This window comes from Salvia splendens, chromosome 5 (genome assembly GCF_004379255.2).
Source record: "Salvia splendens isolate huo1 chromosome 5, SspV2, whole genome shotgun sequence".
Classification (NCBI taxonomy): domain Eukaryota; kingdom Viridiplantae; phylum Streptophyta; class Magnoliopsida; order Lamiales; family Lamiaceae; genus Salvia; species Salvia splendens.
The window spans coordinates 17,786,022-17,858,110 of NC_056036.1; the positions used below are offsets into that span (position 1 = coordinate 17,786,022).

Below are 72,089 nucleotides of genomic sequence, written 5' to 3' on the forward strand. Positions count from 1 at the left end.
TTTTTACAAAATGTTCTCTCACATTATATATAAAAATATATTTTTCTGATTATTAATGAACATACAAAACAAATCTCCTAAAATAATGTAGCATTATCTAAAGTGTGATCTTTATTATGAGACGAGAGGGAGTATATAAAATCACTTAAAGAATATTGGAAAAGTTGTGAATTCTAACTTTTGCATGGGCTTTTCTAGGTAAACGGAAGTCAGAATTCCCCTTCAATAACGCTGGAAAATAGAAGTCATTACTAGGGGTGGGTAGGTACGGTATACCTTACCGAAATCACCATACCGTATACCTTACCGTAAATACGGTATGCGAAAAAATCATACCTTTACCTTACCAAAGTTTTCGGTATACCGAACTTCGGTATACCTTATTTTCGGTATGACGAATTTCCATACCGATACCGTACCTCATTTTCGGTATACCATACCGAAGTTCTGTATACCTTACTTTCAACATCAATTAAAATAGAAAATTAGATTTTTTAGAATATTATTTATATTTTATAATTTTAAAAATAAATTAAATATAATTTATTCATAATTATATTTATATTTCACAATAGATTTTATAATTTAAAAATATATAAAATATATTTTATATATAATTGTGTTTATATTTTTGTGGTATATACCTTAGTTTACGGTATATACCTTAATTTACGGTATATACCGAATTTCGGTATGCAGCGGTATACCGCGGTATTTGAAAATCCATACCGTTACCTTACCGAAATTTTTCGGTAAGGTATCATACCGTACCGAAAGTCGCGGTATACCAAAAATTCGGTATTTTCGATATATTTTCGGTACGATAAGGCCGGTATTTCGGTATTTCGGTATTTTTCCCCAGCCCTAGTCATTACCTACATATTTCTGTTCTAGAAAACGTCTTTCATCTAATTTATTTCGATATCATATTTATTTAGATCAATACCAAAATTTGTTGTATCACGTGTTATCTATACATATATAAATATATAAAGGGAGAGTTTTGGGGGTATTTATGGAATAACAATTAGAGTTTTAGGGGTATTTATGGAATAAGCATTTAAGCTTAAAGCTATAATTTCTGATGTCATAATCTTGCCATTTAAGAATAAAACCTACTATAATCTATACATATATAAATATATAAAGGGAGAGTTTTGGGGGTATTTATGGAATAACAATTAGAGTTTTAGGGGTATTTATGGAATAAGCATTTAAGCTTAAAGCTATAATTTCTGATGTCATAATCTTGCCATTTAAGAATAAAACCTACTATAATATAGACGTTGCCTTCCAAATTTTGTAGCTACAGGCCATGAAGCTTTAAAATAATTTTAGCCTTGGCAGTTACACTATTAAAAAATTCATTTAATTAAAACTGATTATTGTTTATGGATTTATACATTTCAACTGTCAGTTTCACATCTTTAATTGAATGTGATGAATATTTAAAAATTGAGTGTTCAATATGATTATTCATACATTTCAATCGACGATTTCACAATTTTAATTGAATGTGATGAATATTGCAGAATTTAGTGTACATGATTATAAAATGTTCAAAGTCATTGAATGTAATAATATGAAATAAAAAATGAGAGCAGTTACACTTGTCTATTAATTTAAAATTATTTATTCAATTCAGTCGTTTTCAATTATAACAATAAATATGAAAATAAAGAGTTGAGAATTTGAAACAAAGAGTCTTTTAATTAAATTCATTCATAACACCACCCAATCATATATAAACGGGCATGTATATACTTATTTTTCATTCTCCGAGCCACCTCCGCTATCGCCCCAAAATTCCTGACGAGTTGACAGTGAATATTCTATAAAGCGTCGTTGGAGAACAATGAATATCGACGCTACTCTGAAAAAGATGGAGTGCTTACCAGAAGATGAAGCATGAAGAGGATGGAGGCGCCCCTGACAACATCCAAATAACTACCTACTAACCGAAAAATCTCCATTGAAAATCAACAACGAAAAAAGCACGCGATTGTATTGTGAGAAGCAACGCTCAACTTTCATGAATGAGTGAAGAGGGCGGTGTAAAGGGGGAGTGAAGAATAATAATTAGTGCATTATGGTAAATATTAGTAACACTACGTTTATTTAAACTTTACTAGATTAAAGTGGGCCTTTAATATGAGCCACCTTGATAATTACGATTTACGATACACGTTTTTACCATATTTTTCTTACTTTTTAATATTTAAATTTTTATGTATTTATTTAAAAAGTACATATTAAACGATTCATATTTGGTAGCGATTTTTCAATGTCGTTTACATATATCTCTATGTACTATATTTCAAGCCATTGAATAAATAAATGATTCAGATTTGGTGGCCGTTAATATTTGATTGATTGACAATTAATTAGATTAATCTTAATTAATTTGTGGGATTGATGAGATTAACTATCATTTAATTTGTAGTTTGAAATTTAGATAAATTAGTCTATTTAATGGGTAAATTGTTGATTGATTGGCAATTTATTGTTCAATTCCTTTTTGAATTTTCATTGTTATTTATGGCGTCAAATAAATACAATGATTTAATAATAAATGAAGTAAACCCATTAGAGAAAAAGAAAACAGAATGCATTTTTTTATATATTGTGGTGAATTCTAGAGCGGCTGCATTCCACAATCCATATAATCCATAAATTTTTAAGTGCAAATATTCCAGTATCAAAGAAAATATTCGGTATTTAACACATGTAAGATGGAGAATTTTTAATTTTAATATACTAATACTGTACAATTTATTAATTACATTGACAAAATACCTACATGGAATATAATAGTTGTAAATCGTAATATGAAATCATACCCAAATCTATTGTTTTTAATTAAATTGTCCTTATTTTAACTCAAAAATGGAATATAATAGTTGTTTTTAATTTAGCATACTTTTTCTTTTATGTATCCTTATAAGAATCTATTACTAAATAAGAATCTATTACTATATAATTGTGTATTTTAAACAATATAAAAATCTATTACTATATAATTAAAAATTATTTATAAACTTGAATTGTTTGCAAGTTCAAGAATGATTGACAAAAATAATAAACTAACAACACAGTATATAGTTGTTGTATTTTTATTTGTTTATGAATTAATTAAAATTAAATCATTTTGTTAGTATTGGCTTGTGATGGATAACTGTTTTCTTCAAAATAGCATTATTTCATACTCTAATTTTTATATTTTCTATTTCTTATTTTCCTTTTTTGTAAGTATTAAAATACTTCTATTTTTTAATAAATACTATACACTATAATCAAGATATGAAAAAAAGAAAAGAACAAAAAATGCAAGTCAAAACATTGCATTTTTATAACTTTTATCAATAATTGCATCGACTAAATTAAAAGTGTATTTCTTTAATAAATGGACATTAGAAAAATATAATCTACATGATGCTTACTTTTTAACATTATGAATTCTTTAATAAAAATTGAAAAAAATAAAAAGGTTTTAAAGGAAAATAACATAGAATGTATTGGCATATCAAATCTTAAACATTAAAATTGATGATGGTCAATTTATTTAAGACAATTCTTCAGTTACAAATTTACAACCAAGTTTTAGATAAAAAAACCTCTACTACCAGTAAGGATTAACAAGTAGGCCGACCGACTCAGTCTAAGGTATTGAATACAGATCTAAAACCCCCAAAATAGAATAAGTGATCAACAAGGTAAAATTGAACTGTGCCGGAAGGATATTTTTATTGATATTTGGTTCATTTGTTGGTCATGATGAGTATATATTAAAGTTTTTTTTTTTTTTTTAAATTAACTTCATATATTTATATCATATATATGAAGGAGGAAATTACAAATCAACTCCTATAACAAGGAGGAAAGACAAATTACGCCACCCAGGGTTCGAACTCGAAACCTCCAGGATGGACGCGGTATCCAGCACCCTTTACCGCTAGGCCAAGGGGCTTGGATTGAGTATATATTAAAGTTAAGGGTTTAGAATTTAGGTTTCAGGGTTTAGGTTTTTATAGTATATGGTCACTATATTGCAATGAAATGAAGCTCGACTAGGAAGTGTCTCACCAGTGCAATCTTAAATTATAGTTTTTGATAAACAATATCTTAATTATTTTACATTTCATATGCTACAAAGTTGGGGATTTTAAACATTAAAATTGATGATGGTCAATTTATTTAAGACAATTCTTCAGTTACAATTTACAGCCAAGCTTCAGGTAAAAAAACCTCTACTACCTGCAATAAGGATTATCAAGTTGGCCGACTCAGTCTAAGGTATTGAATACAGATCTAAAACCCCCAAAATAGAATAAGTGATCAACAAAGTAAAATTGAACTGGGACAGAGGGATATTTTTATTGATATTTGGTTCATTTATTGGTCATGATGAGTATATTTTAAAGTTAAGGGTATAGAATTTAGGTTTCAAGGTTTAGGTTTTTATAGTATAGGGTCACTATATTGCAATGAAATGAAGCTCGACTAGGAAGTGTCTCACCAGTACTATCTTTAATAATTATTTTAAACAAAATTGCATGTATGCGTATGTAAAAACATTTTGCCTTGAGGAAGCTTCATAAAGTAATAATTCCACACATCAATAGGAATCCACAACCTCTTGGTTTGGAAAAGTAAACATTAATCATATGGTGAGAGTTTGGAGATTTGAGGCTATTAATCCGTATGACTTAAGAAAAATTAGTTTTACTTTTACAGAAATTTTAGTAAATGCATAAATACGAAGAAATGAGGACTAAGTCTTTATTTTCGATGTTAAGGGGAAGATCAATGTTATATTCCTAAACATTATTTGAATCCAAGAATTTATACAGACATGAGAAGTTTGGTATGTTTGATTATTAAAAATCGATAATGATTGCATAATATAAGCATTAGATATTTTTTTTCCAAGTTTGTATAGGGAACTAATTGTATGAGGTGAATATGTGAAGTAAGATAGCATAACTTACCTTGGAGATCATTATTTAGATGAGATTGGTCAACTAAAATGGTTTAATTTCTTGGTCATAATGTTTCTCAATTAAATTGTTCATTTTACGATTTTGGTCATAAACATTGTCTTTTCAATTTTCGCATCCTAAACATTTCAACTCGGATCACAATCTTTACAAAACTAATTTTTTCGGCAATTTTAACGGCCAACGTTTTTAATCCCGATTTTGACCAAATTACACCGTTAATTATGATTAATTAACTCGTTAATTCATCACCCCATTTGCATATGTTAGGAAATTTATCTTCGTCAAAATGTGGAATCCAACCACCTCTTGATATAATTAGGGCGTTAGTAATCATACTTAACGGTTTAATTTTATCAAAATCAGGATAAAAAAACGTTGGCCGTTAAAACCAATTTTGATATTTACTCTTTTCTTAATTATACTGTTGTTTATGTATGTTTGCCGGTTTTGTCTTTATATTTAAAAGATTTAAATTAATATTTTAGAGTAGTAATAATATATGAATTTTCATTTCATATTTATGATGCATAATAATTTGATATTATATACGACAATTTGAAAGAAAATATATTGAGCCGTGCATCGCACGGGGTGACACTAGTTATTGTATAAATTGAAACTGCTAGTATTTCGTAGGCTTAAATATTCGAAAATTTATATTAACAATTTCGATACAATTTTTAAAACACTTCCAATGCAACCTTTTGAATTGCAGCACATGTAACATCCTCATTTTTTGGGTTTAACTTTTCCAATGTACTACCATTTGTCCATTAATTAAAACAACATCCTTATTTCTAATTTTTTTTCCATGAAGGGGACCTACATCTTTAATTCTATTGAAATTATTTGGAAAAAACTGGACACGGTTGTTTTTATTGATTTTTCCATTTCCGTATTGGACGCTTCAATCAAGAGAAGAATATTCACTCATGAAGACCGGCTTTGAGATACATTTTGGAGGGGTCATATTAAAATCCATATCTAAGACCAATCATATACTATTAGATCTTAAAACGAGTTGATGAGATTAAAACTCACATATTTTAATATTATAATAAAATATCAACAAAAGTGTTAAATAGTCAATCCGTTAAAACATAATAATCTTCACAGTTTTTTATATCAACATAGTGTATTATAAATATCAATACACTAACATGAAAATCTCAACACAAGTACCAGAAAATATCAACACAGTTTTATTGATATTGTACATACATTATATTGAGATTGTCTGTTGCATTTATTAACTTAGTTATAATAATTAGTACTTTCTTCGTCCGCTATTAGGAGTCTCATTTGAGTTTGCACGAGTTTTAAAAAATATACTGGAAAATAGGTGAAAAAAGATAGTGGAATGTGAGACCCATTTTTATATATTACTCCCTCCGTTTTTTAAAAATAGCAACTATTTCCATTTTGGATCGTTCCTTAAAAATAGAAACTTTAGAATCTTTCTATTTTAGGACATATACCCCACAATCCACTAACTCTACTTTCACTACTTTTTTCTCTTTCTCTCTCTTACTTTACTCATTTTTTTTTCCTCTCTCTTACGTTACCAATTTTCTCACTAAGGGAGTAAATAATTTAGTATCTGTCTCCTATCAACTCAAAAGAATGACAAACCACACTCGACAATATTTAGACACAAAAATATTCTAAAGAGTAAATAAATGACAAACCACACTCGACAATATTTAGACACAAAAATATTCTAAAGAGTAAATAAATAATTCGAATAACTCCAATTTATCCTCAACCAACATGATCCCAATTTGAATGCTTCAAATAACTCCGCAAAACTGAAAAAACAACGCATTTATCTTAGAAATCAATTTGTATCATACTCCATTCCTCCGTCCCATAAAAATCATCTTTTTTTCTTATAAAATGGATCTAATTTTTTAATAACAATATTCCAATCACTTTTCTTTGTTTTTTATCTCTCATACTTTATCAATTTTGCATTAAAACTCGTATCATCTCTAAAGTCTCAATTTTTATGGACGGGGAAGTAATAAAATATGGTTAAGAAACGAGGTACTTTAACAGTAAATGAACCTAACTAAATGCATTTCCATCAAATCAAAGGTGCTTATAAGAAACAAAAAAAGGAAATAATTGTGCATAAACACTCTTGATTCATTTTCCAATTTTTAATGTATAAGTAAGGAGTATATTTAACAAATAAAAGAAATTTTTTTGAATCAATAAAAGAAAGACCATCACTTTGAAATAATTGAATATTAATACTCCCTCCATCCCATGGACACTGTTTGATAGTTTGATTTAATACAGATTTTAAGAAATGTAATTATAACATCTTACTTTAAAATTTTAATTTTATAATAAAATATGTGTGAAATAAATTATGAAATATAAGATCCATTATCAGAGTAGTAAAAATAATAGTGTGAATTAATTAGGAAACGGTTGGATAGAAAGGCAAGCTATTGGAAGCAGTTATCCAGAGACAAATGGATCAAGTCTGGTGATAGAAACACGAAGTATTTTCATGCCATTGCACTTAGAAGAAGACGATTTAAGAAGATTAATGAAATCAAGAGTGGAAGCAGGATGATCCGGAGACCAAGAGACATTAAGATCGAGATGCTTAGATTCTTCAAAGATCTCTATAGCCAGAAATCTACACGACGAGTCCACATCGACACATCCATGCTGCCAAAAATTAGCAGCAGTCAAGCTCAGATATTGGAGATGAAGCCCACTAGAGAGGAAATCAGCCTGGCATTAAAAGAGTGTGACAGTGATACAAATAAGGCTCCAGGATATGATGGCTTTAACTTCAAATTTGTGAAGAAAATGTGGCAGGATATTGGAAACGAGGTCTGTGATCTTATTGATGGATTTTTTGACTCGGGGATTTTTCCAAAGGAGATAAACCAAACCTGGGTGGCTTTAATCCCAAAAGTGGAAGGTGATGTGGAAATCAAAGACTTTAGACCGATTAGTATGATTGGGAGCATATATAAGATTATCTAAAAAATTTTGGGTAAAAGATTGTCCACTGTGTTGCTGGACTTGGTGGGGGACTCACAGTCAGCCTTTGTCAAGCATAGACAAATCTTAGATGGGGCTCTCATAGCAAACGAGGTAGTCTGGTGGGGGAAGAAAAACAAACCAAAAATGGTCATTCTAAAGATCGATTCCCAAAAGGCTTATGATGCAATTAGATGGGATTTCCTGAGAGATTCTTTTTGGAATGGGTTTCGGTGACAAGTGGACAAATTGGGTGATGGAGTGTGTGAGCTCAGCCTCTATGTCAATACTGGTCAATGGCTCACCAACCTCACCTTTCCAGCTTCAAAGAGGATCCGCTTTCACCTTTTCTCTTCCTTCTGGTGGCAGAAACGTTTAACAGGCTGGTGATCAGAGGACGAGAAATTGGAGTACTTGATGGAATATACATTGGAAGAGACCGAGTTCCAGTCACACACCTCCCGTTCGCGGATGACACACTTATCTTTGCAAAGAACTACAAAAAGCTGCTAAATTATTTTGCGTTGACGACGTGGCTAAGAATTAACTATGGGAAATCAGTTCTCATTCCTATAGGTTGTGGGCAAGAATGGATTGAGGACATTTTGGCAGCATTAAAGTGTGGAGTGGCTAAGCTACCAATTTCTTACCTCGGCATTCCGCTAGGAGCTAATCCAAAAAAATCTGCTACGTGGAAGCCTATCATTGAAAAAGTTGAGAAGAGACTTGCAATGTGGAAGACGACAACTCTTTCCAAAGTGGGTAGGCTAACTCTTATAAAAGCGGTTCTCAACAACCTCCCAGTGTACTACCTCAGTCTCTTTAGACTACCGAAGAATGTTGCCAAGCGCATTATCCAACTACAAAGACGATTCTTCTGGGGTAAAGAGAATGGCTCGAAGGGAGGAAACTTGATTGCCTGGGATTTAATTCAGAAGCCTGTTGATCGGGGGGGCTAGGAGTCGGAGACATTCACATAAAGAATGCAACGCTGTTATTTAAATGGTGGTGGAAATTTGCAGTAAGCCAATGCCCTCTATGGAAGAAAGTTGTGAGCTCTATACACAACACTAGACACATCGGGGACTTCCAAATGATGGAGAACAGAAATTCACCAAGCACGTGATGTCAAATTCTGAACTTTTCACAATTCAGCAAAGAAGTGCAAAAAGTGGCAGAGAAAGGAATAAAAATAAAAGTGGGCAATGGTGCGAGCACAAGATTCTGGCTTGATAAATGGACCGGAAATGATACTCTAAAGTCACTCTCCCCCAGACTTTTCATTATTTCTACCCAACAATACAACTTGATTAAGAGCATGGGCAAATGGGAAGAAAATAGATGGGTGTGGAAGTTTACTTGGAGAAGAAGACTATTTGTTTGGGAGGAGGATTTGGTGAAAGATCTCTACCTAGCCGTGGATCATGACTGCATCAGTGAGAGTGCGAGGGATGTGAGACTATGGGCTTTTGACAAGTCTGTCTCTTTCTCTGTTTCTAATTTTTACCAACAAGTCTGTCGCATTGTGGGACAGGGAAGCAACCGCTTATGTCATGGGAAGCTCGCATGGAAGAATGTGGCTCCGCCGCGTGCACAACTCCTTGTTTGGTTTGTCCTACATGGCAGACTAAATACAAAGGAGAGACTTTTCAGATTCCGATTCCCCGGAGTTGAGGATGAGCTTTGTGTATTTTGTGGGGAGGAACCTGAAACAGTGTATCATATTATTTTTGGTTGCAGGTTTTCTAGTAGCTTGTGGTATTTCGGATGCAACTGCTGGAACCTTGCTTTTTGTCTCCCCAAAGATCCGATGGCTTGCTTCCTTACATGGATGGATGCACCTTTCACGAGATTTGACTTTAAAATTTAGAGTTCCTTATTCTATGTGATCTCATGGTCTATTTGGTGGCTCAGAAATAAAGTTATATTTCAAAAAATGGAACCGAACTGGGAAACTGAGAATAGACTCATTATTTGGAGGCTTGGAGCATGGATTAAAGGGTGGTGCCCGGAATTTCCTTTCTCATCAGGCCAAATGTGTGAGGACTTACTTAAAGCTAGAAGATGGACAGAGCATAATCACAGAAGCAACTCAGATAAACATAAAGCTGCAATATAGCTCGCCCCGTTTCCTAGTCACTTTATTGTTTAGTGGCTTTGGTTGATGGTTGTTTAGTTTTTGTTTTCTTTGTTCTGCTTGGAGGGTGCTTTTCCTTTGCTGGCTTGCTATTTTTTGGTTTGAGGTTTTTTGCTTGCTTTTTTTAGACTAGTTTGTTGATACTGAACTTTGGTTCTTTTGCTCAACGATCTTTAAGCGGTTTGAGCATTTTCTCTCTTATAAAAAAAATTAATCAGGGATGAAGAAAAAAGGAAATCGGTGTCAATTAATGATGAAAGAAGAAAACAAAGTACGAATCACCATGGGCGGACATAGATGGGAGCATGGGATGATGGGGATGGTGCATTGGATTGGAACCCCCCATCAATTTGAGATTTAAATATGGAGTATTATCTAGCACAGTTGGTTTCAAAGTATTCTAATCCTCGTTTGTTAACCATAATTTATGTACCAGTGAATTGGGTTCCAATCCCTACGGCCACATTTGATCTATTTATTTGCCGTTTGTCGATGTTCACTTTTGTTTTTTAATTTTCTCGTTGCTATACGTTTACATTTATGCATTTTGTGGACTTCCAATTTATGTTTTTTTCTTAATTTTTTATATTAGTAATTCTGTATAATTTTCTCATTTATGTAGTATTCTTATTTTAGCCCCATAAAAATGTAGTATAATACTATTAATAATTTAATTTTAATGTTATGTTTTTATTAAAAAAAATTGTCTTTTTCAATTATTTCAACAATGACACTATTATTATATGTAATTTTAATTTAGATTTCCTCAATATTAACATGAAGAATGACACGAGGAGTATCATTTAACCCCATTACCCAATAATCTTAAAAGATGAGGTGGCTAGGATAATGGTCATCACTCGAATAATATTGATTAATTATTATTTGTCTTTGTTTTAGGAATTAGAGATGTCAAGCTTATTCTTGTTAGGTTTTACTTTTACCTCCGTCGTTTCGGTGCTCGAAAAGTAAAATTAAGGGAGCATTGCCGTCTTTTCAAACCATAGTGGTTTTTATAATGAGTTCTTAATGATTTATTAAATACAGTATATTTTTCGGCTCCAATATATCTACGTGGAACGTCGGTCGTGGTTGAATTCTATCTAAAAGGCAATAACTATATTAAATGACCATCTCCACATCCGAGCAATTTTATTTTTCAAAACTCCAGAATTTGAAAATAAATTCCAAAATATTATTTATAATTTATATTTTTGATAGTTACGTATTTTCAACCAAAGCATATTAAATTTAATGAAATTATTAATAGTTAATGATTTTCGTAGATAACTTTCACTAATTTTGAATCCAAAGTGACATTTTCCTCACTAAGATTTTATCTAAGTTGTTTAGTTGAATGCCGATATTTGTTAAATTGAAAATATAACATTAAATTCTCGATTTCACTAGTTCAAGAATATTCGTGTGCTGAGAATGAATGAAATCAATTCATTCATTTGAGAGCTAAATCCCGATTTATCGAAATCATATTCTGTATTCACAATTGAGGGAAGCTATAATCTCAAAAATTCATCCTCACAAGAAAAAGATTAGATTGAAATTGAATGCAAAAGCGATAAGCAGCGTATTTACACAGACAAATAGATTCACATCGACTTAATTACCATAAAAAATAGATACGATTATCACCAGGTCAATGTGGGACAAATATGTCAATTAAAGGATCTAATAGGCGTGAGGAGTCCGTAGGCGCTGCCGCCTCTGAGCATCTCCCGTCTGCGAAAATGACATCGCGCGGGGCTGAGGCAGCCGAGTCCGTGGCGGTCAAAGTCGTCAGCGCATTCCATCTCAGCAAGGACCTCGCAGAAGAGGTCGACGTGGCAGGGGAGGAGGAGGGGCCCATCGCTGCTGAATCCGTATTCCAGCTCAGCATCCTCAAGCAGCATCTTGAAGAGCGGGTGGCTCACCAACCCGGTCTTTATCACGAACCGCTGCTTCTCCGGTCCAACATAGACCGAGAAGCAGCCCGTGGGGGCCGGTTTCCGCCCCTCTCCCCCACTCCACGACTTGCTCTTCACCATCGTCTTCTTCTTCTTCTTCTTCTTGATCTGCACGTAACGCTCCAGTTTCTTCAGTATGGAGCTGGAGCTTGCTTTCGTGTTATCGCCATCACCTTCCATGGCTCTCCAATCCATCTACCAAATATACAAAAAGAAAAGCACAAACAAATTCTGTATGTGTATAATTGTATATGGAATTTATCCTCTGTCATAAGCCAAATGAAACATGGATCCATTTCTTGGCTTTCTTGTGTCACGACCACATCTCCCTAGTCAAAGAAAGTGTAGCTTTACCGCGACTAAAACATACTGAAACTGTCTCAACTCATCATAAGATGCTTAAATCAAAAGAAACATTGTCTGAAGTGTGTTGAGGGTACAAATCATGCTGAATCAGAGTAGTTATGAGAAATTGTCTTTGTTAAATGAATGTTCTGAATTTGCGCAACGGAAGAGTACCAAGACAGATGTAGTATGTATGAAGACACACTACACCCGCTACCTTCCTACTTATTTGGTCTTCTGTCCCAACACCTCCTCTGCCTTGATCGATCAATCTGCACATTAAGGAAAACAATATGCAGGGCTGAGTATTTTATATACTCAGTGGCTTATGCCGAAAACTGTTTTTCTTTTAATTGTCAGCCAAGCTGAGTGAACGCGGGGTTTTTCTGAAAACAAGTCCCGGTCACTAAAATCTGTTATTTCTTTCTGAAATAGACTGCAGTCTTTTAAACTTCTGATGATATGCCATATCAGCTGTGTGAATCGGGAATGTGGCCACATTCCACGACCACTGGGCCGGCCAACCTGGCGCTAGCTCACGACCCCTAGACCGGCCAACCTGGCGCTAGCTCACGGTCCGTACGTGTACACTAGTCCGAGTAGGATTTACTGACCTACTGGACCCGAATTCGATTTAACAGATAGGCAATCACAAAACAAAACATGGCATGACAACTTACTGAAAAATATTCATGCTTTTCACATAAATTCTGAAAAAGAAAGCCCACACATAATGTAGGATAGAAAAGCCCACCTCGTTTGCTTAACTCTTTCAAACGGGTACTGTCTGACTTGAGATTTACTCGTCGAGCGACGACGTCCCTTTTCAAAAATAATGTACTTAAATTAGGCTTTAAGTAATTATTCAATCTTGCATGAATGCATGCCTAAACGTGCTCTTTTATTTTAATTTCTGCCTTCTAAAAATTAGAAGTCTTAAATCTTTAATTAAATTGGCGATTTAATTTGTTCTGAATCCGGCCGACCCGTTCGGTATTAAAATTCTCGGATTATCTTAAGTATTTTAAGAAATACTTTCTGCGACTATTAAAGTCCGCTTTAATTATTTACTGGCTTTTATTTCACTCACGGCTTATAAGTTCTTTTCTTCCGTGGCTTAGGAAATAATTTCCATTATACTGGGATGAGCTTGACATTTGGCTAAAGTGTTGTTCCTTTAATTATTTACGGCTTACTTATGTTCTCTGAAACTATGGGGTTCCTCTAGCATGCTTGTGATGTCTACATGATGCTATAATATGGTTAACAGAGGTTGAAAGGAAGTGTGGTTACCTCCACTGAACTTGTGCTGCTAGTCCTTGTCTTTGCTCTTGTTTCACCCTCGCCTCCTCCCCCTTCCTCGGCTCCTCTCTTTCTTTAATTGGATGTTGCTTTGTGATAAATGGGGAGGAAGAGGCCGAGGCTGATCTATACTTATAGCTGGGGTGTAACTGAAAGCTGCAAGAGTTTGTTATCTGACTGGAAAAGGAGCCTTAAGGCTGCCCTATGTTGGCTGCCATCCCTGCAGCTTGCAGGCTGGGTACTCGTGAGATAAATGAGCTTACAGTTCCTGGACATGCTCTGAAAAATTACTGAATTTGGTGTTATATTCTGGTGTCCCTTTTGATGTACATCTTAACTGCATTTGGCTTTATTTTGCAGGTACGAGCTGGGCAGGGCTGTTGGGGTGAAGAGGCCGAATGGACCGCCTCACTGCAGTCTTCGGTACCGGCTGCGGGGCAGGTCGCTGCAGGCTGTTGCAGGTCCCTCGGTGCCTTCATTCTTGCTCATTTAGGTAAGGTTTCAGTCCCTACTAGAATAAGGAAAACTTGCTCCTTTCCTTGGTCTGATTTCATCTTGTTTTATCTGGATTGGGCAGCGTCGCACGGCTAGCTGCGGGGCTTTTCCTTTTTTTGGTCTCGCCCTCTCGGGCTTTCTGGAATGTTGGGGCCAAGACGGCTCGCGTTGAAGGCCGAGGAAGTTCACTAGGAACTCTCGGTTGTTGTAGCTCAAAGTGAACCCCTTTTGTTAGTCTTAACAACAATGTAGTAGCCATTGTAGTTTGTATGTAATAAATTCCAAACACTTGTAATGTGTTAGCTTTGAAAATTCTGAAGTTGTACTTGTACCCTTATTCAAGAAATAAAAATACTCTTTCATTCGTCAATAAAAGTTCTAGTATTTTATTTCATAACTCCCGAGAAATCTAAGTCTCGGCTATTACATTCTACCCCCCTTAACAAAAATTTCGTCCCGAAATTTCGTCTCGGTTAGGTAAAAAGCTGTGGGTACTTCTCTTTCATCTGGTCCTCGAGCTCCCACGTCGCCTCCTCGCGGCCGTGATGCTTCCATAGGACCTTCACTGTTACAAAATTTTTATTTCTCAACTCTTTAACTTTCCTGTCCAGAATTGCTTCTGGCTTTTCCTCATAGCCCAAATCTGGTGCTAACACCATTTCTTCCTGGTGCACTATGTGTTTGGGGTCAAACACGTACTTCCTCAACTGTGATACATGGAACACATTGTGAACATTCCCGAAACTTGGCGGGAGCGCTAATCTGTACGCCACAAGGCCGACTGTTTCTAGGATCTCGTGAGGTCCGATAAAATGCGGTTTCAGCTTGCCCTTGACGCCAAATCTGGTTATCCCTTTCGATGGGGATACCTTCAGAAGGACCCTGTCTCCTGCTTTGAACTGTAAATCCGTTCTGCGAGCATCTGCATAGGATTTCTGTCTATCCTGAGCTTCTTTGATTCTCCCTCGGATCTGTCGGACAATTTCTATCATTTCCTCCACCGAGTCTGGTCCGAGAATCCTCCTCTCACCAACTTCATCCCAGTAAAGTGGTGATCTACACTTCTCCCCATAGAGTGCCTCATATGGGGTCATATCAATAGTTGCCTGGTAACTGTTGTTGTAGGCAAACTCTATAAGTGGAAGTACTATCTCCCAACTTACTCCACGGTCGAGCACTACGGCTCTTAACATATCTTCTAATGTCTGAATCGTCCTTTCGGACTGTCCGTCCGTCTGTGGATGGAATGCTGTGCTGAAATTCAGCTGAGTGCCTAACTCTCGCTGTAGGCTTATCCAAAATCTAGAAGTAAATTTTGAATCTCGATCTGAAGTGATCGTTACTGGTACACCATGCAGGCGTATGATCTCTTGCACATAAATCTGTGCCAACTTGCCTGATCCGTATGTGATACGAATTGGTATGAAGTGAGCACTTTTGGTGAGGCGATATATAATCACCCAGATGGCTGTGTTTTCCTCGTTGTGATTTTGGCAATCCTGTCACAAAATCCATTGCTATATGCTCCCATTTCCATTCTGGAATCTCGAGAGGCTGCAACTTTCCATAGGGTCGTTGATGCAAAGCCTTCACCTGTTGGCAAGCCAGGCATCTTTCCACGAACGACGCTATGCTTCTCTTCATGCCATCCCACCAAAATTGCTTCTTCAAGTCCTGATACATATTCGTACTTCCAGGATGGGCAGTGTAGGGTGTCTCATGAGCTTCACTCATGATCTCGTTCCTAAGTGCCTCCTCATTGGGTACGCATAGTCTCCCTTTGAAAGTGAGAGCATTATCCGCCTCTTCGCGGTAACAATCCCCTTTTCCGGTCCTCACTCTAAGACGAACCTTTTCTAGGGCTTCATCGTATCTCTGGGCGTCAATGATTCTAGCTCTTAAATCTGGTTCTAAGACCAAGGTGGATATTCTGCTGTCCACTGTCTCCGGGGCTCTCACTATCTCCAGTCGCATCTTGGCGAATTCCTGGATAAGCTCTTCCTCTAGGGTGAGGAAAGTAGCCACTTGAGGCGCAGTCTTTCTGCTCAAGGCATCTGCTACCACATTGGCTTTGCCTGGGTGGTAATTTATACCACAGTCATAGTCTTTGACTAGTTCCAGCCATCTGCGCTGTCTCATATTCAGATCCTCCTGCTCGAAAAAGTATTTGAGACTCTTATGATCTGTGAAGATCTCACATCGAACTCCATATAGATGATGCCTCCAAATCTTCAAGGCGTGTACCACTGCTGCTAATTCCAAGTCGTGCGTCGGGTAGTTCAACTCGTGCGGCCTCAACTGGCGTGACGCAAATGCTATCACCTTACCCTTCTGCATCAGCACGCACCCGAGTCTGGCCTTAGATGCATCTGTATACACCACATAATCAACCCCCCGCTTCTGGCACGGCTATAACTGGCGCTGTGGTCAATTTTTTTCTTAAGCAACTGGAACTTGCTTCGCATTCTGGGGTCCAGTTGACTTTAATTCATTTCTTGAGCTGTTGAGTCATTGGCCTCGCTATCCTAGAAAATCCTTTGATAAATCTTCGGTAGTACCCTGCCAGACCTAGGAAACTTCGAATTTCGTTGGGCGTCGCTGGTGACTGCCAACGTTGCACGGCTTCAACTTTAGCGGGGTCTACTCGGATCCCTTCTGTTGTCACTATGTGTCCAAGGAAATTCACTTCATTAAGCCAGAACTCACACTTGCTGAACTTAGCATGGAGTTTCTCGCCTCTTAACGTTTCTAAAGTGGCCCTCAAATGCATCCTCGGGCTCCTTCTCGTTCCTCGAGTAAATGGACACGTCATCTACAAAACTAGGACAACTTGTCCATCTGTGGGTGGGACACACAGTTCATTAGGTTCATGAACACGGCTGGGGCATTTGTAAGCCCAAAAGGCATTACTGTAAACTCGTACTGGTCATATCTGGTGCGAAATGCAGTCTTAGGTATACCGTTCTGTCGAACTCCCAGCTGGTGTTAAATCAATCTCAAGTCCATCTTCGAGAACACACCACCTCCTCGCAGCTGGTCGAAGAGGTCGTCGATCCTCGGTAAAGGTACTTGTTCTTGAGGGTTAACTTGTTCAGCTCTCGATAGTCGATATACATTCGCAAAGTTTCATCCTTCATCTTCACGAAGAGTACTGGTGCGCCCAACAGCGATACACTGGGTCGGATGAAACCTAGGTCTACTTATTCTTGTAACTGGATCTTAAGTTTATCTTATTTCTTAAGCGCCGTTCTATATGGTGACTGAGATCTTATGACTGATTCGAGTCATCCATTAGACGTTTCATCTCGTCTGGCTGTTGAAACCATTCCTCGTTTTAGATTTCATCGTCAGTTGAGCTGCATATTAACCTCGTAACCTCTTGCTTAGCTGAGGTAGTCTACTCTCACTTCTTCCAAGATACTTTTGTGCCTACCGCGACTCTTTCGTCATGATCTAGCGCACACTCTGTTCTACTCGCGTTAATTCTTGAACACTGGGCCGGTGCATGTGGATGTGTTGGCTTCTTTCTCCCAACGCTATTGTCTCCATGCCCTTTTGGTTCGACTAAGCGATTCTTGGTGAGATAATCTAGCATGACTTTCCAACATGGTCTAGATCTCGTGTCTATAAAACTCTATCGACAGCTCCTTTCTGAGCCGCTTAACTGAGGTGTGGCAAATCGTAGAATACTTCTTCCCGTTTTACTGCTAACGTTTGCCCTTGCTCTGTATTATAGGGCTCCCAATCGGTTCTTCTCCGATAACTCTTTAAAGGAGAATTTTGGTTCTTCCTTTCACAGTAGGGATTGTGAGGGTAGCGATGCTATCAAGCTTTCCTCTTTCCCGAATGTCTCTCCAGTTTTAGCTTTTCCTGGCCACCTCTTAGACGAATCCCTTTTGCTGATGGGATTTGTTCCGTCAAACATAAACTACGAATACACTCGTACTTTCTCCATGGCTTTCGTTACATGCCCATAATTGAGTCTTTGTTCTTGTGGCTTACTTATCTTACTCGGAGTAAGCATTTTGATCGTTCAAACTACCATATAGGTCTTTTACGTCTTCGGACGTCATTTAATCCACAAATATTCCTTGATATTTCTCTACCCAAGGCTAGTTGCTTCTCTATACAACAAAATATTCGATCTTCCACCTGCTTGTCACAAGCGGTACGTAGATTCGAAGTATTTAACGCTTTGCTGTCGGTTATGCGACGCTTCTGGTTGGTGCATCATTTCCTGCACGTGTCTCCATGGGGACGTATTTATTATGCGTATCTGAAAGAAATTGAGACCATGCCTTTTTCTGCTAGCCTCGTATCAATAACTCGATGATTAATCTAATAGTCTTAACTTGGATTATTATTCACACAAGAGAGTATGACTGAAAATTTGAAGGGCTACTGAATACCCAACTGGACTAGAATAACATCTCTTGTTCAACTTATATGAATTTTCGTCGATAATCGACCTTGAAGGTAAGTATTGAGTTCATTCAAAGAACTACGTAGTTCAACTGGTTCCAGGCAAACTCATAGAAGCTGAGGCTCACCCCTGGTGGGAGCTAGAAATAATCATGAGATAGGTCATGAAATCTGGATGGAAATGAATTAACTGTAAATTCCCATAGTAAGCTGCAAAATAGGACAATACAGTTGTCCAATTAAACTGAAAGGATCTGGGCATCAAGGACAGTGGTTCAAACATGTCATCGCCTAAGATGATCAACCACGAAAATTTATAAACGTAGGCGATTGCAATGAAGGAACATTGATCATGTTTCAAAGGCATCTTGGTATGGAATAACAAAATCACATCAATGATTTCATAGGTTCATTAAGGCAATGCACTGAAATGAACTATTCAGAAAAAATCAGCTAGGGCAAGCTTGTTAGGGAAAGGTGCAATATGCTTGCCTTAACTTCGAGCTGCAGAAAAATTCCGAGACTAGGAATAATACATGTACTGGAATCGAGGTCGAAAAATTTCACCTTTGTAGGATCTCAAAATAGGGAGGTAAAAAGTTCCAGCACCACATGAAATTCCCTGAGGAAAATGTTTAACTGTCTTGATCACTCTGGGGATCACAACGTAAGCATCGTAAGAATGAAATTTCATTGCATAGGTCCAAGAAATCGAGATATAAATCTCCAATACTGTGGCTCAAATGAGGCAACAACAAATAACGATGCTTGGAACATAAGAGTATCCCAAATTTGGGAACTGAAACTGAGTCACCGCTTTCCTGAAGAGAATGAAAGTGGCGTACTACTTGCAGAACGTGAGTCAATCAAAGGTCTTAATAGCCGACAGGACATCGTTGTCCCGGAGGTTCAAAGAATGTCTGAGGAATACGCTCAATCCGAAGATCATAGATATGAACAACTGTAGAATTTAGGGTTTACGACTGGAGCTTAAACAGTCAAAACTTTACTCTTTATGTACGATGAGTCAAAAGGACTGCAGTCCATAAGCTGGAAATGAGTCAAACCTCGCACAGAAAAAGGAACACTGACATGGTACTTGCGAGTCAAAACTAGAGTCTGAATAGACGAGGGTATCGTCCTTGGAAGGACTCTTAGAAGGGATTTCATTGGGAATCCAAGTAAGTACTATTGATTATAATCATCGGTTCTAGTTATGTGACACTTCTTTGTTTGTTCTTGTGGAGTTCTGACATGATAAACGCGTTCTAGGAAACCATACATTTCAAGATGGGGTTTCTCGTGCTATTAAACTGATAACTGCAGCTGGAGGTCATACTTTCATATCGTTCTTGATAACTTAGAACGCTGATTCTTGTAAGACATTACATTCTCCATCGTGCTTCGCAACATGCTGGGGCCTGTTACGCCATATTAGATCACTTTACTAGATCTTGGGTACGTTCTCTTTCCGTGTAGGGATGCATCTCCCGAACAGGCTTGAAAGTACACCATTTTCGTTATGACTTGGTCTTTGTAAAGACACTAGGGACTTCTTGGTTTATCATCTAGTATACATATATTTATGTATACTGTCTGTGTGCTTAAAGGAATGGACTTCCTTTAATTGCTGTCTATAAGTAGTACAATAGTACTTTCTGGTTCGTCTTTTCTTTCTCATAATTCCTTGAAATTAGAAGCTTACCCAAACTGATGGGTGTTAATTGGTCTCATCACCCTGGAAGGCGGTAAAAATTCTCGTTCTACTTGTACTTGGCTCTATATGTCCCACCTAAGGTACTTCTCTAAAGCACTCTAGGTTCGCATATATAGTCCACATGACACTTATACATTCATGTCAAGCTCATAAGTCACAGATACTTTAAGCATATCTCATGCAAAGTATCAGCTATCACGTTGCATCTTGCAAAAATCTCAATTAAACATTTTCGTTCCCATAAAGGGCTGTGAAAATTCTTTCCTTTTTCTGAAAATCTCAAAATTTTCATTTTCTTTCTCAAATGGGAAATATTTTCTTTCTTTAAAATTTTCTTTTCTGGACGAGCGGGCGTCGACCCCTGTTTCTGCTGCAGTTGATCGTGTCGAGCTGAGGTGTTGGGATCTTGTACTTAACATTCTGTTCACTTTCTAGCCTAGTACTATCTTTTCTGGACTGAGGCTTAGAAGGAAGGTTCCTGGGTCAGAGCGAAAGAAAAGTGCTCTGATACCACTCTGTCACGACCACATCTCCCTAGTCAAAGAAAGTGTAGCTTTACCGCGACTAAAACATACTGAAACTGTCTCAACTCATCATAAGATGCTTAAATCAAAAGAAACATTGTCTGAAGTGTGTTGAGGGTACAAATCATGCTGAATCAGAGTAGTTATGAGAAATTGTCTTTGTTAAATGAATGTTCTGAATTTGCGCAACGGAAGAGTACCAAGACAGATGTAGTATGTATGAAGACACACTACACCCGCTACCTTCCTACTTATTTGGTCTTCTGTCCCAACACCTCCTCTGCCTCGATCGATCAATCTGCACATTAAGGAAAACAATATGCAGGGCTGAGTATTTTATATACTCAGTGGCTTATGCCGAAAACTGTTTTTCTTTTAATTGTCAGCCAAGCTGAGTGAACGCGGGGTTTTTCTGAAAACAAGTCCCGGTCACTAAAATCTGTTATTTCTTTCTGAAATAGACTGCAGTCTTTTAAACTTCTGATGATATGCCATATCAGCTGTGTGAATCGGGAATGTGGCCACATTCCACGACCACTGGGCCGGCCAACCTGGCGCTAGCTCACGACCCCTAGACCGGCCAACCTGGCGCTAGCTCACGGTCCGTACGTGTACACTAGTCCGAGTAGGATTTACTGACCTACTGGACCCGAATTCGATTTAACAGATAGGCAATCACAAAACAAAACATGGCATGACAACTTACTGAAAAATATTCATGCTTTTCACATAAATTCTGAAAAAGAAAGCCCACACATAATGTAGGATAGAAAAGCCCACCTCGTTTGCTTAACTCTTTCAAACGGGTACTGTCTGACTTGAGATTTACTCGTCGAGCGACGACGTCCCTTTTCAAAAATAATGTACTTAAATTAGGCTTTAAGTAATTATTCAATCTTGCATGAATGCATGCCTAAACGTGCTCTTTTATTTTAATTTCTGCCTTCTAAAATTAGAAGTCTTAAATCTTTAAATTGGCGATTTAATTTGTTCTGAATCCGGCCGACCCGTTCGGTATTAAAATTCTCGGATTATCTTAAGTATTTTAAGAAATACTTTCTGCGACTATTAAAGTCCGCTTTAATTATTTACTGGCTTTTATTTCACTCACGGCTTATAAGTTCTTTTCTTCCGTGGCTTAGGAAATAATTTCCATTATACTTGAAAAGAGGCTCTTCACTAAAAGTATTAATCCAAGAACTAATTTCATAAGTCCAGTAAGGAGTTTACTTAATCTGGGCCAAGGTATTATTTCATTAAGCATTTTCGGCCCAGTTCTCTTCCTCAAGGCCCAACTCAAAAAAAATAAATTCTAGGCCCAAGTTTCTGAAATAGGGGAGGCCCAATTAATCATGCTCCCTTCCGTCGACTCTCCCTCATTTCATCTTCAACAAAAACTCAAATCCCCAATCTCAAAACAAAGGCAAAACCCTAATCTTCTTCTCCTTCCTCGGCGGATTTCACCGCCACACCAGCCACCACGCACCACCATCGCCGGCGCCATCACGGGAGCTTGGTGGGCTCGCGCCGTCGACGTCTTCCCTCTCTGCGTCTCACGTTGGGTGCAGCCTACCGACGCGAAGCCGATGCCGCCTCCGTCTCCAGCCGACGCCGCGGCTGTGTAGCCGCCTCCGTCGGGTCTCCCCGTTGCGCTGAGGCAGCACACACTCCTGCCGGTGCCGTCACCTCTCCGGCGAGCTGCAGATCCTTTCCTCGGCTATCTCCGCCGGCTCGCCGCTGCTTCGCAGTCGGCGTCGTCTTCTCCAACAGAAAACTCCTAGGCTAAGTCTTCTACCTTAGCTATTTAGGTGTTTTTCTCTACTTCGTTGGTTCGTGTCTGAACTTAATCGTCCACCTACTGGGATGAGCTTGACATTTGGCTAAAGTGTTGTTCCTTTAATTATTTACGGCTTACTTATGTTCTCTGAAACTATGGGGTTCCTCTAGCATGCTTGTGATGTCTACATGATGCTATAATATGGTTAACAGAGGTTGAAAGGAAGTGTGGTTACCTCCACTGAACTTGTGCTGCTAGTCCTTGTCTTTGCTCTTGTTTCACCCTCGCCTCCTCCCCCTTCCTCGGCTCCTCTCTTTCTTTAATTGGATGTTGCTTTGTGATAAATGGGGAGGAAGAGGCCGAGGCTGATCTATACTTATAGCTGGGGTGTAACTGAAAGCTGCAAGAGTTTGTTATCTGACTGGAAAAGGAGCCTTAAGGCTGCCCTATGTTGGCTGCCATCCCTGCAGCTTGCAGGCTGGGTACTCGTGAGATAAATGAGCTTACAGTTCCTGGACATGCTCTGAAAAATTACTGAATTTGGTGTTATATTCTGGTGTCCCTTTTGATGTACATCTTAACTGCATTTGGCTTTATTTTGCAGGTACGAGCTGGGCAGGGCTGTTAGGGTGAAGAGGCCGAATGGACCGCCTCACTGCAGTCTTCGGTACCGGCTGCGGGGCAGGTCGCTGCAGGCTGTTGCAGGTCCCTCGGTGCCTTCATTCTTGCTCATTTAGGTAAGGTTTCAGTCCCTACTAGAATAAGGAAAACTTGCTCCTTTCCTTGGTCTGATTTCATCTTGTTTTATCTGGATTGGGCAGCGTCGCACGGCTAGCTGCGGGGCTTTTCCTTTTTTTGGTCTCGCCCTCTCGGGCTTTCTGGAATGTTGGGGCCAAGACGGCTCGCGCTGAAGGCCGAGGAAGTTCACTAGGAACTCTCGGTTGTTGTAGCTCAAAGTGAACCCCTTTTGTTAGTCTTAACAACAATGTAGTAGCCATTGTAGTTTGTATGTAATAAATTCCAAACACTTGTAATGTGTTAGCTTTGAAAATTCTGAAGTTGTACTTGTACCCTTATTCAAGAAATAAAAATACTCTTTCATTCGTCAATAAAAGTTCTAGTATTTTATTTCATAACTCCCGAGAAATCTAAGTCTCGGCTATTACACTTGTGTTGCTCATGATCTTGATTTGGAATCAAAATAGGAGGTCTTTTTCAAAAATATGCATAACGAGATCAGGCTAGAAATGGATTTATGAAATTTGCATAAATGTTACAAGAGTTATTTGTTGAATCTAGGTATATGGATTGAGTAATGAGGAAAAGCAGGGCAGGTGAGATTTGTTATATACTATTACTAGTAGTAATATTGATGATTGAGTTGAGTATATATTTTTGTCAACCACCTGTGAATATATAAATTCAGTGCACATCGAGAGTAGTTTTTTGTGGGGAATTCAATACCTCATAAGTTTTACAAATTCATTATCTCTATAATTGGATGTTGGAATTTTCGGAGTATATTTCAACTCTATATTTCCTCTCTCAACATTCTTAAATTGGTAAAATGCTACACGAAAGTGTTGGTTTTGGTTGGTGTTGTGGAGTTGGTGGAATAATCAGGCGCATCTATAATTTCTTAATTCATATCAAACACTTTTCATCATGATAATTGACTCTAAAAATACTTTTTAAAATGTTAAATTTTACTCCATATACTATCAAATTAAATGTAACTTTTTAGGATACTAATAAAATTTTAATTGTATATATTCACATGAGGAAATTTGCATGGAAAAATGTATAATAAGTATCTATGCCAACTTGAGTTAGTTATGATGCTGCTGTTATATTGAAGTGTAATTAATGTTATGTTGACACCTTTAATATTATATGGTTAATATACTTGTGATAAGGTACATTTAATATATGATGAAATAAATTTTATATTATGTTATAATGAAGTGTTTTCGAATTTGTCAAAGTGTAAACTGATTATGATTAACAATATTTAAAATAAAAGTCAAAATACCTTTTATTATGTATTTCTGTTTTTCCCAACTTACGTCATCATCATCAATTATTATTAATAATAATGATAATAATAATATATTATTATTATGAGGTGTCCCACGCAATTATTTTTTAATATATTTATTTGACTAATATTATGAGGTGTCTAACTTAAGAGCATGATGACCATAATCTGTAAATTCAACTTTGTTCATTGGTCTCCAGGAGCCGGCTATAGAGGATTGAGGCCAAGATATTATAGTAAAACCTAGCAATAATTAACATATTATATTTATTGCTTCAATTTGAATCTTAGCTTTTCTAAATTAAGTTCAGATTCTGTGAGAAATAATGAATTGTTAACTGGAATTAGGTCATCTCCCCTGAATTTTAAATTATACTCTATTCTACTAGCAGCTAGAGTGAAGTTATTTTAGTGCAACTTTGCAATAAGTAATGTATCCAAAATATTTTTGAGCTGTGTAATGTAGTTCAGATACCAATGATATGATAGTTTAATTGTTTGACCTCACCATTAGTTTATTTTATGACCTATTTGCATAACTTTTCATGATTAATGCGTTTGCTTCTCTTTTAATCATTCTATTTTCAGAGAAAATATAAAGATAGACGATAGTAATCAAATATTTAAATATTCGGTAATAACGTGTTAGATCACTAATCAACTATAAGACCGAACCTTCTACGTACATAGTATAATGTGCATTCGATTTTCAGTTGTTAATCGAACTGAATCAAAAAACTATTTAAAAAAATCATATTGAACTATATATTACTCACAAAATCAAAATCTGAACTAAGAAAATTGATCCAAACTGAAAAATTGAAATTGCACATATACATCCTAAAAAATATTGTATTTATATAAAATATAATATCGTATAATCAACTGACATATCGAACAATAACAATCTTCATAAAATGTAAATATCATAACATTCATTAATATAAATCCAAGATGTGTGATCAAATACTAACTAAGTTACAGTAATAACTAATAATTAATATCAATTTTGTATGTTAAAAATATCAACACAAAGACATAAATTATTCAATCTTCTTGTGTTGATAAACTTATGTCTTTGTGTTGATAAACTTATGTCTTTGTGTTAATATTTAAATTTACATGTTGTATTGATATAATTATGTCTTTGTGTTAATAATTTTAATACACAAAATTGAAAGTTATTGGTTATTATTGTAAATTAGTTAGCACACTAACGCAACCCTATAAACCAATACTAATAGGATTTATGTAATTATTAAATTTCTGACGGATTACCGGTTGAATACTAATTGTAACTAAAAGCATAGTTGGTAATAAGTATTAGCGACGAATTTTTCTGTCACTAATATTGCCCACAATATTATTGACGGAATATGTCGTCACACAACTTATCGGCAATTAAATTAGTGACGGAATAGGCCGTCACTAAGTAGCGGCAATGTCATTAAATCTGTGTTGCCTATTGGCATTGACAGATGAGTCAGTCACTAATTTTAGACGGATGTATATCTATCACTTATTCTGTATTGCCTATTTATTAATTAGTTAATATATCTCCGTCACTAATTATAGTTTTCCTATTTGCTAATTTATGACAACTTTGTCTGTCACTAATGAGGCATTTGGATCAATTTTTCTTTTATTTCAATCAATATTTTACTTAAATATTCCAATAAACCTCAAATGAATAACCAATAAACATTAAATCTATAAATTATGATAAATAAGGATAAAAGATACTCCCTTCGTCCGCCATTAGGAGTCTCGATCACTTTTGCGCACTTGTTTTGTAAAAATGATAATAAATAGTTAAAGTGGAGAAATGGTAAAGTAAGAGAGAGAATAATGTTGAGAAGTGCGCAAAAGTGATTGAGACTCCTAATGGCGGATGGAGGGAGTATTTCCTTAGTCCCACTCTAACTGAACATATCTTGTTCGGCACGTGATTTTATACAGTATTGTTTTGTGAGTTAAGTAGAAAGAGAAAAAGAGCAGAGAAAATTATTCTATTTTAAGAAATGTGTCATATAGAGTAGAACATCCCAAAAAGAAAAGTGTGTCACTTAGAATGAGACGAAGAGAGTAGTATTTAAAAAAAACAATAAAAGTGTGAATTTCCAAAGAAATACTCCATAATATCGACTTTGTAGCTGGTTTGTGTTACATTGACCAATTATATCCTTGTAGAACTGTCAAAAGTGTGGTTTGACTTGTGGGACATCATGGGCTGCTTTACCATCTCTTGCATCATCACAAAATCATTTTTCATCTTTGTTCTTTGCTCACGATCGACATTAAATTTCTAATGCATTCATTGCCATGATTCTTCCCGCAATTCTACAATCGATTTTTCGCATACGCATTTTTTCCCACGCATCGTACATGTTAATTCACAAAAACTTTGCCATGGAGCCGAGTGGCTTCTCTGTAAGGAGACCACTCGATCGAGACAAGCTCTCTTGATCGCAAAGTCGGTCCTTTACCCAGTCGAGTGATAATCAACCACTTGTGTCACTTGACCGAGTCATTTTCTACCTCACTTTTGGTAATGGACCTCACATTCCAATTATTTTATCTCACTCGCATTGTATTATGAAACTAAATTTTATTACGAAACTAATATATAAAAGTAGAACTCATCTCTCACTAACTTTTTTCTATCTACTTTCCATTAAATTTCTTAAAACCTGAGCCAAGTAAATTAAATCTCTTATTAGTTGACAAAGGAGTAATAAAATTCAAAGGGCTGCATGCGGAGCTAATCAATTAAAGCAAGGTATGACCTAGAATAGGGCTGGGGAAAAATACCGAAATGCCGAAATACCGAAACCGTGATTTTCGGTACGGTATGATACCTTACTGAAATATTTCGGTAAGGTAAATGTATGAATTTTTATATACTGCGGCATACCGAAATTCGGTATATACCATAATTTAAGGTATATACTGTTGGAAGATTACGGAGAATCATGCCAAAGATTACCGAAGATCATTCCTATGATTTGTATGATTTGTAAATTATTTATTAACTAAAATAGAATAGGATCCCTACAATTGAGACTTACCATAGAGATACATCCTATGCCTATAAGAGCACCCGCAACGCGGGCCGCGGGCATTGTCGCGGTTCCGTTCCCATGCCGTCCCGGGTGCCGTCGGCACGAGACGCGGCACGGTCCGTGCCGCCACGCGCTTCGGCGACGTGGCTCGCCCTGCGTCGTGCGTGACGCCCACTCGCCGGCCCGCGAGTGGGCGTCGTCACGCTGACGCAATAAATTCATTTTTTTTAAAAAATGAATTTTAAAAAAAATATTTTTATTTATAAAAATTGTTTTTTATATTTAAAAACAATTTTTACAAATAAATGAATACTAAAAATTCGTATTAGCTCATATATATTTGATGGGCTTGCGAATTTATGAAACTCATTCTTGGTTATCTCTATTTTATAGAGACATCCTTGAATGTTTTATGTTCCACTTTCGATGTGGGACAAACTCATTCTTTGTTATCTCTATTTTATAGAGACATCCTTGAATGTTTTATGTTCCACTTTCGATGTGGGACAAACTCATTCTTGGTTGTCTCTATTTTATAGAGACATCCTTGAATGTTTTATGTTCCACTTTCGATGTGGGACAAACTCATTCTTAGTTGTCTCTATTTTATAGAGACATCCTTGAATGTTTTATGTACCACTTTCGATGTGGGACAAACTCATTCATGGTTGTCTCTCTTTTATAGAGACATCCTTGAATGTTTCATGTTCCACTTTCGATGTGGGACAAACTCATTCTTGGTTATCTCTATTTTATAGAGACAACCTTGAATGTTTTATGTTCCACTTTCGATGTGGGACAAACTCATTCTTGGTTGTCTCTATTTTATAGAGACATCCTTGAATGTTTTATGTTCCACTTTCGATGTGGGACAAACTTATTCTTGGTTCTCTCTATAAAATTGTATTTTAAATTATGTCAATTTTTATTTTTTTAGGATTTTAATTATGTCTTTTTCTATTTTTTTGAATTTTAAGTTGTAATGTTATTTTAATTTTATTAAAGCATGTTTGTTTTAATTGAATTGAGTTGGAAATAAAATTAAAAAATGAAATTGAATGAATAGTAATTTAAGGAACGGTTAAGGAACGGAGGGTTGCAGGTTCCGTTCCTTAGTTAAGGAATGGAGTAAAAAAGTACAGTGGGGCCGTCAAATAGTGGTTTAAGGAACGGTATAGGAACAGCGTTGTGGATAGCCTAAAGGATGTGTCAAACGTGTATTCTGAAAATAAAAGAAAATAAAAGAAAACCAAAACCCTTTTCTTCATGGTATCAGAGCAGACGAAGATCTGGCTCAGAAAAGTTTCATCATAGCCACCCGATACCAAACTCGGCCGAGAGGCTAAAACCAAATCCATGCACACACGAAAAAAAACCATGTCCGATTCAGAAGAGGACACCAAACCAACTCCAACAATTAAACCCTCAAAGATGAAAACCAGCAAGAATGTAATTGTTGCATTTAAGTTGAACGGCAAAAACTATCCCTTGTGGGCTAGGTTGATGAAGGTAGCAATAGGCAGCCGAGGGGGGTACTCTCATATTAGAGATCCCCCACCGAAACAGGAGAACCCCGAATACGCCGAGTGGGAAGAGACCGATCTCGTGGTCTTTTCATGGATTATCGACAATGTCGAAAATGATCTAATCGCGGATTTTGCCCACCACCAAACCGCGAAGGCTATTTGGGATAACCTCGCTGTAACTTTCGAAGGCAAGAGGGATCCATATCTCATATACGATCTGGAGGATAAAGCCATCGCCCTCCGACAAGGAAGTATGGACCTTGAAACATACTATCGGCGAATCCATGGACTATGGATGAATGTAGATCGATGCCGGAAACAACAGGTTGACTGCTGTGACAAGGGCGTCAGGCAGTTCCGCGACTTCTCCAACACCACAAGGCTATTCAAATTTCTCACCGGACTCAACCCAGAATACGATACCATCCGGAGGGATATCCTCAAGGACGAAGAACCCTATCCCTCAGTCGAAGAGGCTTACGGACGGGTCCAGAGGGAGGCGGCTAGATTGAAGATCATGCCACCGGCATCCCCTAAAACCGCCGAAGACTCCGGCGTCGGAAGCGCCGATGCATCATCGGGAGAGATCGGGTACGGGTTTGGAGCACAGAGAGAACGGCCAACCAGCAGAGGACCACCACGACCGCCACCGACCGGAATCAGCCACCAAACCGGGGGAAAAATCGATAAAAGCAAGCTATGGTGTTCCCACTGCGAAAAAACAAACACACGAGGGATACCTGCTTTCTCCGAGTGGGATTCCCGGATTGGTGGGATGAGAAACAGAAAGCACGGGCTCAAATCAAGCTCGCAGCGGTCGGAATTAACGAGACCGGACAGAGGCTAGGGAATTCCCAAAATCAACACCGAGACGGCTCAAATGGAGGAGGGACGAACCAGACTACATCCTCAATCAATCCCCACCTGGAATACCCCGGTGATAACAACGGTGGCGGCGGAGGCGGTGGAGTCCGGGTCGGCAATTTTGTGGAGCGGACAGGAGGAGAATCGCGAAATTGGAGTAGCGGCGGAGGTACTGGGTTTGATCGAGGATCAAACCCATCAAACCTTAAGTCTCATTTTTTATTGCAAAATAGTCCCTCCGAATTTTTCTTCCAAAAATTTGATCCCCCAAATATACATGTTATACGAAAAGCCCCCATCAGCTCCCAAATATCCGAAATTCACCCCTCAAATTTGGATAATTATAGAAAGGACACAATACACTCCAAAAATACGAAAATGCACCCTCATATTTCCATACATAACCGATTTGCACCTTTGATAAATATTTCCGCTGCTTTATCTGTGCAAAACATTAATAATGTCGATAGAAAGGGTTGGATTTTTGATTGTGGTGCCACAGATACTATGACTCCAGAAAAATCTGATTTTAGTGATTTTAAAGAGGTGACTAAAACTTATATTAGGACGGCCAATGGGGAATTAATTACGGTAGCTGGGGCGGGAACCATAAAAATTTCCCCTACTCTTCAACTGTCGAATTGTTTGTTTGTTCCTAACTTGTCTCAGCGGCTAATGTCAGTAAGCCACGTAACACGGGAATTGAATTGTACACTCCTAATGCATCCAAATTTCTGCATCTTACAGGATATTCGGACGAGGAGGATCGTTGGGCGTGGCACTGAGAATCAAGGACTCTACTACGTGGACGGGGTAGCTCAACATGGCAGTGCGATGCTGGCTCACGGGTCCACGAAAAAGGAGGCTTGGTTGTGGCACAGAAGACTAGGACATCCGTCCCATGGTTATTTTAAACTTTTATTTCCAAATTTTTCTTTGCCTAGAGATTTTTCATGTGAAACCTGTGTTTTGGCTAAGAGCCACAGACAATCGTTTAGACCTTCAGATACTCGTATGAAATTTATGTTTGATTTAGTACATGCCGATGTGTGGGGGCCTGCACCAATTATTGTGGGAAACGGGTTTCGATATTTTGTGACATTCATTGATGATTGCACTAGAATGACCTGGATCTATTTTTTGAAAAATAAATCAGAAGTAGTTGAAAAATTCATCCTTTTTTCCACATGATACAAACCCAGTTTCGTGTTACCATTAAAATCCTTCGTTCTGATAATGGGAGGGAATTTGTTAACAATACCATGTCAGACTTCTTCCAGAAATAAGGCCTTGTACACCAAACATCCTGCGCTTACACACCCGAACAAAACGGAGTTGCCGAGAGAAAAAACTGAACCATTCTGGAAATCACCCGCGCCCTTCTAATTGAATCCAATGTCCCAAAAACCCTTTGGCCAGAAGCCGTTGCAACTGCCGTATACCTAATAAACAGACTGCCAACCAAAATCCTGCGATCCAAAACTCCCCTTGACATCCTTTCCCAGCAAGCCAAAATACCTGAAGCCCTTGGCATGTCACCGAAAGTCTTTGGGTGCACTGTGTACGTCCACATTCCCAAACATGAGAGAACCAAATTCTCCCCGTGTGCGATCAAATGTATCTTCGTGGGTTATGGGGTCAACCAAAAGGGATATAGATGCTTCGATCCAAATACTAGGAAAATCATCACCACCATAAACTGCGATTTCCTAGAAACCGAGTACTTTTACACCCACCACTTTAGCAGTCAGGGGGAGAAACCTAACAACCCTAGAAATAATCATGAGGACTGTCTAAGTTGGTTCGTGCCACCTCCAATCCCCTCGATTGAGGATCCACCAGAGACAGTTGTCACTGTCGCCGAGCAAGCCTCTCCAGAGTCTCCTCAACCACGTCCATCTGACCCGCCTCAACCGATATCCGAGGTATGTCCGGATCCAATCCTTGAAGTAAATACTACAGATGATGCTAACGATGCAGAGATTGAAGAGAACACTATAGATAGTGATACGGGGAGGTATGTGCTCCCCCCACGGAGCAATCGAGGTGTTCCTCCAAAGAGATATTCTCCTGAAAGGATCGGGAAGAAGAACCGATATGGAGTGGCGAATTTTGTCCAGGGAAATCTGACAAAGATGGCGCGAGCATTTGAAGCTGCATTATATGAAGAGCAAGAGATTCCACAGACGACCGAAGAAGCTATGGGGTGCAAACACTGGAGAGAGGCTATGCTTACTGAGATGAAAGCCTTGATGAGAAATGACACTTGGGTGAAAGAAAAATTGCCGGAAGGAGAGAAGGCCGTAGGATGCAGATGGGTGTTCACCATAAAAAGACGGCCAGACGGGTCAATTGATCGATATAAGGCTCGACTAGTGGCAAAGGGATATACCCAAACTTATGGAGTCGATTATGCTGAGACTTTCTCCCCAGTGGCCAAGATCAACACGGTACGAGTATTGTTCTCAGTTGCAGCAAACAGAGACTGGCCTCTCCATCAGTTCAATGTCACGAATGCATTTCTGCACGGGGAACTGGAAAAACCAGTGTTCATGGTTCCTCCTCCAGGATTCACTGACGAGTTTGGATCTGGAGAAGTATGCAAGCTGAAAAGAACGCTATATGGGCTAAAACAGTCTCTGAGAGCATGGTTCGGCAGATTCACTGAAGTGATGAAGAAATATGGGTACAGACAGAGTAATTCAGATCATACCTTGTTCCTCAAGAAAAGGGGTGAAAAGATTACGTGCCTTATCATCTATGTTGACGATATGATTATAACGGGGGACAATGAAGAAGAGATAGGTGAATTGAGAAAGAACTTGTTCACAGAGTTCGAGATGAAGGACCTAGGCCCTCTCAAGTACTTCTTGGGCATTAAAGTCTTAAGATCAAACAGAGGAATCTTTATAAACCAGAAAAAGTATGTGCTTGATTTGCTAGTAGAAGTGGGAATGCTAGATTGCAGACCTGCTGACACTCCAATGGTACTGAACCATGGACTGCAGATACGGGAAGGGGGAAAGCTTACCGACAGGGGGAGATATCAGAGATTGGTAGGAAAACTTATCTACCTTTCACACACTCGTCCAGATATAGCATATGCAGTAGGTGTCGTCAGCCAGTTTATGCACTCACCGCAGGAAGATCATTGGGAAGTAGTCATAAGAATCGTTCGATACTTGAAGGGAACAGCAGACCATGGGGTGTTGTTTGAGAACCACGGTCACTTAGAGGTACATGGATTCACTGATGCGGACTGGGCGGGGAACCCCAATGATAGAAAATCGACTGCCAGGTACTTTACTTTTGTAGGAGGGAACCTGGTCACTTGGAGAAGCAAGAAGCAGAAGGTGGTTGCGTTGTCAAGTGCAGAAGCAGAGTTCCGAGGCATAAAAAGTGGCCTCACTGAAATACTGTGGTTAAAGAGACTTATGACTGAACTTGATCTTTATCCATCACAACCTTGTAAGTTGTTCTGCGATAACAAAGCTGCGATTAGCATCTCAGAGAATCCTGTTCAGCATGATAGGACTAAACATGTGGAGGTGGATCGACATTTTATCAAGGAGAACATTGAGGCCAAGATTGTTGAACTACCGTTTGTCAGGTCTGAAGATCAGTTGGCAGACATATTGACTAAAGCTGTGAACACGAAGTCATTCCGAGAAGCATTGGACAAGTTAAGTGTTGGAAATCCCATCACTTGACTTGAGGGGGAGTGTTGGAAGATTACGGAGAATCATGCCAAAGATTACCGAAGATCATTCCTATGATTTGTATGATTTGTAAATTATTTATTAACTAAAATAGAATAGGATCCCTACAATTGAGACTTACCATAGAGATACATCCTATGCCTATAAAGGATGTGTCAACCGTGTATTCTGAAAAAAAAAAAGAAAATTAAAGAAAACCAAAACCCTTTTCTTCATATACCGTAAAATATGAATATAATAATATATAAAGTATTTTATATATTTTAAAATTATAAAATTTATTGTGAAATATAATATAATATGAATAAAATATACTAGTATTTAATACCCCGTATATTATTTAAATTACTATAAAATATAAATAGTATTCTAAAAACTCAAATATTCAATTTTCATTGATATTGAAAGTAAGGTATACCGTAAAAGTATGGTATACCGAACTTTGGTACGGCATACTGAAAATGAGGTACGATATCTGTATGAAAATTCTCCATACTGAAAATAAGGTATACCGAAGTTCGGTATACCGAAAATTTTGATAAGATAAAGGTATTATTTTTTCGCATACCGAATTTACGGCAAGGTATACGGTATGGTGGTTTAGGTAAGATATACCGTACCTACCCACCCCTAGTCCTAAGGTATCTCATATACAACCTAGAAGAGCATTAATTAAATGCAAGTTGCTTTCCTAAGAAAAGAATATCCAACTCCAAAAGCATTGCTCTACTCATTTTACTTGTTCTTACATAAATAAAAGGATCCTATTTTGAATCTGGAAGGATCCTTTGTAGTTGGGCAATGTCTTCACTTTTAATCCTACTTTCTAGTCATTGATCACTCACACAGATTCGATCCTACTTTCTAGTCATGGATCACTCACACAGATTCAAAATCTATTGCTCCATCTATCCCATTAAAAATGAAATGTTTTCTTTTTTGAATTATTCCATTAAAAATGAAATGTTTCATAAAATAAAAACATCTCTACTTTTTCATCTCTCTTGCTTTATTCTCTTCTCAATAACTCACAAAACAACCCTACATAAAATCTCATGCCGAAAAGTAAATGTCTTATTTCTAATGGGTCGGAGGGAATACCTTATAGTTCTAATTTCCTTATGTAATCTTGTCGTAGATTCTTAAAATGGAAAACTTCTCTTGTTTAGTTTGGATGTTATGTTTATTTATTAATGATTAGTCATTTATTCACATGGTGACTCAAATCCTTAACTTATTAGTTGGAGGACAAAAATCGTCGACTTATTAGTTGGAGGAGAAATGTTTTAGTAATTGACTTATCCATTATAGTCTAGTTTAGATGTTATGTTGGATTGGGTCTTTAATGTTGGAGTTTGAAGCTTGAAAAAATATACACTTTTGTCGTATTCATAATATTTTCAGAAGTTTGAGTTTATTCTACAAATAGAATATTCTATTTTTACTTGTTTTATATGAATATATTTGCTTTAAATTTATTTGTTACTAAACAAAGCAGTTTTACCAATATTATTTGTAAAATGAATGTCAGGGAAAGAGATTTTGCCCCTTTGTGATCTCGTTTTATAGCAAAGCTCTAAACTGAACCTCCTCTTTTTCTTAATATACTTCACATAATATTTGTGGTTTTTATACATCAAGTTTTACTAAAAAAGTCTAACTCATTTATCATGGAGTTATATAATTACCAAAAATAACCTAAAATGTGTGTTATTACCATGTTTTTCTTATTTATCTTCATTACCAAAACTTTATGCATCTTTAATTAGGATCCAATATCATCATTACCTAGATTTTAGGCAAAGGAGCAGCCACAAAAATAATTAAAGCAGCAGTTGTTTAATTAATCGAAGCATATATTACACTTGACCTTTCCAAATGACATACACCTAATGCCAAAATGCCAAACTCATAACAATCTAGAAATTAATTAAAGCAATGTGGCTCTTATGCCACTTCCAAATCCAACTAATTCAACACAAATGGAGTAATTTATTATTCATCATTCTAGGTTGCAGGTTTTCTCCCCTCCAAGAATAATGGCTTCATCTGCAACTAGAGGAATAATCTCCAAAGCCATTCCTCCCAGCTTAACAACATCAATGATCTGTTCCTTCAATTCACTTATCTTGTGATCCTCTATTTTAACCTCTAGTACTTCAGACAACTGCTTCTCTTGCAACCCGCCTTTCTTCGCTTTTTTGTAGATCAAATAAAGCACCATTTGAATCACTCCGAAGCTGAATCCCAGAATATTAGGAATCTGTTAAACAAAACAAGAAGTTAGGGTTTCATGCATTATAGTTTGATTTTTTTTGTTTAAATAAAATTACACTTACAGCAATATTATAGTCTTTGCGTAGCAATCCATAGAAGAACCACATAACCGCGCTTAGGGTTAGGAAAAACGAGAGAAGAAACGGCATGTACTCCACGCTCTTCGTTCTTATCACTTGTCTCTGCAAATTCACCAAACCCTAATTAGACGCCGAAAAAATCCATGAACGAGAAATGGTGATTTTCGTGTATATGTACGTTACATGTATGTAGGTGCTTACCACGACGCCTAGTGGCGCGACGAACACACAGAGAGAGAAGACAAGGCAAATCCATCCCACAATACTGCCACGGTTTGCTTCAGTTGCAAAGAATTGTGTTAGGAACAGAACTAGTCCGAATCCAACCACGTTCAGTGAAAGAAGCAGCTTCACAGTTTGGATCTGATCAAGATAAAGTTATTAGAATCAAATAAAATAGCGAAAACTAAAGCAAAAAAAGTGTTGGGGGTGTCTTCAATTTACCCTAGCGTCTTTGGTTGCGAAAAAAAGGTAGAAGGAGATGTATGCAGACTGAATGAAACAGCCAACCGAGTTGATGGTGATGAGGAGGGTCGTGTCGGGCTTCAGAAATGCGTAGTACATCCACAGCATCGCACTGAACAACCCCACAATATATGGGAGCGATTGGAACCCTGCGGTTGATTTTTTCTTGTAGATTTGGTAAAATGTTGGACTGCAAAGTTTTCAATAATTTTGTAAGATACAACAATCATAAAGAGGAAATATCAAACGTATTTTGATGGAAAGCTCACATTGGAGCAAGGAAGACCATGAATGACACGATGTTTCCTGCAGACAAGAATTGCAAGAAAATATTAGTATCGAATACATTTGCATGCTTCTGCATGGGAGTTTGGATACGTACCTAAAAGGCCAAAAACAAATGCCAGATTAGCCATTTCCAGATGATTTATAATCAGGAGTGAGAAGAATTAAATGAGTGATGAGGTGAATGAAAATGGTTGTTGAAGGATCCATTTATATAGATGGAGCGAGGCAACGACGGGAGGGTGAATTTCGACTAATTTTCATCTTTACAGTTGTTCAAGACTAAAAATGAGTATCTTTCATCCACACACTCATTGCTCCATTTTACCTAATTTGGGTAGTTCATTGATAGGAATAATGATCCTAATTTGAACTAAGAGTAAAACGTTGTAGCAAAAATAATGAAACAAAAGTAACCGAGAGCTTAAGATGAGAAAAAGGTTTTTATTTCTTTAATTCTCAATGACTCGATCTATGGGGATTCTATAGTATTTATAGAGATCCCAAAAAGACTTGACTCAATTTCTAAAAGGAAAAGGAACGACAAAAATAAGGAAACAAATAAAAAAAATAAGGAAACAAATAAAAAAGAAATCAAGACAAATCTATCTCTAATGGCTGACGTAATCCTGATACTTAGAAGGTCGGGACGCATTTCTCCTTGGTCGATCCCTCTTGGTTCCTCTACTTTTCGGCCTACCTCTTTTACGCACCTCCACCTCCTCGTCTATCACGGATGTATCATGGGAATTGGTTGAGGTCGTATCAACGCTATGAGAGAATAATTCTTGACGAAACGGCGATAATCCCAGAAAACCGCGAAGCTGTTTGGCAGTGGTAGGCGTGGGCCATGCAATCATGGCGTTGATCTTAGTCGGATCCCAAATGCGCATTTAGATTGCTTAATATAAAAGGAATTGGCTTAGAGTGTAGTGAGAACCTCCGTGATGTGCCTTATGTGATCGTCCATTATACTGCTGTAGACCAGGATGTCGTCGAAGAAGGCTATGACAAACTTTCGGAGGAACAGCTGAAAGATACTGTTCATGGCGACCTGGAATGTTGAAGGAGCATTTGTGAGTCCAAATGGCATGACGAGGAACTCGAAATGGCCGTCGTGCGTGCGGAAAGCTTTCCTGTGGATATCATCCACATGCATCCTGATCTGATGATACCCAGAACAGAGATCCAGTTTGGAGAAAATTCGGGCCGCGTGTAGCTCGTCAAAAAGCTCGTCTGCAATGGGTATCAGAAAGTGATCGGGCGTCGTTGCAGTGTTTAGAGCGCGATAATCGACACAAAAACAAAAAGATCCATCTTTCTTGCGAGCCAGTAAGACCAGTGATGAGAAGGGGCTCGTGCTCGGCCGTATTACCCCTTGTTGAAGCATGTCCTTGACTTGTTTTTCTATCTCCGTCTTTTGAAAATAAGAGTAACGGTAAGGTCTAACATTTATAGGAGCGGTGGATTGTGGAAGATGGATTCTATGGTCCCAACGACGAGTGGGTGGCAGGCCCAAGGGGACAGTGAAAACGAACTCGGAGGCTGATAGTGTATCGGCCAACAAAGGATTTACAGGCAGCATTGGTGCGTTATCCGTCACTGCAGCTTGGTCAACATGGATGAGTTCAAACATTTGGGCCTCCGGCTCCTGAGCGATTAACGAAAATAAGTTGTTGTAAGAGACCTTGCGCGGTGGGCTGTCCTCCCCCCCCTGCAAGCATACCGGCCAGCTGTCAAGTTCAAACTTCATCTGCAGGGTTCTGTAATTCTTAGTGACATCGCCCAAAACTACATCCGGTCCGTCAATATGTAGCAGAACCAGATCGATACTGAAGGCCTGGCCTTGTAGGGCTATGGGGGTGCCCAAACTCACGTAATCACATCTCAGGGACGTGTCATTCCCCACAAACACTCAGAAGGAGGAAATAACGTGGAGAGGTAAACATAATCTCTCGGCTACGGCTGACTTGATGATTGTGGGTACTGCCTCCGTCAATCAGTACAGATAAAGGGGTATCGTTGATGTGTCCGGTCATGCGAATGGAGCGCGGTTTAATCTTGGGGCCAATGACAGAGATCCGAGAGATATCCCCCGTGATTGCCATATTCGTCCCATCCTCATCCGAAATTTCGTGTCTCGGGTTGCCTGTCTCCTCATCGTCACTGTTTGCCCCAACCAGAACATAGAACTTCTTTGCACAAACATGATCTGGCGTATATTTTTCTGGACAGTACCAGCATAGGCCGCGCGCCGTCCTCTCGGCCCTTTCTGAGGATGATATGTGGACGACGGGGTAGTCGTGAGGTGCCCCCTCACGTTGCTGTCAAGGCTGGGGTGGTGCCTGTCTCGAAATCTCCAGAGATTTGGAACCGGTAGGCGTGATTCCTGTTGATGCTCGTTGATCTCGTCGTTGCCACGGTGGACGACTGGAGGGCGTGATCGGAGGTGCTGACACCGCGAGGTAGGCTGCCAACTGCTGGGCTAGCGCTATGGCATCGCTTAGTGAAGACGGACGACGGGTCAGCAGTTTGTGTTTCAAGGAGGGTGTGAGTCCCGCAATGTAAATGGAAGTCAAAGTATCGTCGCCTACGTTGGACACCTTTCTGAGGGTCGGTTCGAATTCTTCAAGATAGGCGTCCAAGGACCCCGTCTGTCGCAGCGTAGCAAGACGACCCACATAGTCTTCGTATAAATCAGGATCAAATTGTCGTTTGATATCTAACAGAAAGTCCTCCCAACTACGACCTTCATTATTCGTCTCCCAAAAACCAAACCGCTCATCAGCCGCATCATCCAATAAGAACTCGGTTAAGTACAGTCTATCCGCCAGTGATGTAAAGTTGTGATTGTAATATTTCTGGACTTTTTTTATCCATAAATTGACCCCCTCACCACTGAATCGTGGGGGTTCGATCTTCATTTCTGGCCATGCGTCGGCGTCGAATCCGTCTGGCTTGACGAGCACGAAACGCGGTAGTGACCACCCTTGTGGTTTTGACAGCGTCACCGTCGCAGTCCCGTCCGGTGGTTTCTTGCCCAGATCCTCTACCGCGACCAATAATCGTGCCATATGGTCCTCCACGCTTTTATTTAGCGCTGATTGTTGTCGCTCAAACGATTCGTGGGCGAACCTGTTTGCTTGGATTTTCTTTTCATCGTTGGCTAGTCGGACCGAGATGTCATAAACCATCTGACCGACTTTGTTGAGGTTGAACTCGCCGGGTGTCTCGCCCGACATCGAACCAGTTCCTTCCGGCATCACGACTGTACGCGGGGGAAGAGAGGCTCAATGATGCACCAGATGATAGGAACAATGATCCTAACGAGAACTGAGAGCACACGTTGTAGCAAAAATAATGAAACAAAAGTAACCGAGAGCTTAAGATGAGAAAAAAGGTTTTTATTTCTTTAATTCCCAATGCCTCGATCTATGGGGATTCTATAGTATTTATGAAGATCCCAAAAAGACTTGACTCAATTCTAAAAGGAAAAGGAACGACAAAAATAAGGAAACAAATCAAAAAAAATAAGGAAACAAATAAAAAATAAATCAAAACAAATCTATCTCTAATGGCTGACGCAATCCCGATACTTAGAAGGTCGGGACGCGTTTCTCCTTGGTCGATCCCTCTTGGTTCCTCTACTTTTCGGTCTACCTCTTTTACGCACCTCCACCTCCTCGTCAACTTCCTCGTCTATCACGGATGTATCATGGGCATTGGTTGAGGTCGTATCATTCATGCACTCTTGCCATTTCGAATTATCCTTTATTGTTCACGAAAGTGGTCTTGCTTGATTTCCTTAGCTTTCCTTACTACTACTACTTGTAGTATTTTCTATTGTGACTAGTGTTTTTTTGTGTGAATATAAAGACATATATAGATGTAAGTTATTCCAATTAAAAATCGATTGATAATTAGAATGTAATTCGAACGAATTAATGTATGTCTTACCTATATTAAAATTAAGTAAAAGAACTATTTTCATCTCTTCCACTATGAAGATTTACAGTGGATGCATCTCTTTGCTTTTGATGTATGAGTGCAACATTAGTGTAGTTAATTTCACTATCACTGCTGTAACACTACTAGAAAAATTGCTTCTCACTACACTTTTTTTATCACACTTTATAAAAAGTGCCAACATAGATGTACTATCTACACACTAGCTTTTCACTGCACTTTATAATATATTGTTACTGCACTTCAACATAAAAAGTGTCATCATAGATGTACTATCTACACACTACCTCTTACTACAGGTACCCGGTGCTGCACTTGCATAAGTGCCATTATAGATGAAGTGTCAGCACAGTAATTTTCTAGTGACAATTTTAAGTGTCATTACAAGTCAATTTTCTAGTATTGTGAATTCAATAAATATATTAAGAGAGTATATGTTAAAATAAATAAATAAAAGAAGAAGAGGAGTAAGAGTAGACAAGTGGGACCCAAATGGGATCTTTGTGATGTGTCACCCACCAATCCAATTGGGCATAAGGCTTACAACTCATACTTAGAGTTTATGGTGATGTTTGACTCCTTCATACCTTCTTCCTCTTTTATTTCCTCTCCTATTCAGTAAATATCTTGTGCTGTACAGCAACTCAGCTAATAATGAACTTGTCACGTCATCACCACTTGTTACCATTTGACTGACGTTTCTTTGGTGCTGCACTCACTATGCGTTTCAACAACTTAAAATGGAGTTATCACTCAAATTTTGGACTGTCCTTAATTACATTGCATAGTTTTATCTAACTAATCTGTCACTAAATTTTTTACCAACAATGTTATTACCGACTTGGCTAATCCATCGATAATCTGTCAATGATCATTGATTAGTGACGGAAATGTGTTCATTAAAAAAAGTTTAGGTGCAACTCCTTCCTAATGATATTCAATAAATAAAGGAGTGAACTTCAAATTTTGGTTCCAAAATACTCCCTCCGTCCCCCTATTTGAGTCACTCTTTGACTCGGCACGAGTTTTAAGGAAAAGTTTGAATGTGTGGTGTAATAAATGGAGTTAGGTAGTGAAATGTGGGGCCCCTTTGACTTTTTGTGTAATAAAGGGTAATTTTGATGTCCAAAAATAGTAAGTGGGAAGAGTGACTCTTATTCGGGGACGGCCCGAAATGGAAAAGAGTGACTCAAATTGGGGGACGGAGGGAGTAATGCATAATGCAGTTTGCACTTTTTAGGTCTTTGAACTTGAAATAATATCGCTACTGGTCTCTAGAAATACAAAATATCATCTGCGGTCCATTTTCCCCCCTTCTTATCCTTGAGTTTTGAAAGGGCACAAATGCCAAATTCATTTACCTTTATTATTTTATTTGAGAATGTCCAATCTTTAATATCCATATATGTTATTCATATTTTTGCATACATAATTTTGATAGAAAATATATATTTATGTTATGTTATATGTAGATTTATTAAAAATATAATATCATGTTATATGAAGTACCTGGAAAATATATTTTATTTAGCATATAATCGATGAAATTTGAGTGAAAAAAAATATTTATATTTTTAATATTTTCTCTTTAATCTTCTATTTATCTTGTTGTTTTCTTTTTTTACTTATGCGTACATTTTTTTCATGTTATAAATATTCATTTTATTATTTGATTTGAGTACATATAAGTAATTATGTTAAATTTTTAAATTACTAGTATAAAGTAACACACTTTGGCAGAGCTCAAAATCAACAAACAAAGTAAATGAAAATTGAAGAAAGAGAAGTGAGAAGAGAGGTGGTAGAGAAAAAAATAAAATGGAGAAAAAAAACCTCTTAAATGATATTTTTGCATTTTCCACATAATTTTAATGATATTATTTCAAGTTCAGCTACCTAAAGAGTGCAAATTGCATTTTCCAGAACCCAAATTAATTTGAAATTCACTCTAAATAAAGTAATGTTATGAATACAAATTTATGCATGCATGTACTACCTTTTATCTAGCCAAAAATACAATATTTATATAACTCTCTCTATGTAGGGGTATATAATAGTGTCAATTTGGTGTAACATTGGTATCTAACGTAAACGAAAAAAGTGTAATATTCATCACTTTATTTGACGGGGTTACGTTAATACGATAACAAATGTGAGCAAGAGTAAGCATGAAATGAAAAGATGAAGCAGCGGATGGTAATTGGTAAGAGCACTTTACCCCAATATTCCCACCTTCATTTCAACTTGTCCAACTTTTCTCCACGCCGCCCAACCTCAATAATAATCTACCATATTCCCTTCTAAACTAAGGGTCCTATCTCCGTCTCACAAAGTTTGTACTATTTTATCATTTTCATCTGTTCTACAAAGTTTGTCATAGTTACAATATCTACTCAAAAATAAACATTAAATACACTCCCCAATCTCCTCAGTGTTGGACCTGTTAGGATCGTCGACTGCAACATTAGTTTGATATTGTCCGCTTTGGGTCAAGCCCGCACGGATTTATTTTTGGGTCACTCCCAAAAGGCCTCAAACTAATTGGGGTTGGACATGAATTATATACACCTTCCAACTTCCTCTACTCATCCGATGTGGGATGGGTTTGTACCCCAACAAACCTCCCCTCAAACCGAGACCACATCGGGAACGCAGTCGACACGAACATGGGTCATTCCAGCCCTGGCCCCTGGGTCATCCTGGGCCCGACTCTAACTTTGAGTCTTTCAGGGCCCGACCCTAACCGGGGCTCATCCAGGCACAACCCATAGCCACCTGGGCTCTGATACCACTTGTTAGGATCGTCGACTGCAACATTAGTTTGATATTGTCCGCTTTGGGTCAAGCCCGCACGGATTTGTTTTTGGGTCACTCCCAAAAGGCCTCAAACTAATTGGGGTTGGACAGGAATTATCTACACCTTCCAACTTCCCCTACTCATCCGATGTGGGATGGGTTTGTACCCCAACAGGACCCTTATTCCATTACACACCTTCATTTAATACAAAGTCAAACAATTTCTTAAAACTCGCGTCAGGTCAAATTGAGACAAACTTTGTGTGATGGAGGGAGTAGAAAATATTTTTTATCAATAAAAAGTGTTTGTAAAATTGAAATATAAATTTGAATGAGATTATGTCATACAACTTTATGTTTTTTGTGAATTTTAACTGCGTACTATAAACAAATAATATTTTAATAAAATGGTAAGTACTTATTTTTGTTTTAGTCCAACAACAACGTTAGACACTAGCAACAGCAATATTCTAATAAAATCATAACTTCACTGCAATTAGCAACGACGTTTCGTTAAATGCTATCAACAACAATATTATTCTCGTAAACTATTAACTTGAATGTTATTTAATCTATTTATACTATCAACAACAATATCTTGTAAAATATTACTCCCTCATCCCTTATTTTAGTCCACTTTGTGTTGAGCATGTTTTAAAAAATTATATAAAAAAAATGAATTGAAAAAGTTAATGGAATGTTGGTCTTAACTACGACAAGCTAAGTTAGACCTCCTTACGTGATGTTTTCACATACGTTTGGCTTGTAAATTACCATTTATAATTGGCCCGAGTTTTGAGCCTAGGCCCGCTGATGTAGTGCTTTATTCGGTAGTTTGAGAGCAAGTGCCTATTTGAGAACAATGAGATTTTGCCAATTGCTACAATCTTATTAGTTAATAAATATTTTATTTAATATATAAATATCTTTTAAATACTACTACTAAATTAAATATATATAAAAATTATATCAAAATTCATAGTTTTTCATCCTTTATAAATAGATATCACATTTGCTATAGTTCTATCAAAAAACAATCCCTATTTTTCTCCATATATAATATTTCTTCTATTCTACAATTTCTCATCTATTTTTTTCAAGTTTATACACATTATGAAATGAGAATGACATATTCTCTAATTTCTAAAATTTCAATCATTTTCAAGATTATTTTATTTCAATTGTTGCAATATATCAGGATTATTGGGTTGCGAAAAACCCGCACCATTTGATAAGTCAAAGTAGTGCATAACTAATACCGTATGCTCAATGCTAATGTATGTAGATTAAGAAATAGTTATTTATCAAGATCTAGTATTTCAGTAGATAGCATAAAGGAACGTCTTGCTGGTAGATCCATTCAGTGCTATACCACACCATTCGACACTCTTTTACTGCAACTACATCTGTACTCTTGCAGAAAGGTTGCAATTTTGGAGTTATTTTATAGACCTGTGTGTTATTAAGTTTAACCGTGTGAATTGAATTTGAGACTCGAAAGTTACACATCAAATACTATTACTATTATTTAAATTTTAAAAAAAGTTATGTCCGAACTTAAATTGTCTTGTATTCAATAATAGCAAGGTAATTATAAAAAAATTTAGGTTGTATAATGCATACGAATGGTATTATGAAATTTTTTCATAAGTTCTTAGTATTTTATAAATCAAATTTTGTATGGTATAAATCAAATTTAGTATGGTATAAAAAGTTAGGTTATTATGAAAATCTATAGATATAACCATTTGTATAATAACATTATTACTCTGTAAAGATATTGATAATATTTTTGTAATTTAAAAAATTATTTTTCCAATTTTATAAATATAATATATCATTGTGATGAACTTTCCTAATTTTGAATTTTTTTCATATTTGAATTTACATGATGGTATTTGATGATAACAAGTTAATTATATGTAGTAGGAGTACTATAATTTACAAGATGTTGATAATATTTTTGTAATTTTAAATAATATTTTTCAAATTTTATAATATAATAGTATTATATTGTGATGAACATCCTAATTTTGATTTTTTTAAGATCTGAATAAAATATATTTTTTATGTCTGAATTTACACTGATAGTATTTGATAATAACAAGTTAATTATAGCAAATAATCATAATTTACACTTTTTATTCTTCTATTATAGTATAGCTACATGCCAATATTGAAAATGCACTAAGAATGAAAGTTTGTAGGTGTTACATTCATTTCATGTAAATGATGGTGGACGAAGTGAAAAAATCATTCATGTATTCCAAAAGTCAATCTTTATCTTATGTAATGAATTTATAATGAATTGAAGTAATATAAACCTATTCAAATACTCCCTCTCCCAGTTTTTCATTTTAGTTCTAACCCACTATAAGTTTCGATTCACTATTTACCATAAATAGTAACTCACATTTTACTATCTTCATTTCCCTTGCATTTTATTATAAAATTAATGCATACATTCTACTAATTTTTTTATTAACTTTATGTTATATTTCTTAAACAAAGTGCGTGCCAGACTCAATTTGGAAGATATATAGTATAGCTTGGAATAATCTAAAGTTCAGAATCAATGAGTTGTTGCATAATGATCAAAGACTTTTCTTGGAACAGAGGAAGAAACAGAGGAAGATATGTAGTACTAGTATAGTTTGGAATAATATTACTCCATTAAAGTATATCAAAAATTGGGGGAAAAAAAGATGACTAGAAAGAAAAGTCGAAATCTTGGAAACCCTCCTCCTGCATAAGAGCCTCTTCCAACAAGAGCTGAGATTGATCCATCAACTCTGGGCTCAATCTGAACATCAAAACACAAAACTCCATCTGATTCAGAGCGCCATCTCCGTCGAAATCCCCTTCCTTGAGCATGCTGTAAAGATCCTCATCCGACAATTCCTGCAGCCCCAAAAAGGCAGAATTCTTCTTCAAGCTGTCGAATGTGATGACCCCCTTTTCGGAGTCCATCAATAACCGGAAACCGTTGCACAATTCCCCAAGCAATCCGTCGCCGCCTAGCTTCTCCGCCATCAGAGGCAAGAAATCGTGGAAATTAGGTTGATCGATCGACGCCATTGAGATCAAATTCAATTAATTGGAATGAAGATCTGCGATGAGGAAGGAGTTAATATATGATGAGAGAAGGGGGACGAATTGAATGTGAAAGACATGGTAAATGAGGGTTTCGTAGAAGGAGAATGGGGAGACACAGACAGAGACAGCTAATTTACAGAGAGGTTGTTGAAGAAAAGGTCAATTCAAATAGATAATACTCCAGATTGCAATTGCGTATGTGCTTACACCATTACCAATTCTAGTCTATTTGGAAATTTCTGGGAAGCAAAGGGGCTGCGCTTTGAGTTTGTGTGTCCCCACGCGGAAAGAGGGCGGCGATCTACTCTATTTAATACTGATTGTCTATCTCCGTCATTTGGAGTATGCGAGCGGCATCCGTTCTAAAAAAATATTACTCCCTCGGTCCCGGCCAAGATGACACCTTCTTTGGCTGACACGAGATTTTATGAGTTATTGGTTCATATATTTAATTGGAGCGAGAAAATGTGACTAGTTGGGACAAACTAAAAAAGGAAAACGTGTCATCTTAAGTGGGACGAAGGGAGTACTTGTTAAACGGTACAGAAGAAGACATAGGAAATTGTTGTGGGAAAGGATGATAATTCCATTGAATATTGCTCCCTTTAAATAGGGGCTAGAACACAATATACATGGTAAGTCTTGCACAAGAGAAAAGAATAATTCTATTCTATGAAACTTATCTGTCAATTATGTGATTGAGGTAATTGATCATAATTGTGATCTTTCCTTTCTTAACACTCCCCCTTCCAAAACTCAATTTGCCAAGAACATCTTCAATACTTCTAGCATTGACAGCCTTTGTCAATATATTGGCGAGCTGAGCTTCTGAACGAACAAATGGAAACTCAACAATTCCTTCTTCAATTTTTTCCCTGATAAAATGTCTATCCACCTCCACATGTTTTGTTCGATCGTGTTGAACTGGGTTTTCTGAGATGCTTATAGCCGCCTTGTTGTCACAGTACAACTGGCACCTCTTGTTGGAAGCGAGGTTAAGTTCCTTCATCAATCTTCTTAGCCATAATATCTCGGTGGGCCCGCTTTTAATCCCACGAAATTCAACTTCCGCACTTGAGAGAGCTACTACCTTCTGCTTTTTACTTTTCCACGTCACTAAGTTACCTCCAACAAAGGTAAAGTAGCCTGCTGTGGATCTCCTATCGTTTGGATTTCCTGCCCAGTCAGCATCTGTGTATCCGTGAATGTCAAGGTTTCCATTTTTGGAAAATAATATTCCATGCCCAGTTGTTCCCTTCAGATAGCGACAAATTCTGAGCGCTGCTTCCATATGGTCTGCCTGTGGCTTATGCATGAATTGACTCACAATTCCTACTGCATAGGCAATATCGGGTCTAGTGTGTGAGAGATAGATGAGTTTCCCTACCAGTCGTTGATATCGACTCCGATCGGTCAACGCAGCTCCATCACTAATCTTTAATCCATGGTTGACGGCCATAGGTGTATCTGCCGGCTTACATTCCAGAAGACCTGTTTCCGCCAAAATATCGAGGATATATTTCCTCTGTCTCAGAAAGATTCCTCCTTGTGATCTCAGCACTTCAATCCCAAGAAAGTACTTGAGATCTCCCAAGTTCTTCATTTCAAATTCCTGAAACAGATTTCTCTTTAAGTTCTCGATCTCCTCAAGGTCATCACCTGTGATAATCATATCATCGACATAGATTATTAAGCAAGTAATTTTATCTCCTTGCCTTTTTAGAAACAGGGTATGATCAGAGTTGCTCTGTGTATATCCGTAGCTAATCATTGCTCCAGCAAACTTTCCAAACCACACTCTTGGGGACTGTTTTAGCCCATATAAGGTCTTTCTAAGCTTACATCCTTCACCTTCCCTGAATTCTGCTGCAAAGCCTGGTGGTACCTCCATATACACCTCTTCTTCCTTTTTTAACTCACCATGCAGGAAGGCGTTAGTTACATCGAATTGGTGGAGCGGCCAATCCTTGTTTGCTGCCACAGATAGCAGAACTCGGATTGTGTTCATTTTGGCCACTGGGGAGAAAGTTTCTGAATAATCCACTCCATACGTCTGGGTATAACCCTTCGCAACTAATCTTGCTTTGTACCTTTCTATCGATCCATCTGGTCTTCTCTTGATGGTGAAGACCCACCGACATCCCATTGGTCTCTTCCCTCCAGGTATAACACATTTTTCCCACATGTTGTTTCGAGTGAGAGCATCTATTTCTCTCTTCATTGCTTCTCTCCAATGTTTGTGCCTCATAGCTTCCTCCCACGATTGTGGAATATCCTTTTCCTCATATAACGCCTTCTCGAATGCCTGAGCCATCTCTGATAGATGACTTGTGACTAAGCATGCAGTGGAGTAGCGGGCTTTCCTATTGATCTTTTCAGGTGTATATCTTTTCGGTGGAATTCCCCTGTTCGACCTTGGTGGAAGAATATATCTCCTCAATCCCTTCTACTTCTTCCACTCCCCCTGAATCTCCATCAGTGTTTTCCACAACATGATCTAATACTTCTTCTGCACTCACGTCATTAGTAGGATAAATATCGGATGAAGCAGGGACATGAGTACTTATATCGGATAACCTCAACGGGGATCTAACTGGGTGAGTGTCGCCTTCGACGATAGGCCTTTCTACTTCAGAGACCTGCTCAGTGGAACTGCGTACTGCCGTCTCTGTTAGGTCCGCTCTAGGATTACTTGGAGTTGGCACCGGTGGTACCGATATCCAACTTAGCGAGTCCTCAATATTATTATCTCTATTACTCTCCCCTCACTGCTAAGATGGGTATAGAAATACTTAGTTTCGAGGAAGTTGCAATTCATTGTGATGAACATTCGGTTGGTTTTCGGATCAAAGCACCTATACCCCTTTTGATTCACCCCATATCCAACAAAAAACGCATTTAATTGCACATGGGAAAAGTTTGGTTCTTTCATGTTTGGGGATATGGACAAAAACGGAACATCCAAAGATACGAGGTTCAAGTGTTAAAGGTGGAGGAATTTTGATAAAAGTGGATAAGACTTGGAGTGGTGTTTGATGTTTGAGGATACTTGTGGGCAGTCGGTTTAAAAGGTAGGCTGAGGTGGCAATGGCTTCTGGCCAGAAGTGTTTTGGGGTTTTTGATTCTATGAGCATAGAGCGGGTCATGTCTAGGAGAGAGCGGTTTTTTCTTTCAGCGACACCGTTTTGTTCAGGAGTATGGGCACAAGAGGTTTGGTGTATTAGGCCTTTTTCTTGAAAAAATTGTTTCATGTTGGTATTAACAAATTCCCCCCCATTATCTGATCTCGGGATTTTGATAGTTAGCTGAAGCTGGGTTTGGATAAGATTGAAAAAATGGGAGAAATGTGTAAAGACTTCGGATTTGTGTTTCATAAAATATACCCATGTCATACGGGTACAATCATCGACAAATATTAAGTAGTATCTAAAGCCTTGCCCCCCGATAACTGGTGCGGGCCCCCACACATCCGAATGTATTAAGGAAAAAGGAGAATCAGTACGAGTATTATTTAAAGGATAAGAAGTTCGATGGCTTTTGGCTAAAAAACAAGTCTCGCAATACATGTCATGCTTAGGAATAAATTCAGGAAATAATAATTTTAAGTAACCGATAGAGGGATGTCCCAACCGTCGATGCCAAAGCTAAACTTTCCGATCTACAGACCCGTGAGTTAGCATGGCAGTCCCTTTTTGAGCTATCTCGTCTACGTAGTAGAGCCCATCACGTTCAGTACCACGTCTAATTATTTCCCCGGTTTGGATATCCTGCAACGTACAGAAGTGCGGTTGCATTAGTAAAGTACAATTCAACTCTTTTGTAACATGGCTGATAGACAATAGTTTGTGAGACATAGATGGAATATATAGACAGTTTGATAACTGTAGGGTAGGCGATATCTTCACAGTTCCTGCCCCTTCAACTGTTGTAAATTCACCATTAGCAGTCTGAATATAGGATTTCTTTGGTTTGTAGATATTCTCAAGATCTAAAGCATCATAAGTAATAGTGTCTGTCGCACCACAATCAAATATCCATCGGTCATTTTTCCCAACATCATTAGATATTTTACATGCAGTTCCAAGGTTTTCTAAGGGCTTAAATCGATTTTCACACAAAATTTGGGCATTTTTGGAGTTATTTAGGAATTGAGGACTTAATTTGGGTGAAAGAGGAGTACAGGGGTCAATTTGCAAACAATGGGGTCTTTTATGCGAATATGGTAAGTTATGGGGTGGATTACAGGATTTTTTGGAAATATGAGGATTCAAATTAAAGATTTCCCCAAGTCCTAAACCTAACTTACCTGGTTCCGCCGTCTCCTCACTCTCGATCAATTCCGACTCCGCCCAGTTTACAATCACGGTTCCGCCGACAAAATTTGCCGCTCCGGTCTGATTCGCCGCCTGAAAGACTCCGTGCGTGCCTCCTTCATCGCCGCCCCGAGTTTGAGCAGCCTCTCGGTTGCCCTCGGTGGTGGCGAATTGTCCTCCATTTCCGACACGATCCTGTTCTCCGACGACAGCGGCAGCGTGGCCGCGGTTCCATGGCGTTGTGCGAGCAGGCAGCGGTGCATTCGATGGTTTATCGTGTTTTTCTATCCACCAATCAGGGTACCCAACTAACTCGAAACACGACTCTTTGGTGTGTTTCTTTTTCTTGCAGTACGAGCATACCAGTCTGGATTTGTCCTCGTCATCACTCCGCCGGTTCCATCCGGTTCCGCCGCTGCGACCGCCGCCCCGCGAGCCGTTCGGTACCCAGCCATTGGGCTGATTCCGCCTTCCTCGAACGGTTAGTCCAACGCCTACACCTTCTGAAATAACTCCATTGTTGGAGTTGCTTGGCTGCAATACCTGGGATCGCGTTTCCTCACGTTGGACCAGGTTGTAGGCTTGATCCATAGAGGGAAGTGGCTCCATCTTCACTATCTCCCTTTTGGTAGCTTTATACTTACTGTCAATTTCAATTAAGAATTGATAAAGTCTAAGTTCTTGGATGAATTGATTGTGTATCTCGATATCTTCGGGATACTTCATTCGAGTTGTTTGTTTTTGATCTATTGCTAACCACAGATCTTGTAGGGTACTCCACGTTTCCTCCAACGATTGGTTTCCCTGTTTCACCATTCTTGCTTTTGTGTACAGGTCGTATACCTGGAGTTTGTCTCCTCCGCTTCCGTACGTGACGGCCAACGCATCCCAGATGTGTTTGGTCGTCAGTTGCTTTGAAACCCGGTTGACCAACCGTGGTTCGATGTTCTGTATGAGCCATGTAAATATGCAATGGTCGGCTTGCTTCCATTGCGGGAAGGTTGGATCTGTTCGTGGCGGGGGAGACGACACTCCAGTTATGTGAGAAACCATCCCCCTGCCACTTATCGCCGTTTGCATCAGTACGACCCATGTGGAGTAATTCTCCCCATTCAATTTGTTACCTCCGATGTGGAGAGGTTGAGTATCGATTTTGTAGGTTATTGGTGGTTCTGGTGGGTTGTTTGTATCTTCTGGTTTGATTGTTGTTGGTGGCATCATCATGGCAAAACTTTTGCTCATGATTTCGGCGATTTGCAGAGCGATCTCATCCGACTGGGATGAGACCACTGTTTTATCGTCTTTTGACATGGTTGGGTGGTTCTCTGCAGGTTTTGGCTATAGGGTCGAGGAAGGTTAGGGACGATGATGATACGTTTCTGAGTCCTGCTCTGGTACCATGTTAAACGGTACAGAAGAAGACATAGGAAATTGCTGTGGGAAAGGATGATAATTCCATTGAATATTGCTCCCTTTAAATAGGGGCTAGAATACAATATACATGGTAAGTCTTGCACAAGAGAAAAGAATAATTCTATTCTATGAAACTTATTCTGTCAATTATGTGATTGATGTAATTGATCATAATTGTGATATTTCCTTTCTTAACAGTACTAAGTAAAGCTAGTCGAAAAAAGTTAATGGAGTAGAATATAAATTTTATTTATATATAATAATTTTAAAAGTAAAAGTCAATTTTGGTCCTAAAAATATAATTAAAATACGAATTTAGTCTAAAATATTCAATTTTTGAAAAACAGGTTCATAACAAATGAAATTCTTCTCGGAATAGTCTTTTTTTGACGGTTCCATCAAAAAACTATTTGTCGGAATCGTAAAAAAGGACTACCTCGGTGACAATTTCATTTGTGATGGACCCGTTTTCAAAAAATAAATGTTTTAGACCAAGTTAGTATTTTGAGCATATATTTAGGACCAAAATTGACTTTTACTCTAATTTTAAATAAAATATAAGTAAAATGAATTAGTGAAATATAGGGTTTAGAGTTATAACTTTTATTAGGGCTATAACTTTTTTTCTTGTTGCTAATTAAATAAAAAAAATGTGATTGCTCATTTCATTTCGTTTCTCAACAATATTCGTGGATCTCAAACCAAAATTAAAAGTTATTATTCCCTTTATCCTATTAAAAATGTATCATTTTTCTTTTGGACTATTTATTTTGTTTCCTAATATTATAAAATCTCATAAAAAAAACAAATATTACATAGTTAATGGGATGATAGGAGTACTTTTTTAAGCCGCTTGCCTAAGAGTGTCCATTATAGGGGCGGCGAGCCGACCGCCCCCTTCCTGCCGCTGCCGCGCCTTGCTATAGTGTGGAGGACGTCCGCCCCGAGGCGGACGAAATTTCCGGGGTGGAAGGTCCTCCGGCGTTTTTGTGCGAGGACGCGCCGGTGCCCTTTCGCTGCGCCTATAGGCGCGCCGGCCTATAGTGCACAGGCGATCGGCACGCCGCCCGCCCCCTTCCAAATTTATTTATTTATTTATTTTTTCAAAAAGTATACCTATAAATACCACTCATCCACCCCCCATTTTACACCCTTTTCACACACTCTCCATTCATTCACTATCTACACTTTCACTCTCTAAAAATGCATGGTGGACACGACGACTCACCCAGCTCGGACGAATCGAGATATGGCGGCAATCCTTCCCAGCCATCGGGATATGGCAGATATCCTTCTCAGTCGTCGGGATATGGGGGCTCTCCGTGCCAGCCGTGGAGTTGGAGTCAATCTCCCCCTCCGTGGGGATCTAGTCCAACTCCTCCTCCATCTCAGCTGTGGAGGTCTTCTCCCACGCCCCAACCTTTTCAGCAAAATCTGAGTCGCTCGGCGTTTGGAGATTATAGACGCAACCTCGACGCGCTTAACCATCCCCGTCCGGAGACCCATTTCCATTCCAGCTAATCTCCTTTCACCGATGCCGATCAAGACGCCCTGGATACGATGATGGGTCTGCTCAGTTCCGACGTACCGGATACGCCCGTTCCGATGAGACTCGGCGGGAGCGAAGGGGCGGGTGGAAGCAGTAGCGGTGGCGGTGGCGGCGGCGGAAGACGCGGCGGCCGCAGTGGCGGTGGCGGCTCAGGCAGCGGCTTCGGCAGCGGCGGTGGCAGCGATGCAGTGGTGCCGAAAGCCGGACACAAACGGGGCACGCACTACACCAAAGCGGAGTTCATTGCTGTGGCGAGGGCGTGGGATGCCGTCACATCGGACCCTATCGTGGGCACCGATCAGACTGAGGGGAGCTTTTGGAAGCGCGTCCTGTTGGCATACAACGAGTTCAAACCTCAAGACGCCAGACCGCGTGACTGAGAATAGCTCTGCAAAAAGTGGTCTAGGATTCTGCCTGCCACCAAGCGGTTCGCGGGCATATACCAGAACAACCTGTTCAATGCTGAGAGTGGCCGGAGCGAAGCCAACGTGATGGCATTGTCTATGGGCCAATACAACACGGAGGGCTGGCCTAAGTTCACAATGTGGGAGGAGTATCATGTTCTCGAGCATTGTCCGAAATTCAAGGCCATCTGTGCGCAAGAGTAGGCTGGAGCTCCTGGGCTGAAGCGTACTAGACACAACATAGCCGGGGACTACAGCAGCGGCAGCGGCTCGCAATCATTCGACCTGAACGACGAGCAAGCGGAAGAGCCCTCCGTTACACACTCTAGGCGCGCACGCCCTCCGGGACATCAAGCCTCTATCTGACGCGCTAGAGAGGCTGGAATTTCCTCCTGCCGATCGTCGGCCGTGTCTGGATCGCGCACCCCGCCCCAGCACCGCCGCACAGGGTCCCTACCCAGTAGCCCCACCCCCTTTTTTGTCCACAGCCCCAGTTTTTTTGTCCGCGCCCAAAAAAAAGGTTTCCTCCACTATAGGCGGACACTTCCAATAGCCCCGAAATTTTATAACCAATTTTCATTTTAATTTTTTCCTTTAGTTTCAATCAATTATAGTTAAAATCATCGGAATTTAAATAATTAGAAAACGAGGTAATTGTGACCGAATATTCGTTGTATTGGAAACGGTAAAATTATACAACGAACATTTAAAACTAAATACAAATATCCCGACGGCTGGGAAGGATTGCCGCCATATCTCGATTCGTCCGAGCTGGGTGAGTCGTCGTGTCCACCGTGCATTTTTAGAGAGTGAAAGTGTAGACAGTGAATGAACGGAGAGTATGTGAAAATGGTGTAAAATAGGGGGGGGGGTGGAGGAGTGGTATTTATAGGTATAATTTTCGAAAAAAAAAAATAAATAAATTTGGAAGGGGGCGGTTGGCGCGCCGATCGCCTGTGCACGGCGAAAGGGCACCGGCGCGTCCTTGCGCAAAAAAACGCCGGAGGACCTTCCGCCCCGGAAATTTCGTCTGCCTCGGGGCGGACGTCCTCCACACTATAGCAAGGCGCGACGGCAGCGGGAAGGGGGCTGCCGGCGCACCGCCTCTATAGTGGACACTCTAATAGTTGGCGCCATTTTTTGGTGCCAATTTTCGACAACTTTTTTAAAATCAATTGGCATCAAACAATTTCAAAATCAAACTGCATTGGGAAGCGAAGTTTGTGCTTATTTAAAATTGCCTCTAAATGAAAATGGGGGATAGAATAACGAATTTTATTTGTAAATAAAGACCAAAATCACAATGCTACTAGTATTTTCATAACCGGTATTCAAAAGTAAACAGAAAATATCTATAAGCATCCATCATATACTTTCCTCTCAGAGATAACAAGGGAAGCTTTCGGGAGGAGAATACAGCAAATGGAACAATTCAAAATTTATTAGTTGACCTGAATAATCGGGTAATGTCAGAGAGTTATGGATGAAAAATTCCACTCTCATTAAATTCCAACCCAATTTTGCAGCTCTTGGATTCCGGAAACTTGGTTGTTTTAGACGACAAGAGCGTTCTATGGCAGAGTTTCGATCATCCAACCAACACCATGTTGCCAGGAATGAAAATAGTCGATGACAATGAAGCCGGTGTGGAAACACATCATGGAGAGGTCCGGATGATCCTTCCCCCGGTGATTTTGTTCTCAAGATCCGAAACCGGTGATTTGTAAAATGTCAATATTTACATACACATTTGCAGAATGTGTTCATCTTGCCTCCAACTCAGTAATGGTGATTGTCTTATTCCCTGACTCAACAAATGGTGAAGAAGTATTACTACTGCTTGAACTTCTTTCGATGAAAAATCCAGGCTGTTTTGGTTCGGGCAAAACTGCTCCATCACTTGCCAACATCGAAAACACTGAAGGCATGGTTGGCCTATCGTCTGCAAATTTCTGAACGCATAATAACCCGACTTGCATGCATCTCTTCACTTGAGTCTCTACAAATGTATTCTTCAAACACTCATCCATCAACTCTATAATCTTGTTTTCTTTCCAAAGCAACCATGCCTGCCAACATAATAACCAGCTAATTAAGGTGTAATTTGACATTGCATTTGTACAAATCAAAATGACATCAAAGTATTAGTAATACATACATGGCCCAAGAGATTAAGATAGTGATCTGTGTGTTCATATCCTCTGTTCTTTTTTCCACTAATTATCTCCAGCACCACCACTCCAAGACTAAAGATGTCTGATTTCATCGACAATTTCCCATCTATCGCGTATTCTGGAGCCATGTAACCACTGCATGAAAACATTCATCTTAAGGCCACCATACAAAATAACAAAAGAATGTGACCATGTAAAGAACAAACTTACTATGTCCCAACAACTCTTTTTGTTCGCGCAAGAGATTGACCCTCTTCGAAAATTCTTGCTAACCCAAAATCTGATATTTTTGGAGTTAAATTTCCATCTAGTAAAATATTGCTTGTTTTGAGATCCCTGTGAATAATCTTTAGTCTGGAATCGTGATGGAGATATAAAATACCCCTTGCCGTTCCCATGATAATATCGAAACGCTTAGGCCATGTCAAAAGTGTTCTTCGACTGTTATCTGAAACATGTGAATGTTAACTCTTTGAAAGAGTGAGAGATATGAGATATTTCACAAACAAAATAATAGTAAGACTTTACCAAAAACGAAATAATCGAGGCTTTTATTATCCAGATATTCATAGATCAGCATCCTTTCCTCTTCTTCAATGCAGCATCCCAAAAGTCTAACAATGTTTCTGTGTTGAAGTTTCGCAATCACCATTACTTCATTTCTGAACTCTTCGAGACCAAGTTGTGAAGATCTCGACATTCTTTTGACTGCTATTTCTTTACCTGTTGGCATGTACCCCTGCTTATGCATTTGTGACCATACAAATAAACATGTCTGTCAAACTATTGTTTTTTCCTTCAACTTGAGCACTCTAATTTGATACAATACCTTATAAACAGGACCAAAACCTCCATGCCCAATCATGTTTTCCATGGAGAAGTTACTTGTTGCTTGTATAATAGTTGCCATCTTGATTGTAGGTAATTCTAGATCCTCATTATTCCTTTTTACTGCTAGCAAAAGGAAAAAAAATAATTAAAGCCTTGAGAGTTTATGCTTTGATCATGACTGAGCTTTCTTTCTTTGTTACCTTTCCTCTTTCGTCTTGCCACGAAAAGTACACTTCCGTTGATAATGGCTGAGACGAGAACACCAGAAACAATTGATATCACTATTAACCTTGTAGGCCTTTTCTTTTCCTTCTGCTCCTCTAAACCCATGTCAAAATCTACAAGTGAAATCCCCAATCAATGTAACTAGAGTGGATGTTCATGTTTTATAACTAAAGACCTCTCTCACTTCATGGATATAAGTTTACACAGACCAAATTCTACAGTTAAATCTATTTTTTTTCACTCCCTAATCTTCTAATTAATAGTAACACTTTATTTAACAAAATGTTGCTATAAGTGCAAGTAAAGTATCTACCATGAGGTGAGGTGAGAGAGTGTAAAAATCTGGTTCTTATGGAACAACATACCTAGTTCAGATGTCGGCACACGGATGTAGATGTGTTGGTTATTATACGCTGAAGGAAGTTGCTTGGTATCAATGAGATCATCGAACCACATCAAGCAGCCAGTGCTTCCATTAGTAATGAAGGGATTAGCATAAGCAATGCAACCACAGTTTTTCAAGCACTCGACTCTGCACTCACTAAGGCTCATGCTTGTATTCAACCAAAACCGCGACATATCCGGAAACTTGACCCCAACAACCTGATGAAATCCATCTCCCCCATTGCAATTCAATGGTTTAGTTCTAGTGCATCCACCCGACCAATCCTGAAGGTCCCAATCCTTTTGGAACTTTGGCGCAAATCCTTTTAAACACTCGCATCTAATCGGCCTATCAGGTTTGCAGATGCAGTTAGGTCCACAGGTAGCATATTCATCGCATGTATCGAGAGGAAACATGGTGACAAGATTCCACTTGTCTCTTCTGAGATTCATGGTATGGCACACAATCGCACCAGATGTATCTAAAGTAGCTCTGACCAGAAGTGAGCTCTGGTAGGGCTCTCCTACTGATATCATCCTCTCCTCTCTGAAAAAAAACTCTGGTTTGTAAATGGCACTCGGAAATTTTTGAGCACCCGCATAACATATCCCGTTCCACTGTCCAAGCCGGTATTTTTTCCTTCCCCCTCTCAGAGTCACCATCTGAGCCAAGCCCCGGTTTTGGATCCTGTGAACATATTCCCCAGGAGAAGGATCGACTGGATTTCTCCATGATGTCAAATACCTTTCCACTCCAGCTTCATTGTCATCCACTATTTTCATTCCTGGTAACAAGGTGTCAGTTGGATAATCAAAACTCTGCCATAGGTACTCTTCTGTTGCTGTGCTCGTGTCGTCTACAAGAACCAAGTTTCCCGAGTCCAGGAGGTGTAAAACTGGATTTGAGGCCACCCTCGATGAATTCGCCAACCAGATGATGCTTCTGCCACTGCTGCTTATAACAAGACTTGTATTTTTGGAAACCATCAAAACTGGTGATTCTGAGGCAGTGATGGGATGGTTTCTGTTTGCAACCCAAACTACAACATCTGGTGTGTTCTTGTACCATATTCCCAGGAATCTCTTCAACGATTTTCCAGGCGAAAAAAAGCCGGTTTCGAAAATTTGGTTTTGAGAAACTAGAGTCTGCCCAAACACAAGCTTTTGATATGGAAACAGTATGTGATTCTCAGTTGCTCCAACTGTTAAACTTAGAAAGGAGATTGTAATAAAAAAAAATTGTGCCATCTTATAATCTGATTGAAAGAATAGTTTTGACAGCATCCTCATCCTCCCTTATCTAGTTATTACTCAACCACCTCAAGACATATATTCCATTATTTTTCTAATTTCTGTTGGTAGTCAAAATTGAGTAGCAGTTTTTTCTTTCCAATGAAAACTAAAATCAAACTATTGACTAACTTGCCAAAGTCTACATGATTTATAACATATTTAAATAAAATACTGTTGAATATCTCTTACTCATAGATTAAAAAAATAATTTTCTTCATATTGCAATATTGACACGCTCAAATATACTAAATATAGCTCTGGTTATTCTTACAAATCTTTTCTACTTTTACACTATAGATAATGTTAATAATAAAATCTATAGAATTTAAAAGACAGAACTGGGTTATTTGAGATGTATATTGAATACTTGACTTAATAGTACTCATTATGATTTGTGAATATTTGAATGAATGATCAAAACAAGTACATAAGTCTATGCTCAAAGTTTCATCTCTCTATGCCTTTACATAACCATTAATTCTGAGTAAGGACTAATATATCAAAAAAATAAAAAAAAAACAGAAAATATACAGTTATGTTGAGAATGTTTGGGGTGTCCTTATCTGCAGTCCAAGTCAGTAATGGTGATTGTTTCCTTCTCTGACTTAATACATGATGGCGAAGTAATATTTCCGACAGGCACAAGGTTCGAACTTCTCTCCCGGGCTCTTTTGGCAGGGGTAGATTTGCTCCATCACTACTTAACATTGGAATCACTGATGACATGGTTGGCCTATCCTCTGCAAATTTCTGAACACACAATAACCCCACTTGCATGCATCTCTTCACTTCACACTCCTCAAACGTATCATATCCATCAACTCTACAATCCTGTTTTCTTGCCACAGCAACCATGCCTGTCATAAATAACCACTCTGATGGATCCGCGAATTTCTGATGTTTGTAAATGCTGGTAGAGAATGAAAATGCAGATCACGACACAGAGATTTTACGTGGTTCGATTTACTGAAGTAAATCTACGTCCACGGGAAGAAGGGAGGGCAAGATTGTATTGCTTGTCGCCGAATCTGATAAATACCTCCCTTCTTCCCACAGACGGCGCCAGTGATGGATCCGCGAATTTCTGATGTTTGTAAATGCTGGTAGAGAATGAAAATGCAGATCACGACACAGAGATTTTACGTGGTTCGATTTACTGAAGTAAATCTACGTCCACGGGAAGAAGGGAGGGCAAGATTGTATTGCTTGATCTGGGATTACAGCTTACAACACAGACTTGCTATATGGTATTTTATCTCTAGAGAGCTTAACCCTTTTCTATCTGATCTAAGTTCTATTTATACAATGAACTAAGATCGTGGCTTGCATCACCACTAAGTCGTGGATGTCGTGTAGGTCATGGCCTACGATCGTGGCCTGAGTTGACACCACGTGGTAGTGGGTGTGTTGGAAGTTGTGGAAATCCTGTATGGGTCCACTAACTCCTTGTTCGGTCGAAAACTGAGACCGAACTGCTTTGGTTGCCGATCTGAGAGTAGAGCTTGATGCCGACCTAAGAGCAGAGCTTGATTGGTTGGCTTTTGCCGAGCTGTAGGCTGAGGCCGAACTCTTACTGAGACCGAACTGCTTTGGTTGCCGATCTGAGAGCTTGGTGCCGACTTGAGAGCAGAGCTTGATTGGTTGGCTTTTACCGAGCTGTAGGCTGAGGCCGAACTCTTTTGGTAATGCCGAACTCATACTCTTCCTTGGGCTTTGGGCTGATGGGCCGTCACTGCTGTTGGGCTTGTTTAGTCCGTACCCCATCACTACCCCCCCCGAAAGACGAAGTGAATCACTTCGGCGAAGCGAGTCACTTCGGCATTCTGGATAAAGGTACGGGGGAGGCTGACGTCAGGGGACGTGCCGTGCACGTGACTGCATTAAATGCGACAGTAAAATCCGGCCGTTGAATCCTGAAAAGGTGGGATTCGAAACGGTGCGACGATTTTGAAATCTTCGCCGAATCTGATAAATACCTCCCTTCTTCATCATTGGAGCACTTTTGCGACTGCTTCTTCTGCACTCTATCTCCTTTGCGTAAAAATTTCATTCCGCTTTCAAGAATTTCTTCAGAATTTCTTCAGATTTTGCAAAGAGTAAGAACCATGTCTTCTTCTTCTTCTTCCGAGTTAGGTAGCGGTAGGAAAGGGGGCAAGGGGTCTTCTAGCCGGAAAGAGTCCGGAGAGAAGACTGTAGAATACTTTCACAGCGTCTTGAGTAAGGACACCGTGATATCTCTACACGAAAAATATCTTCTTCCCGGGGGGAAGGCGGTGGTTCCCGACGATGATCATAGGGCTTACGACCCGCCGAAGGGTTATGCCACCGTTTACGAAGCCTGCTTAGAATGCGGGCTTCGTTTCCCTCTTCCCCCACCTTTTGTAGAGCTTCTTGATTTTTTTCAACTCCCTTTAGGTCAGGTGACTCCGAATTCTTGGAGGCACTTGTCGGCTTTTGCTGCCGAACTCCGTAGGTTAGATAAGGATCTGTCTCTGCGGGCAATCCTTAATTTTTTCCAATTTAAAAGGAAGGGATCTTGGTTTTACTTGATCCCCTTACAGTCTTTTAGGGCATTCTGCAAAACCAAGTGGCCGAAATGGCAAAACCGCTTCTTTTTTTATAATAGGACAGCGGCTCCGGGCTTCCCATGGAGAGGGCCGAAGTCCGTGATTCCTCATCCTCGGTTAGAACCATTGGCCGAGCTCGATGGCGAGCTCAACAAGATTCCCATAGTTAGGAAACGATACACGGAGTCTGAGCTCGTCAAGGGCGACGTCGTGTTCGACATCTCGTCTTCGGACGAAGAGGCCGAGGGTGAGGATTTCTCTTTATCTTTGTGCTCTACTGCTTTAACGAAGAAAACTAACCTTGCTTTCTTGCTTTTTGGCAGTGTACATGCTGAACAAGGCTACCCGAAAATCTTCGGAGTCCAAGGAGCCGGAGAGGCCGAAAACCACCAGCTCGGCGTCTGATGCCGAGAGGACTCCGAAAAGGCAAAAAACCTCTTCGGATCCGAAGAAGCCGGAGTCGACTTCGGCAAAGGGGAGGGGGAAGGCCCAGAAGCCCCCGAGAGCGCCAGAGAAAGACGTGGTCTTGGCGCCTCCTTCGGAACATATCTGTGAGCCGTTTTTATGGCCCACGGACTTCGCCGAGGTGAATTCTCTTCTTGATTTTCTGGCCTTGCTTTTTTCCTGTATTTTTTGTGGCCCCTTTGTTGACTTTTTTCTTTATCCATTTTCAGAGGAACGATATGCTCTCCAAGCTAGTCGCCGTCGAACTCTCCAAAGCGTCCAATGACTATGCTGAGATGCAGAGGAAGTTGGCGGCTGCTTGTCATCGGGCCGAACAGGCTGAGGCTAACTTCGAGAAGGCCAGAGCTGCTAGGATTTCGGCCCAGGATGAAGCTCAGTTTGCCAAAAACCAGCTCGTCATCCAGCGAGAGCAGACGAAACGGAGGGATGCTGCTGCCGTGGTTGCCCAAGGGGAGGCTCTCCGTGTTTACACGGAGAAACTCTTTTTGAGCAGCCAGTTCTCGGCCTTTGTCGGTAGTCTGGTAAGGCTAATTGCCGATAAGGGCGAGCAGGGGGCCGACGTCGTGCTGCCTCTGTACAGCCGAGAGATAGCAGCTCGGCTTCAGAATCTGCCGCTCCTTGAGGAGCTCGCTTCATCCTCAGTCCTGCTTTCTGCAGACCGAGTCCGGAGTTGTCGAGCTGATCGGGACGAGAACCTGGAGGCTATCTTTGCCTCCGTGGGACCCGTTTCACCCGCTTCGACTTACAACGGAGAGGGTGAGGCCGAGCCGCTGGAGCGGGAGGCCGAAGTCGAGCGGGCCGGGCATCCGGAGAAGGAAGCCGATCAGGAGGCGGAGGCGAGGCCGGCAGGATGCGAGGCCGAGGCTGAGGTCGCTCAGGAGAAAGAAGCTGAACCAGACCAAGGAGCCGGAGACGAAGCTGGCGGAGTATGATTTCGTCTCCCTTCTCTTAGTCTAGTTTCTTCCTTGTACGGTGGCCTTGAAGCCCTCTTAGTGTAAAAAATTTTCCTTGTGAATGAAAAATTCTCTACATTTGTCTTCGTATAGCTTTTCGTACTCGCCTTTATTCCTGTTGTATTTTACTATCTGCTCGGTACAGCTGCCGAACTAATATAGCTGCTTTGTACTCAAGGAGATGGAGATACTTCACTGGAAACGGCTGTACTCTTCGGCTTTAGACGAAGCTGAGAAAAGAGCTATAGCCGATCAGACGAAGAATGACGAGCTTCTGGCTCGTTTAGTGAAGCTGGATGCCGATAATAAGGACTTAGAGTCCGATAAGAATGATCTGGAGGCCGAGCTGAATACGACCATTGCTGAGAGGACTGCGTACGAGGATTACATCCGTGTGCGCGGGGGAATGACCATATCAGATGTTCAGAGTCGAGTTGACGAACTGTGGGATGAATATAATGTACTCCGGAGGAACAATGCGCTGGAGAGCTCGGCTTGCCAACAAGTCGTGACATCATTGCGGCGCTGGGCCTCTCGGTACGACATAGTTCTTGCCCGGCGTCCCTCAATTGAGAGATTCCTCCGGCATTTCCCGCCAACAGATGCTAGTACTCCAGCTCAAACCTCTGATTCACTCGCTCAAAACCCTACTCCAAGTCAGCAACGAACTCAGGGACAACCGGAGACGTCAAGTCGAGGACGGACTGAAGTTCGCAGAGGAGCTGTGGTTATGAGTGAGCAAGATCGGCAAATGCTTCGTGAAGAGACTCTTCGCCGCCGAGGTGCTAGGGCTTCCCGGGCTCAGAGAAGAGGTGGCAGGTCGATTAGAGCATCTCGTCGACCTGCTTATTCTGCGGCTGCCTGGAACGCCCGAACTCAGCTTCACGAGGATTTTGTGAATAGATGGCTCAACTTTAGCAACCCTGGACAGTAGAATAGTCCTTTGTAATAGCGTAACGCCATCTCGTAGGGTAGCGGAGTTGTGTGCCGAACAAGATTTGAAAAATGAAATTTTGTTTTCGCTTCTAACACTGTATTTACAGCTTAGCGAAAAATTTCATCGTACTTGTCCTCGGTCTTATGAAGTAAACTTCTTTGACCGGACTTGGTCCTTGGTCTGATGAAATAAACATCTTTGACCGGACTCGTCTTTGGTCTGATGAAATAAACATCTTTGACCGGACTCGTCTTTGGTCTGATGAAATAAACATCTTTGACCGGACTCGTCTTGGGTCTGATGAAATAAACATCTTTGACCGGACTCGTCTTTGGTCTGATGAAATAAACATCTTTGACCGGACTCGGTTTGTGTTCTAATTTGGCGATTTTTGTCGCCGGGATCGAACTTTCCCTTGTCCTAATTCAGCGAGTTTTATCGCGTGGATCGGACTTTCCCAGTTAACCGAAGTGGTCTTATGCAGTAAACCTCTTTGACTAGACATGGTCGTCCTCGGTCTTATGAGGTAAACTTCTTTGACCGAACTTGGTCGTCCTAATTCGGCGAGGTTTATCGCGTGGATCGGACTTTCCCTTATTGCAGTTCGTTTCAGACGAACTGCTTGTTTAAGCTGAATTGTGGTCTTGTATCCTCTTTAGAAGCTTTGACTCACAATCGTTTAGCTTGTATATGTTCTAAGAAGGGGATCAGCCTTCGAAGAACAAGATACCTCAGTAACATTTGTAAGAGACGACACGCACATAGACAGACAAAACGCACAGATAAAACGCACAGAGACAAACAAAGACCAAGCAAACCAAAGAAAGCACATTGACCGAACAGAACTCAAGACTGACTGACCGGACTGTCTCTTACAAATGAAACTTTTTGAGGTTGGAAACGTACCATGTTCGGGGTACTTGTGCTCCTGACACGTGATTCAACTTGTAAGACCCTTTGCCGAGGACTTCTGACACCCGATATGGACCTTCCCATGTGGGTTCGAGTTCGCCCAGCTTTTCTGCTCGGCTTACTTCGTTGTTTCTCAAGACGAGATCTCCCACTTGAAATTGCAGCTTCTTCACCCTTTGATTGTAATACCGGGCTACTTGCTCCTTGTACTTGGCTGCTTTTATGCAGGCCAATTCTCTTCTTTCTTCGGCAAGATCTAGTTCGGCTCTCAGTCCGTCACCATTCATTTCTGAGGAGAAATTGAGTTCGGGGACTGGGTATGCCGATCTAAACCGGAATCACGGCTTCAATGCCGTACACCATTGAGTTCGGCTCCGGTGTGACTTCGGTCATTTCGCCTGCCTCTGACTCCGGCTGCTGTGATTGCTATGCTTGATGGTGCCGAACTGATTGCTCGGCACTTTTAAGCGCAATCTGCGAACATACTTGCTCTTTTTCGATCACCTCGGATGACCGCTATCCCTCCTTTGGTGGGGAAGGTGTTCGGCGAGGAAGCCTCTGATCGCTATGATCGGGCTTCTTTTCGTCTCCTCTAGATGAGCTGTCTAAAGACCGTTTTCGACGGTCTGCCTCATCGGCTCGGGAGAACTGGTCCGCAATGTCCCACATCTCTTGAGCTGTTTGCAGACTGCATTCCACGAGCTTTCTGTAGAGAGCTCCGGGCAGGATTCCATTTTGGAATGCCGAAATGACAAGTAGATCATTGAGATTATCTACTTGTAGGCATTCCTTATGGAATCTCGTCAGGAAGTCGCTGATCTTTTCGTCGCGACCTTGACGTATAGAAAGCAGCTGAGCCGAAGTATTCCGGGCTTCCGCTTTCTGAAAGAACCTCCTGTGGAAAGCATCCATCAGATCTCGGTAGGATCTAATGCTGCCTTGAGGAAGGCTGTCGAACCACCTTCTGGCGTTCCCGATGAGCAGCTCGGGGAACAGCTTGCACATATGGACCTCATTGAGACCCTGGTTCGCCATATTATACTGATAGCGTCCCAGGAAGTCATGAGGATCCACCAACCCGTCATAAGTCATCGACGGAGTTCGGTAGTTCTGTGGAAGGGGAGTTCGGGTGACATCGTCCGAGAACGGAGTCTTCAATGCTCCGTACATGGCGAACCCGACATCTCTTCGGTATGGAGGAGATCGAGGTCTCCTGTGATTCCGGTACCGAGGAGGAACAGGAATATGTCGGGGTTGAGGATTCTTCTTCCTGGAGGACACGGCACTACTGCGGTAGTGACTTTCATGTCTGGACGAGGAAGGAGAATTTACCGTTTTCGTCTTCGGCTGTTGGCTCTTTTGCAGGAAGGCTAAGAACTCATCCTGCTTCTCAGCCAAGAACAGCTTGACAGCCTCATTCAAATCAGGCTGCTGGGAAGACTCGGTGGGACGATTTTTGGAGCGGCTTGTTCCTTCGCCATGAGAACTGGTGGTGGATTTATCCCTAGGCTGTTTTCCAGACCTGTGGGATGGATTGGCTTCCTCCTGGTTCTCACGGGCAGGAATACGGGTACTCTGCGATCTGGTATGCATTTTTTGGGTGGAAAAAATGGATCAAAAATTCGCTTTATCACAAATTTTGTTCTCTGCTTCCCACAGACGGCGCCAGTGATGGATCCGCGAATTTCTGATGTTTGTAAATGCTGGTAGAGAATGAAAATGCAGATCACGACACAGAGATTTTACGTGGTTCGATTTACTGAAGTAAATCTACGTCCACGGGAAGAAGGGAGGGCAAGATTGTATTGCTTGTCGCCGAATCTGATAAATACCTCCCTTCTTCCCACAGACGGCGCCAGTGATGGATCCGCGAATTTCTGATGTTTGTAAATGCTGGTAGAGAATGAAAATGCAGATCACGACACAGAGATTTTACGTGGTTCGATTTACTGAAGTAAATCTACGTCCACGGGAAGAAGGGAGGGCAAGATTGTATTGCTTGATCTGGGATTACAGCTTACAACACAGACTTGCTATATGGTATTTTATCTCTAGAGAGCTTAACCCTTTTCTATCTGATCTAAGTTCTATTTATACAATGAACTAAGATCGTGGCTTGCATCACCACTAAGTCGTGGATGTCGTGTAGGTCATGGCCTACGATCGTGGCCTGAGTTGACACCACGTGGTAGTGGGTGTGTTGGAAGTTGTGGAAATCCTGTATGGGTCCACTAACTCCTTGTTCGGTCGAAAACTGAGACCGAACTGCTTTGGTTGCCGATCTGAGAGTAGAGCTTGATGCCGACCTAAGAGCAGAGCTTGATTGGTTGGCTTTTGCCGAGCTGTAGGCTGAGGCCGAACTCTTACTGAGACCGAACTGCTTTGGTTGCCGATCTGAGAGCTTGGTGCCGACTTGAGAGCAGAGCTTGATTGGTTGGCTTTTACCGAGCTGTAGGCTGAGGCCGAACTCTTTTGGTAATGCCGAACTCATACTCTTCCTTGGGCTTTGGGCTGATGGGCCGTCACTGCTGTTGGGCTTGTTTAGTCCGTACCCCATCACACTCCAACCTCCAAGGCTAAAGATGTTAAGATTTCTCCGAGTATTTCCCATCCATTAAATACTCGGGAGCCATGTATCCACTGCACAAAGTTATTCATCTCAAGGCCATTCTACTAAACAATTGACTACTTTGATGATATGAAGGAAGCTTACTATGTTCCAACAACTCATTTTGTTTTAGCAACCGACTGATCCTCTTGGAAAATTCTTGCTAACCCAAAATCTGTTATTTTTGGAGTTAAATTCCCGTCTAGTAAAATATTGCTTGTTTTGAGATCCCTATGAATAATCTCTAATCTGGAATCGTGATGAAGATATAGCAATCCTCTTGCAATTCCCATAATAATATCATAACGCTTAGGCCATGTCAACAGTGTTCTTCGACTGTGATCTGCAAACATAGAACAAACACCATCCTCTCGTTGAGAGGTTGAAGGATTTCACAGACAATTTATTAATTAGAGATTACCAAAAACAAAATAATCAAGGCTTTTATTTTGTAGATATTCATAGATTAGCATCCTTTCCTCTTCTTCAATGCCACATCCCAATAGTCTGACCAGGTTTCTATGTTTGAAGTTTTGCAATCATCATAACTTCATTTCTAAACTCTTCAACACCATGTCGTGAACATCTCGACAATCTGTTGACATCAATCTCTTCTCCTGATGGCATGTTTCCCTGCTTATTAATGCATGTAAAGATTCTGAATTATTGTTTCGTACAACTTCAGCACTCTAATTTAGTAAATAACCTTGTAAACAGGACCGAAGCCTCCAACTTCAATTACGTTTTCCATGGAGAAATTATTTGTTGCTTGCACAATAGTTGCCATTTTGATCACAGGTAATTCTAGATCTTCATTATTCTCTTTCACTGCTATATTAAGCAAAATGTAAAAGAATTAACTTGACTTTCTGCTTTGAGCATGAACTAACTATCTTTAAAAGATTACTACAGAAGTTGATTTGTTACCTTGCCTCTTTAGTCTTGCCAAATAAAGTACGCCTCCATTGATAAAGGCTGAGATGAGAACACCCAAAGCAATCGATATCAGTACTATCACCATAGCTCTTTTCTTCTCGTTCTCCTCCTCTAAACCAGTGTTAAAATCTAGAGGCAAAACCACCAGTCCATGTCATATGGCTTTCATTCCTTCGTTGTGTAAAGTAGTTAGGAGTTACTGTGAAGAACGAACTTATGGTTGTGATGATCGAAAAGGAAATTAATGAAATGACAAGATGCAAGGAAGAACACAAGCGAATTACGTGGTTCGGCGTAAGCCTACATCCACGGGCAGAATCTGGTGTGTTTCTTTATTGATCACTCGAGAGATTACAAACACAAGAGCACTCAAAACTCTCAAGAATTTACAAGATGGAAAAACCCTCAACTCGCCCGAAAACTTCTTGCTTCGAGAGCTAAAAACGCACAGCTGAAAGATAACACTTCCTCTCTTGAATTCTCTCTCTATCACTTTTGATTTCTGTTGTTGTTTTTGTGGAATGAATCGCAACTTCTTTAAGTAGTACCGATCAAGAAAAACCGCCGAACAGTTTCCTTTGCCGAACAGCTTCTTTTTCCGAACAGCTTCCTTTGCCGAACAGCTTCCTTTGCCGAACACCTTTTGGCGAACACCTTTTGGCGAACACCTTTTGCCGAACACCTTTTGGCGAACACCTTTTGCCGAACACCTTCTGACGAACACCTTTTGGCGAACAGCTTCCTTTTGCCGAAAACGGTTATAACCGTTTCCAACGGCTAGTTTCTGTTTCGGTTCCCAACGGCTATTTCCTGACTTGATTCTTCCACCAGCTCAATCCGATCTTGATGAGCTCAAACACTAACAAATCCTCCACCTTTGAGCAATCTAAGATCCATCACCACCAGTTCCACCTTCCTTCCCATACTTACAAATTTCGGACCACCCCAACCAAATCCAAGCAATGTCGGAACTTGGATCTCGGTAGGACTTTAGTAAGTGCATCAGCCGCATTGTGCTCGGTGCTGACCTTCTCAATCTTCACCGCACCCTTCTCAACCTCATCTCGAATGAAATGCAGCCTCACATCTATATGTTTGCTGCGTTCATGATATGTCTGATGTTTCGAAAGACAAATCGCGCTATTGCTGTCGCACTTGATCACAACATTCTCTTGCTTCACCCCAAAATCACCAACTATACCCCTAAGCCAGAAGCTTTCCTTTACTGCCTCAGCAAGAGCTATATACTCTGCCTCCGTCGTCGATAGAGCCACCACGGATTGGAGATTAGACTTCCAGCTCACCGCGGAGCCGAACAAGGTAAATATGTACCCAGATTGTGAGCGCCTATTATCAAGGTTAGCTGCATAATCTGAATCGCAAAACCCAATAATGCTATCCTTATCTCCTTCATTCTCTGATTTGAACATTATTCCCAGATCACTACTTCCTTTAAGATACTTGAGAATCCCTTTCAAAGCCAACCAGTGCTCTCTTCCCGGACAGGACATGTATCTGCTCACCACGCTTACCGCATGAGAAATATCAGGCCTTGTGCATATCATCATGTACATCACACTCCCAACTATGTTGGAATAAGGTATCTGGCTCATCTCTCTTTCTTCTTGCTGATTTCTGGGACATTGTGATTTGGACAGCTTAGTCTGTTGTGATAGTGGAACTGAGGTTGTTCTACTCTTGTCAATCTGATATTTGTGCAGTACTTTCTGAATGTAGCCTTCTTGGGACAACCACAACACCCTCTTATCTGCACTTCTGAATATATCCATTCCCAAAATCTTGCTAGCACTCCCCAGATCCTTGATTTCAAATCCCTTTTTCAATAAGGCTTTCACCCTATCTAGCTCCTGTCTATCTGGTCCAGCAAGCAAGATGTCGTCTACATATAATAGCAAATACACAGCAGGTCCCTCAGACTTTGATTTGAAGTAGACACAACTATCATATCTGGAATTTATAAATCCCATACTCTGCATATGTTCATCAAACTTGATATGCCATTGTCTACTTGCTTGCTTCAAACCGTATAGACTTTTCTTTAGTAGACAAACCTTATCTTCACTCCCATGTATCACAAATCCCTCTGGCTGATTCATGTATATAGTTTCCTCAAGCTCTCCATGAAGAAAGGCTGTCTTCACATCAAGTTGGTCCAAAAACCAACTTCTTTGAGTAACTATAGCTAGCAAAATTCTGATTGAGGCATGCTTTACCACTGGAGAAAATACTTCATTATAGTCTATTCCCTCCTCTTGTGTGAACCCCCGAGCTACAAGCCTAGCCTTGAACCTAATCTTGTTCCCAACCTCCAATTTTTTCTTGTATATCCACTTACAACTCACTGGTTTTTGTGTGGAAGGTCTCTTCACAAGCACCCATGTCTTGTTTTTGATCAGGGACTGTATTTCATCTATCATAGCCTCCATCCACTGCTTGCTCTCCTTAGAACTCATAGCTTCCTTGAAGCTTGAAGGCTCTGCATACTCTATGTTTTCTGCAACACATAGTGCATATAGCAAGTATTCTTCTTCACTGTATCTTGTAGATGGTTTAGGGATTCTTCTGACCCTATCTCTGGCTAGAACATAGTCACCCAAATCCTGCTGCTCAGGGTTCAACACATCAGCACCTGCTTCTTCTTGTTCACTATGATTTCCCATCTGCTGTTCAGGCTCAGCAGTTCTATCTGCTCCAGAAACCTCCACCTGAACTGATTCCTCAGCCTCCTCAGGTTCTGGAACACCCATCTCCACCATCCTCTCAGGCTCTGGTTCTTTCTCAGAATGAGATGGCCTCTGGCTCTCTTGAGCCTTTTCCAGAAATGGCATCCTACTTTCTTCAAATTGCACATCTCTAGAGATAATAACTTTCTGATTTCCTGGCTCTATGCACCACAGCCTGTAGCCCTTCACTCCCCTTTGGTATCCAATCATCACACATCTCAAGGCCCTTGGCTCCAACTTACTTTGCCTGATGTGTGCATAAGCCATACAACCAAAAATCTTCATATTCGAATAATCCATGGCCTTTCCATACCATCTCTGATCAGGAGTGTCAAAAGCTATAGCTGAAGAAGGACTTCTATTGATGAGAACTGCTGCCATACTCACAGCCTCACCCCAGAATCTCTTAGCCATTCCAGAGCCAAAGAGCATACATCTAACTCGCTCTAGGATGGTTCTATTCATGCGCTCAGCAACTCCATTCTGTTGGGGATTAGATGGAGATGTCCTATGCCTCTTCA

At 39.8% G+C, this 72,089-nt stretch overlaps 4 protein-coding genes and 2 long non-coding RNA genes across 8 annotated transcripts; 2 read left to right on the forward strand and 4 right to left on the reverse strand.

The window, feature by feature from the left end:
• Positions 1–11,816: 11,816 nt before the first annotated feature.
• Positions 11,817–12,299, reverse strand: LOC121803924 (auxin-responsive protein SAUR50-like). The gene has a single exon (XM_042203497.1). The coding sequence runs from the start codon at positions 12,297–12,299 to the stop codon at positions 11,817–11,819; it is 483 nt and encodes a 160-aa protein (XP_042059431.1).
• A 1,313-nt stretch (positions 12,300–13,612) lies between these two features.
• LOC121803178 lies at positions 13,613–14,616 on the forward strand. Its single transcript, XR_006050930.1, has 2 exons — positions 13,613–14,244; positions 14,329–14,616. It is a non-coding gene; the product is annotated as an uncharacterized LOC121803178 (long non-coding RNA).
• Positions 14,617–22,270: 7,654 nt separating this feature from the next.
• Positions 22,271–23,795, forward strand: LOC121803154. Its single transcript, XR_006050926.1, has 2 exons — positions 22,271–23,423; positions 23,508–23,795. It is a non-coding gene; the product is annotated as an uncharacterized LOC121803154 (long non-coding RNA).
• An 11,920-nt stretch (positions 23,796–35,715) lies between these two features.
• On the reverse strand, positions 35,716–37,352 carry LOC121802755 (bidirectional sugar transporter SWEET14-like). Its single transcript, XM_042202449.1, has 6 exons — positions 37,100–37,352; positions 36,987–37,023; positions 36,697–36,907; positions 36,454–36,615; positions 36,235–36,354; positions 35,716–36,158 (listed from the first exon to the last, which is right to left on the reverse strand). The coding sequence occupies exons 1-6, from the start codon at positions 37,131–37,133 to the stop codon at positions 35,898–35,900; spliced, it is 825 nt and encodes a 274-aa protein (XP_042058383.1). The 5' UTR covers positions 37,134–37,352; the 3' UTR covers positions 35,716–35,897.
• An 8,977-nt stretch (positions 37,353–46,329) lies between these two features.
• On the reverse strand, positions 46,330–47,144 carry LOC121802087 (calcium-binding protein KRP1-like). Its single transcript, XM_042201654.1, has one exon. It carries the CDS (start codon positions 46,840–46,842, stop codon positions 46,474–46,476), a length of 369 nt encoding a protein of 122 aa, XP_042057588.1. The 5' UTR covers positions 46,843–47,144; the 3' UTR covers positions 46,330–46,473.
• Positions 47,145–55,877: 8,733 nt separating this feature from the next.
• On the reverse strand, positions 55,878–59,424 carry LOC121804927 (G-type lectin S-receptor-like serine/threonine-protein kinase At4g27290). Of its 3 annotated transcripts, none has more exons than XM_042204643.1 (7): positions 58,135–59,424; positions 57,745–57,882; positions 57,543–57,664; positions 57,242–57,452; positions 56,924–57,161; positions 56,698–56,848; positions 55,878–56,608 (listed from the first exon to the last, which is right to left on the reverse strand). In XM_042204643.1, the coding sequence occupies exons 1-7, from the start codon at positions 59,399–59,401 to the stop codon at positions 56,303–56,305; spliced, it is 2,433 nt and encodes an 810-aa protein (XP_042060577.1). In that variant the 5' UTR covers positions 59,402–59,424; the 3' UTR covers positions 55,878–56,302. The 3 variants fall into 3 exon arrangements, with proteins under 3 accessions (XP_042060577.1, XP_042060576.1, XP_042060578.1); XM_042204642.1 differs by having other exon boundaries at positions 57,543–57,667; XM_042204644.1 differs by having other exon boundaries at positions 56,434–56,627; positions 57,543–57,667.
• Positions 59,425–72,089: the final 12,665 nt, after the last annotated feature.

Excerpts from the sequence above, each read along its gene's own strand:
- LOC121803924 (XM_042203497.1), bottom strand. The coding sequence starts at position 12,299 with ATGGATTGGAGAGCCATGGAAGGTGATGGCGATAACACGAAAGCAAGC.
- LOC121802755 (XM_042202449.1), bottom strand. The coding sequence starts at position 37,133 with ATGGCTAATCTGGCATTTGTTTTTGGCCTTTTAG. Across the intron at positions 36,908-36,986 it reads ATGGTCTTCCTTGCTCCAAT|TCCAACATTTTACCAAATCT; the intron begins GTGAGCTTTCCA and ends AAAACTTTGCAG. Across the intron at positions 36,159-36,234 it reads GCAAAGACTATAATATTGCT|ATTCCTAATATTCTGGGATT; the intron begins GTAAGTGTAATT and ends TTTGTTTAACAG.
- LOC121802087 (XM_042201654.1), bottom strand. The coding sequence starts at position 46,842 with ATGGCGTCGATCGATCAACCTAATTTCCACGATTTCTTGCCTCTGATG.
- LOC121804927 (XM_042204642.1), bottom strand. The coding sequence starts at position 59,401 with ATGGCACAATTTTTTTTTATTACAATCTCCTTTCTAAGTTTAACAGTT. Across the intron at positions 57,883-58,134 it reads TGTGCCGACATCTGAACTAG|ATTTTGACATGGGTTTAGAG; the intron begins GTATGTTGTTCC and ends TTTCACTTGTAG. Across the intron at positions 57,453-57,542 it reads GTTTTGGTCCTGTTTATAAG|GGGTACATGCCAACAGGTAA; the intron begins GTATTGTATCAA and ends ATGCATAAGCAG.